General features: G+C 38.8%; 6 protein-coding genes and 1 long non-coding RNA gene across 12 annotated transcripts in view; 2 read left to right on the top strand and 5 right to left on the bottom strand.

The window, feature by feature from the left end:
• LOC121783722 (guanine nucleotide-binding protein subunit gamma 3-like) overlaps nt 1-930 on the bottom strand; it is a 2,615-nt gene extending 1,685 nt beyond the window's left edge. The window contains exon 1 of the mRNA XM_042181874.1: nt 394-930. Coding sequence (XP_042037808.1) covers nt 394-531 — 138 coding nt within the window. The 5' untranslated portion in view covers nt 532-930. The remainder of the gene's footprint in view (nt 1-393) is intronic.
• Nucleotides 931-8,795: 7,865 nt separating this feature from the next.
• Nucleotides 8,796-12,383, bottom strand: LOC121783554 (RING-box protein 1a-like). Its single transcript, XM_042181663.1, has 5 exons — nt 12,135-12,383; nt 11,982-12,032; nt 11,835-11,894; nt 9,111-9,182; nt 8,796-9,030 (listed from the first exon to the last, which is right to left on the bottom strand). Exons 1-5 carry the CDS (start codon nt 12,283-12,285, stop codon nt 8,993-8,995), a joined length of 372 nt encoding a protein of 123 aa, XP_042037597.1. The 5' UTR covers nt 12,286-12,383; the 3' UTR covers nt 8,796-8,992.
• Nucleotides 12,384-33,396: 21,013 nt separating this feature from the next.
• On the top strand, nt 33,397-40,694 carry LOC121784573. Its single transcript, XR_006046732.1, has 3 exons — nt 33,397-33,627; nt 33,775-33,831; nt 40,495-40,694. It is a non-coding gene; the product is annotated as an uncharacterized LOC121784573 (long non-coding RNA).
• A 249-nt stretch (nt 40,695-40,943) lies between these two features.
• On the top strand, nt 40,944-45,777 carry LOC121784818 (RNA-binding protein EWS-like). 2 transcript variants are annotated; one of them, XM_042183057.1, is made up of 3 exons: nt 40,944-41,276; nt 43,920-44,229; nt 45,055-45,777. In XM_042183057.1, exons 1-3 carry the CDS (start codon nt 41,075-41,077, stop codon nt 45,629-45,631), a joined length of 1,089 nt encoding a protein of 362 aa, XP_042038991.1. In that variant the 5' UTR covers nt 40,944-41,074; the 3' UTR covers nt 45,632-45,777. The 2 variants fall into 2 exon arrangements, 1 of the variants encoding a protein (XP_042038991.1); XR_006046787.1 differs by lacking the exon at nt 45,055-45,777 and having other exon boundaries at nt 41,138-41,276; nt 42,597-44,013.
• A 144-nt stretch (nt 45,778-45,921) lies between these two features.
• On the bottom strand, nt 45,922-50,004 carry LOC121784817 (putative E3 ubiquitin-protein ligase LIN). Its single transcript, XM_042183056.1, has 11 exons — nt 48,921-50,004; nt 48,688-48,832; nt 48,318-48,578; nt 47,822-48,128; nt 47,620-47,744; nt 47,320-47,559; nt 47,128-47,250; nt 46,939-47,049; nt 46,517-46,663; nt 46,179-46,424; nt 45,922-46,061 (listed from the first exon to the last, which is right to left on the bottom strand). The coding sequence occupies exons 1-11, from the start codon at nt 50,000-50,002 to the stop codon at nt 46,044-46,046; spliced, it is 2,805 nt and encodes a 934-aa protein (XP_042038990.1). The 5' UTR covers nt 50,003-50,004; the 3' UTR covers nt 45,922-46,043.
• A 3,623-nt stretch (nt 50,005-53,627) lies between these two features.
• Nucleotides 53,628-57,263, bottom strand: LOC121785151 (ninja-family protein mc410-like). Of its 2 annotated transcripts, none has more exons than XM_042183524.1 (4): nt 57,144-57,263; nt 56,919-57,060; nt 55,335-56,344; nt 53,628-54,441 (listed from the first exon to the last, which is right to left on the bottom strand). In XM_042183524.1, the coding sequence occupies exons 3-4, from the start codon at nt 56,323-56,325 to the stop codon at nt 53,954-53,956; spliced, it is 1,479 nt and encodes a 492-aa protein (XP_042039458.1). In that variant the 5' UTR covers nt 56,326-56,344; nt 56,919-57,060; nt 57,144-57,263; the 3' UTR covers nt 53,628-53,953. The 2 variants fall into 2 exon arrangements, with proteins under 2 accessions (XP_042039458.1, XP_042039460.1); XM_042183526.1 differs by having other exon boundaries at nt 56,919-57,077; nt 57,144-57,252.
• Nucleotides 57,264-59,251: 1,988 nt separating this feature from the next.
• On the bottom strand, nt 59,252-70,319 carry LOC121784877 (CCR4-NOT transcription complex subunit 3-like). Of its 4 annotated transcripts, none has more exons than XM_042183137.1 (17): nt 70,090-70,319; nt 69,879-70,010; nt 68,226-68,363; nt 67,866-67,916; nt 67,188-67,277; nt 66,968-67,114; nt 66,619-66,726; nt 66,360-66,428; nt 65,167-65,335; nt 64,611-65,083; nt 63,746-63,904; nt 62,183-62,351; nt 61,441-61,586; nt 60,919-61,200; nt 60,713-60,847; nt 60,456-60,634; nt 59,252-59,541 (listed from the first exon to the last, which is right to left on the bottom strand). In XM_042183137.1, the coding sequence occupies exons 1-17, from the start codon at nt 70,180-70,182 to the stop codon at nt 59,475-59,477; spliced, it is 2,607 nt and encodes an 868-aa protein (XP_042039071.1). In that variant the 5' UTR covers nt 70,183-70,319; the 3' UTR covers nt 59,252-59,474. The 4 variants fall into 4 exon arrangements, with proteins under 4 accessions (XP_042039071.1, XP_042039070.1, XP_042039072.1 ...); XM_042183136.1 differs by having other exon boundaries at nt 63,746-63,910; nt 70,090-70,318; XM_042183138.1 differs by having other exon boundaries at nt 63,746-63,910; nt 68,226-68,342; nt 70,090-70,318.
• Between the last annotated feature and the right edge of the window lie 338 nt (nt 70,320-70,657).

The raw sequence follows: 70,657 nt of genomic DNA, 5'->3' as shown, positions 1-70,657 counted from the left end.
ATTTATTCAACACACTCAACATCCCTTTCTTAAACTCGTGTCGAAAAGTTTCGCCTCAACTATGGTGAAACGGAGGGAGTACTGCTATTGAAGTCTCTATCCCACTCACCTACCCTACAAATTAGTCTTAAATAATAAGCTAAAAAGATGCCAATCATAAGCACATTCACAGCAACACAAGTAGATAATGAGTGAACTAACTCTCTTCTTTCCTAACTTTTCACCTCACCTCTGAAACTAAAAGCAATGCCTTCATTTTCAATCTCTAATTCCCCTATTCAACAATGCATAATTGCAAATTAACAAAAAAATTCAACAACTTAGCACCTTTGAATCCTTAATTACATGACCAATTTCAACTTAATTTAAAAAAAAAAACAAAAAAAAACTCACGTCTAGAAAGCCAATCTCACGTTGAAGCATCTGAACCCTGGCGAGCTCCCGCCGCTTCCCGTACAAATCGGGGAACTGCGGCGGCGACCTCGGCTGCGGCGGAGGCAGGGACGAATCGTTACTCTTCGAAGCAACCATATGGAGTAATGCTGAAGAGAGAGAGAGAGAGAGAGAGAGAGAGAGAGAGGGAAACGAAAAGTTACGAGAAAGAAAAGAAGACAGAGGAAATAATTACTGATCGGTATGAGAAATGGGTATAATTAGAGGGGGCCCAAACAACAACAATCGTCAGAGGCATTGACACAATCAAGCTAGCTTCATAAATACATGCACAAATTCTCCAATTGAATAAGCGCGGGGTGGGGTTACAAATTGGGCAATAATGGAATGGGAAAAGACTGGGTGCAGCAATGATGGCGATGCTAGTATTGAATAAGGCTGACATACATAAAATACGGCACGCACTAGTGTGTGAGAGAGAAAATGGTGGTGGTGGTGGTGGCAGGGGCGGAAAGCACGACGCCGTACCGCAGAGCACACGTGACTGCCTCTGTTGTTGTGGAAGATGAATTTTATTTTTTATTTTTTTTTAAAAAGAAATTGACAGTGGTGTTACTGCTAACGGTTAAGTTAACTCTACTCTACTCTACTTTTTGATCCTCGTTTTTACAGTATTTGGTAACAAAATGGAAGCAATTCTCAGATTTGGTTTCGTCATTTTTCAGTATTAATATGAAAAATGGAAAGAAGCTCGTTTTGGGAAGAAGGGGAGAAGAGAATCTAGATTCCGGTTGCAAGCATAAATCTGATCTGTCGTATTTAATTATTTTTGCAGATTTTTTTATTGATGGGTGAGGTGTTAAATGTCAGTGTAATTTTTCTTCAAAAATATTTAGGGGAGACTCTATAAATTACATTAATGTGTTCAGCAATTGTTGAAAAGGCTTCCTAAAAAAAAGATTTGGAGAAAATGATGAATAATTTTCCTGAAACGATGTATCCTCCTTTGTTTTAAGCTATAAATAAATTCCGTTATAGCCAAGAATATTGACCTTTTGTGAAGAGGAAGAAAAGAACTATAACTGCATCCTGAGAAGCTGCAGTGGGCAGTGACTCAGGCTCAGGCATGTGCAACTCAGGCACCAACATTGAAATTAGGATGTGCGGTGGATGATGGGACCATTGTTTTTCCTTTTTTCTTTTATCTTCGTTCCTAAGGGCATCCACTGCGCGGCGCGCCATCGTCCCGTGTTCCGTCGCGGAGGGACGGAACGCTCGCGCGACGCGTTGCGACACGCCGTCCCGTCCCGCGGCCCGTGCCTGCGAGATACGGGACGGGCTGTCACGCCACGCCCCGTGGCGACGTGGCGCGCCCCTGACCCATGCGTGACGCCCACTCGCCGGCCCGCGAGTGGGCGTCGTCACGCTGACGCAATAAATCAATTTTTTTTGAAAAAAATCGAATTTTTAAAAAAATACTTTTTATTTATAAAAATTATTTTTATATTTAAAAACAATTTTTACAAATAAATAAATACAAGAAATTCGTAATAGCCCACATATATTTGATGGGCTTGCGAATTTATGAAACTCATTCTTGGTTGCTTCTCTTTTATAGAGACAACCTTGAATGTTTTATGTTCCATTTTCGATGTGGGACAAAGTCATTCTTGGTTGCTTCTCTTTTATAGAGACAACATTGAATATTTTATGTTTCACTTTCGATGTGGGATAAAATCATTCTTGGTTGTTTTTCTTTTTTTATAGAGACATCCTTCAATGTTTTATGTTTCACTTTCGATGTGGGACAAAATCATTCTTGGTTGTTTCTCTTTTATAGAGACATCCAAAAATGATTTTGTCCCACATCGAAAGTGAAACATAAAACATTCAAGGATGTCCATATAAAATTGTATTTTAAATTATATCATTTTTATTTTTTTAAGATTTTAATTATGTTTTTTTTAAAAAAATTTAAGTTGTATTTTTATTTTATGCTGTAATGTTATTTTAATTTTAATGAATTGTGTTTGTTTTAATTGAATTGTGTTGGAAATATAAATAAAAAATGAAATTGAATGAATAGTAATTTAAGGGGCGGTTTAAGGGACGGTTAAGGGATGGAGCGTTGCAGGTTCCGTCCCTTAGTTAAGGGATGGAGTAAAAAAGTATAGTGGGGCCCTCAAATAGTAGTTTAAGGGGCGGTTAAGAGACGGTATGGAGACAGCGTAGTGGATGCTCTAATAATTTGACACCGTTTAACTCGGCACTCGGCATGGGTTTTAAAAAATTTAATATGCTCCCTCCGTCGGCGAATAGGAGTCTCATTTCTTTCCAACAAGAGTTTTAAGAAATGTTAAGAAAAATGGGTGGAAGAAAGTTAGTGGAATAGGAGTCTCACTTGTATATATTAGTTTTAAATGATATGCGAGTGGAATGAGTTAGTGGAATGTGAAGCTTTTTTACCATTTATGGTAATTATGAACCGGGACTCCTATTCGTGGACGGATCAAAATAGAAAAACGGGACTCCTATTCGCGGACAGAGGGAGTAATAGAAAATGGATTGAAAAAGCTAGTGGCATGTGAGTCCTACTTTTATATATTAATTTTATAATAAAATGTGCGTGATAATGAGTTAGTGGAATGTGTGGTTCGCTACCAAAAATGGTAAAAGTTAAAGGTGACAAATATTTAGGGACTAACGAAAAAGAAAATAGGTGACAAATTTTCAGGAATGGCGGAGTAATTTTTTTGGTATTTTGGAAAATTCAGGCTGTCCTAGAGTCATTATTGTTAGTCCATGAGAATCGGAAAATTCTATTAAAATTAATCTTTTGAGTTGTTGATTTCACGATGCTACAGATACGCCCCAACTCTTAGGGGTTAGGGTTCACTTCCTTTATTTGTTCTTCATCCATTAACATCGAAGGACACAACACTGCATTTTGTTAATTATGGAGCCTAAAATATCTCCTACCATGTTTAGGATTTGTTTCCTTGAAGTATATTTCCTTGTGATAGATTTATTCCTTAAAAGATATTTCCTTATGGAATATGTTTCCTAGTTTGACTAGAATTAGGGCTCTCTAGTTACTTATAAATAGAGGTGCTCCCTCATTGTTAAATCATCCTGAAATTATATAGTGAAATCTCTGGCTTGGCATCGCCCCCAGACGTAGATACACATTGTATCGAACTGGGTAAACAACTTCTTGTGTTCATTCTCTTTCATATTCATGATTGCCTGTGTTTATTTCCCAACAACTGGTATCAAGAGCCTAGGGTTTAAGAGGCAGAAATCACGATGGGGATCGACGAGAAAATTGCTGTAGAGAAGTTCGATGGATCTGATTTCGGATTTTGGAAGATGCAGATTGAGGATTACCTGTACGGTAAAGATCTCTGGAAGCCTTTAAAAACCAAACCCGAAAAGATGGAACATGAGGAGTGGGAGCTGCTGGACAGAAAAGCGATGAGCGCGATTAGGCTATCGTTGTCCAAGGATGTGGCTTATCACACGACTGCAGCAAAGTCGACAAAGGAGATGATAAAGATCTTGGAGGACATGTATCAGAAACCATCAACGGCAAACAAGGTACATCTGATTAGACGATTGTTTAATTTTAGAATGCAAGAGGGAAAACTGGTGCAACAACATCTCAACGAGTTCAACATGATTACTTCGCAACTGAACTCGGTTGATATAAAATTCGATGATGAAATTCGTGCCCTGATTTTGCTATCGTCTCTGCCTGAGAGTTGGGCTGGCACAGTGACAGCAGTTACTGCTGCAGAGACAAAACTAACAGTTGACAGAGTAAGAGATCTGATGATTGGTGAGGAAGTTCGCCGGAGAGAATCAGGATCTTCTACTTCGGGATCAGCACTGAATACAGAACAGAGAGGCAGATCGAAGGGAAAGCAAAATCGTGGAAGATCAAATTCCAGAGGAAGGAGTCAATCCAAGAAGGATTTGGATAAAGTTAAATGCTGGAATTGTGATGAGTTTGGGCATTTTAGAAATCAATGTGAGGCACCGAAGAAGTATAAGAATAAGGATCAGAAGGACAAGAAGACAGCAAACGCTACCATGTCTGATGACGATGGCGAGGCGTTGGTCTTGAGCGTCAGTAGTCCGATGGAATCATGGGTATTGGATTCTGGGGCGTCGTTTCACTCCTGCAGCAATGTGGAGATAATGGAAGACTACGTTTCTGGCGATTTTGGGAAGGTACATCTGGCTGATGACGAGCCCTTAGATATCGTGGGAAAGGGAAACGTGAAGGTAGTGACGTCCAATGGATCCGTAATAAAACTGAATGGAGTCAGACACATTCCTGGATTGCAGAGAAGTTTGATTTCGATTGGGCAGCTTGATGCAGAAGGATACACCGTGACGTTTGGCTGCAACAATTGGAAGATTACCAAGGGAGCTATGATAGTAGCTCGAGGTAAGAAGGAGGGTACGTTGTATACCACAACTAACTCCAAAGATTGCATTGATATTGCAAGTGAGGCAAATAATGCAGATTTGTGGCACTGTCGTCTTGGCCACATGAGCGAGAAAGGGATGAAGATAATGTGCTCAAGAGGTTTACTGCCTGGCTTGAAAACTGTTGAAGTTGGCCTGTGCGAGGATTGCGTGTTTGGGAAACAGAAAAGGGTGAGTTTCTCAAGAGGAGGCAGAAAATTGAAGACACAGAAGTTGGAGATGGTCCACACTGATCTATGGGGACCAGCACCTGTGAAGTCCCTAGGAGGCTCTGAATATTATATGACTTTCATCGACGACTCTACTCGAAAGCTATGGGTTTATTTTCTGAAGAGTAAATCCGATGCTTTTGACGCTTTCAGGAAATGGAAAGCCCTTGTTGAAACTGAAACCGGGATGAAGGTGAAGTGTCTAAGATCCGATAATGGAGGAGAATATGAACTTGCAAAGTTCAAGGAATTCTGCGACGAGAATGGAATCCGCATGGAGAAAACTGTGAAAGGAACTCCACAGCAGAATGGAATCGCAGAGCGCATGAACAGAACGTTGAATGAGCGAGCAAGATGCATGAGGTTGAAAAGTGGATTGCCAAAGAGTTTTTGGGCAGATGCAGTCAACACAGCTGCATTCCTAATTAATAGAGGTCCATCAGTTCCCTTGGAGTTTCGGATACCCGAGGAGGTTTGGACAGGAAAAGAGGTAAATCTATCTTTCCTACGTATCTTTGGTTGTGTTGCTTATGCTCATGTTAGTTCCGTTGAGAGAAGTAAGTTGGATGCTAAATCTATTAAGTGTACGTTCATTGGTTATGGAGGCGATGAGTTCGGTTATAGACTCTGGGATGAGCAGAACCGTAAGGTTATTCGCAGTAGAGATGTCATCTTCAATGAACAGGTATTGTACAAGGATAGATTGGAGGCGTCAAGTCCCAGCAGTTCTGAGCCACAAGTGGTCGAGCTAGACATCTCAAACTCGAGTAGGAGCAAGGAGAGTCAGAATGCTGAAGAGGTGCTTGAAGAAGAACCAAGCACTCCACCACCGACTATTCCGCTGCCTAAATCGACTAGAGAGCGACGTGCACCTGATAGGTACTCGCCCTCTAATTTCTATTTGTTACTTACTGATGGTGGTGAGCCCGAGTGTTATGCAAAGGCAGGAGAAGGCCCTGATAAACGAAGGTGGAAAATTGCCATGGATGACGAGTTTGCCTCTCTTCTCCTAAATGGCACATGGGAGCTTGTGGAACTTCCTAAAGGGAAAAAGGCATTGCATTGCAAGTGGGTCTATCGAATCAAAGGTGAAGCTGATGGTAGCAAGCGCTACAAGGCTAGGCTGGTTGTCAAGGGATTTGAGCAACGATACGGTATTGATTATACTGATGTGTTCACTCCTGTTGTGAAACTAACTACTATTCGTTTAGTGTTGAGTATGGTAGTTGCAGAAAATCTATTGTTACATCAGATGGATGTAAAGACGGCATTCCTTCATGGTGATTTGGAGGATGAGTTGTACATGACACAGCCTGAAGGATTCATAGTAAAAGGAATGGAAAACCTTGTATGCAAGTTGAAGAAGAGCTTGTATGGTTTAAAGCAAGCTCCAAAGCAGTGGTACAAGAAGTTTGATGGATTCATGATGGAGATTGGCTATAAAAGATGTTACGCTGACCATTGTTGTTACTACAAGAGGTTTGACAAGAGCTATCTTATTCTGTTATTATATGTTGATGATATGTTGATCGCATGAGGTGATCAAAAGGAAATGGATAAGTTGAAAAGGCAATTGTCTGAACGATTCTCCATGAAAGATCTTGGAGAGGCTAATCAAATTTTGGGCATGAGAATCGAGCGTGACAAGGCGGCAGGAAAATTGTATCTTTCGCAAGCTGCTTACATTGGTAAGGTTTTGGAAAGATTCAACATGGATAATTCGAAGCCAGTAAGTGTGCCTTTGGGCAATCACTTTAAGCTATCGAAGAAGGAGTCGCCGAGTACAAAAGAAGAACGTGCTGAAATGAAGAAAATTCCTTATGCTTCAGCAATTGGCAGTATTATGTATGCAATGGTGTGTACGAGGCCTGATATTGCACAAGCAGTGGGAGTAGTGAGCCGGTTCATGGGTGATCCGGGCAAGCAACATTGGGAAGCAGTTAAATGGATCCTTCGATACTTGAGAGGTACTACAGAAAGCGTCTTATGTTTCAATGGCAAGAATGTCGAGCTGGCACGTTATGTGGATGCAGACTTGGCGTCCAATGATCTTGATGGGAGAAGAAGCACAACCGGGTATGTATTTACTTATGGTGGTACTGCTATTTCATGGACTTCTAAGTTGCAGAAGACTGTTGCTTTGTCTACTACGGAGGCTGAATATGTAGCTGCGACAGAGGCAAGCAAGGAGATGGTGTGGTTGCAGAGTTTCTTAGATGAACTTGGGAAGGAGAACAAGAGTAGCATACTCTACAGTGATAGTCAGAGTGCTATTTTCTTGGCGAAGAATCCAGCGTTTCATTCTAGGACAAAGCATGTGGAGTTGAAATATCATTACATCCGACACCTAGTGGAGATGAAAATCCTGCAACTTGTGAAGATACTTGGAAGTGAGAATCCTGCAGACATGTTTACTAAGGTGGTGACCTTAGAGAAATTGAAGCTATGCATAGCTTCAATTGGCCTTGGAACTTGAAGAGAAGGTTAGGCGATGCTAAGCGGATGAAGGGATTCATGATCACGAGGAAATGGTTGTTTAGGAGTTGTTAGTCTCCAAGTGGGAGATTGTTAATTATGGAGCCTAAAATATCTCCTACCATGTTTAGGATTTGTTTCCTTGAAGTATATTTCCTTGTGATAGATTTATTCCTTAAAAGATATTTCCTTATGGAATATGTTTCCTAGTTTGACTAGAATTAGGGCTCTCTAGTTACTTATAAATAGAGGTGCTCCCTCATTGTTAAATCATCCTGAAATTATATAGTGAAATCACTGGCTTGGCATCGCCCCCAGACGTAGATACACATTGTATCGAACTGGGTAAACAACTTCTTGTGTTCATTCTCTTTCATATTCGTGATTGCCTGTGTTTATTTCCCAACACATTTACCTTCCAACGTTAACGATGACCAATCAAATAATTTTTGTTTTATGGGTTCGTCATAGGGCATTAATGTGATATCACGTGTGGAGAAGCAACATTTTAAATGACAAGAGTAATTTAGAACTTCAGTAATGAGTCATATAACAAAATTATAAGTTGAATTATCAAGTACTCCTAATTATATGGAGCACAATTTACTCCTTATTCCGAGAAGTAAATATCAAAAGTTCATTGTAATTGGGTTATTGGGGTTTACCTACTATCAAAAATTAATTTATTGGAATACAGCGCGAAGCAGACACAGCCTCTCTCTTGTCCGCTTTCGGCTTTCGTCTCCACAAGAGGTTCTATGCCACCGGGGTGTGTAAGTGCCTGTTTTCTCCCATCACATCATTCATATCTATGAACTTTGTGCCCCCACTTCTACCATATTGGCATGAGGCTAAGACTTTGCTTCTCTTCGACCTGCTTGCAGTGGTCATCCATCTTCAAGTTCCAACTAACCGAAACCTAACCCTTTTGCCAAGCCTAATTGCTTATATGGGTAAGGTTGAAATCGAAATTGTTGTACTCCATATTTGAGATGATAAAATATGAAGAATAAAGTTTAGTATAATTTCAAATGAAATTGAATATGCATTGTAGATATATTTATAGATGAAATTTGGAATAAAAAACAAAAACGCAACGGGACCGCACCACCAAGTCCACTCCATTCAAATAAAAATGATTCAATTCCAGCCACGACAGTATAAGCCGATCATAGATTGACATTATCTTGCATAGAAGCTAATAAATGAAAGAACAAAAAAACAAATTGCAACATGATTTCAAATACCATGCACGACAATTGAAGTCCTCAAGCATATTACAACTTCTTTAATATATGAAGTACTTCACATTTGCTACATAAAAGGACCTGAAGAAATTTGAATTTTTTACAGCAGTGCCCATACTTCCCAAAACTCACAGGTTTACATATCCAGTCTAGAAGAGAGTACGAATTATAATTCTAGTGACCATACTTCTGAAACTCCCACTCACTATTATCTGCACGATTTAGTCAAGAATTAGATATAAACTCCATGATTAAGATGATAGGTTCGTTGTAACACTAATGAGCTATTTACCCAGAGGACAAACTTGACGGGTCTTGAGCCATCTGCTAATGCAATGGAAGTGGAAGGCATGATTGCATACACCTATAGGAAATTCAATTTCAAAACAGAACGTGCAGAATAATAGTTTTGCTTAATGAGACAAAGAGCATATGCAACCAGCACATTTGGAGTCAATAAGGTCAACAGAAATATCCATAAAAGAAGTACTGATAGTAACACAATCAAGTCGCTGATTCCAAGAGTAGAACTTTCAAAAGCTTTCACCTATGGGGAGTCAGGGGCTTAAGAAACTCCCATAAATGAGTAGAACCACCCAAAGAACCAGAACCATCGCATACTCTTCTCAGTTCATCCTCCTTTTGATATTTCAAAACCATTGTAACTACTCCAAGTTTCACAAGCAAGTTTTACGAGTTGTTAACAAGGGCAAAATTTATTGGTGACAGATTATGGGCAAATGGTAGTAACCATTATTTCCACAAATCAGAGCCGTAAGTAGAAATAAAGTCCAAGTTTCCCTTGATGCTGATATGTAAGGAAAAATCTATAAAGAAAATATCAATAACAAACATTTGTTGTCAGATTATATTTACCAGATATTTAGAGTTCCATTTTAATTACTAGATGCATGTCTGGTGTCACTAACTCTGTACAGATACAGTGAAAAAATAAGTTCTGTTCTTGTTTCTATCTGCTATCAACCTTGGGCAAGGAATCGTTGTGGCAACACAAAAGTTAAAAAAGGACATTGCCAAGGAACAACTTTTAAGGTGTTACTTTCCATTTGCATGAGAAGGTGGCCACAACTCAACAAATGTACAGTAGCAATTAGGTTGAGATCTACAGCTTGGGGAATGTAAAACAGTAGAATTACCCACAGATATTATTAAAACCAAATAGCTTAACACAAAAGGCTCAATGAAGCTGATCAACCTTTTGCATCAAAATAGTAAGTTATATTAAAGTTCTGCAACTGCAAGACATAATAATACTAATAATTACTATGTAACCTCTTTAGTAACTCCAAAATAGAACTAAATACAAATTGCAAGGCTTCCTAGTTAAAGCAAATAAAAAACTAGGTGACTACAAGAGAAATACAGATGTAAAGGTACTGCAGCATGTGTGAGAAATTTCAGTGCAAGCAAGAGGATCTCATGCATAGATGTACATAAGATTATGGCATGCTATCTTTTGAGTTCCCATCAAGAGATCAATGTTATCAATCTCGTACGGCGGCTTATTGCGGTTCGCCTAAAAACCGCCACAGGGATGTGGAGTATTAGTATGGCGGATATGGCGGTCAATAATTAAATAAATAAAATAATACTTATATATTTATATATAATTCAAAAATTAGAAAATAATAAAAATATAACATCTAAAACTATTAAAACAATTAAAAAGCATAAAATACAACTTTAATCTCCATGTTTCTTGCATAATGCCCCATTCCTAAATGCAGTACACACGCAATGTTGTCAAATGACAGATATGGCGGTGCTATGGCAGCGCCATGGTACTATGGCGTTTCCATCACCGAACGCCAAGCCATAGCGCCATGGCACCGCCATATCTGCTATTTGATAACATTGCAAGAGATGCTTGTCTCCACTCTCCAAAGGAAAGGAAATCTCAACCAAAGATCTTGACATGGAAAATTGAGTGTTGAAATAAGTTTGGATTCCTTTTATATATGTTTCAAATGTTATGGTAATGACGACTGCAGTCACAATAAGTAACTGGTAGAGTCAAAGATAATTTCAGGAAGTTCGAGAGGTCGATTTTCTAATATCTATTACAAGCTTAGCTTGCTGAGATCAATAATTAAGAAATACATTGCTTTATTATCTACGTACACTTTATGACATCATGACCAAGACAATGCAATAAAGATACATGCGATGCAAAGAGTTTAATTGGGATATAATCTATCCACGGGGAAAACCTATACTTACTTACAAGGTCTAGGATGCCAATCTACATTCAATTTTACATGGAATACAAAAAAGAGAGGAAAACATATAAACTTGGGTTCGCTCATCTTATCAGTTATTACAATAATCTTTGCAAACTGGAACAAGAGTTATGTGCAAAAAAAAAAATTCTTTCCCTTGCCAGCATTGGGATTACCTAATCTTAAAATCTGTGAACAAAAAGTAAACACAAGAAATTATTAACCTAAAGCCAAGTGACCTAGATGCCCTTTTCAATAACCCTTCTAACCACTAGCTATGCTATCCAACATCTTGTACTTTGATTCATAGATATGTTTAGAGAAGGATTATATTCTGCTCTCGGCACATCCACTACAGTTTTTTCTAGTAGAAGAAATTAAACCCAATTATAACCTAAACTGGTAAACCCTGGTAATTAGTTGTCATTCATCTTATGCCTACACGACAATTCAAGGTTAAGGGACACGTTGCTACAGATACCTAAAAATATGAATACTGCATACACAAGAAAGCCAATAACAGATTAAAAATAGTAGCACCTGAGAACTGAATAATGCTAGCAAAATTGGTGCACATAATTGATTTTAAAAACAGAGAAACACATTGGTTCTGTCCATGGAGAAGCAATACCCTGTTCATGGAGTTGTGATCCAGGCTGATTTAACCATCAAATTCAATCACAAAGAAAACTGAATACAGCATACCAACCCAGCCATGAAAAATAACATAATAGAGCTAGCTAGAGATGAAGAGCGGTGATCAACATTCAACATACCCCATGCCACTGTGCATTCCTCGCTTGTTGCGCTGGCCTGATTAGCCTGGCACTCAATGCCTAATTAGAACATCACAAACATTTAATCAAACAAATAAAAACGAACAATCACATATTAGAAATCGAATACCGCAATTAGAGACTCACAAAGATCCATGATATGATTCCTGCAAATGGCACAATTATCGACCACGATATCTGCACGAATAAATAATTAGGGTTTATGTCCGGAGCAATCAACACAAAATACTCCAGCAAAGAAAAACACCAATTAGAGTTGAATCTAGAACTGAATTATACCCCAAGCCCATAGAGAGACGGCGTTCCACTTCTTGATCTCGAATCGCTTTGGTTTCTTGGTGGACGATGAGGGATTGATGTTGGAGGGCCCGGCGCCGGAGGATCCATCGCCGGCGGGAACCATATCGACGTCGGTATCAAGCGTGGCCATCTTCAGTAGGCTAGGGCACCGATTTAGCTTTCAATTTTCGGAGTGAACAGTTGTGTTGAGCTTTGATAAAGGAGGCTAGAACTGAGAGCAGCGGTAGAAAAGAAAAATTACCATTATTTATTTTTTTTAAAAGATGTAAATGATAAATAGTTATATTTTTTCAATTTACCTATTCTCAATTTAGTGTTTGTTATGGAAATTGTGCTTGTGCGTACACAATTTCCATAATTCAATCTTATACTATCAATTATTTCATTTTTTAGAGAAAGAATTCGAAATAGAATTCTTCAATTTCATAAAATTAATTCTTTAAATATAATTACATATCAATTATTTTATTTTATCAACTAAAAAATTTAGAATTGATTTAGAATTCATTCTCTTTCAATTCAATTACATAAAATTTCTAAAAACAAAGGCTAAAAAACACAATCATAGTAGTATAATGAAGATTGCATATTTACACTAAAAAGGTCACGGAATGAACCAAAAAATAAATTTGAATCGTGTTTATTATAGTGCTACAAAATGGGCGTACGAATATCTAGTTATATTTTCATTAACAATTCCGTATTTCTAAGATCTACACTGATTAAACTAATTTGAAATCTTTGGCAATGTATATTCTATGAAAACCAACGAAGACGTTACTACATTTTCATGGCCATGTCCGATATTATTGCTATTTCTCCTTCTTTGCCTCCTTTTATTGTAGTTTCTGTAGGAAAAATTCTCACTGAATTGCAATCCCCCGATACTGTAAATATGAAGGCTCCCATTTGAGTATCATCAAAATCTTTCAAGGGCTCCAAAACTCTTACAACTTCAGCCATGGTTGGTCTCAGCTTAGGGCGATAGGTTAAGCACTGATAAGCCAACGCGGCCGCCTTTTGGGCTGCGATATCTGGGTATTGGCCCTCGAGTCTTGGATCGATGACCTTCATCAGTTTCCGTGGATTCTTCAACATAGGCCTGGCTCGCTCCACCAGATTTTGTTCTCTGTTGGGACGCCTCTTGTCTAGTGATCTTCGTCCTGTTATAAGCTCAAGCAATACTACTCCGAAGTTATTCTCTGTGGCCTTGTGTGCCGTCCAAATTCAAGAGCTTGACCGCGACGGGCTGGGGCATCAAGCCGGGCCTTAAGCTATCATCGATGAATCCCTTGTGAACCGGCCCGAACCCGCCTTCACCGAGAAAATTGGTGGACGCGAAATTATGAGTTATGAGCTTCAATTCCTGCAGCGTAAAAACGTGGAGATTCGACGCCGCGAGAGACAGAGAGAGCTCCTCCGAAATCGTCCAACTGCTCAAATCCAATAACGAAATACGTTGAATTGGCGATTTCTTCGTCTCCGAGATCTTCTCTGCCTTGAAACACGACGGGAACAAATCCTGCCACCTCGCCTTCTTCTTCACCGCCATCAATCAAGTACTGATTCCCTTGAAAATTCGATGTTAAATTGGAGAATGTGTTTTTCAATCTCTCTCTCTCTATGGAGATGATGGTTTGTTGCATATGCTTTTATAGGATGGCGAGGGATTATTATATTAATAATTGTGGTTGTTTACTGATGGAGTACGGACTAAACAAGCCCAATAGCAGTGACGGCCCATCAGCCCAAAGCCCAAGGAAGAGTATCAGTTCGGCATTACCAAAGAGTTCGGCCCCAGCCTACAGCTCGGTAAAAGCCGACCAATCAGTTCTACTCTCAGATCGGCAAAAGCTGCTCGGCAATAGTTCAGCAGTTCGGTCTCAGTATTCGACCGAACTGGGAGATAGTGGACCCATGCAGGATCTCATGACCACTACACGATCTATTTAGTGGTGTCAAATCATGCCGGATCTCATGCGGGATAAGCGGACCAAACAAAGAGGTAGTGGACCCATGCAGGATCTCCATGACCTCCACGACATCCACAACCATCATTAGTGGTGATGCAAGCCACGATCTTAGTTCAATGTATAAATAGAACTTAGATCAGATAGAAAAGGGTTAAGCTCTCTAGAGATAAAATATCATATAGCAAGTCTGTGTTGTAAGCTGTAATCCCAGATCAAGCAATACAATCTTGCCCTCCCTTCTTCCCGTGGACGTAGATTTACTTCAGTAAATCGAACCACGTAAATCTCTGTGTCGTGATCTGTATTTTCCAGCATTCATCACCATCAAAAATTCGCCAAACCATCACTGGCGCCGTCTGTGGGAAACAGAGAACCAAATTTGTGATAAAGCGAATTTTTGACCCTTTTTCCACCCCAAAAAAATGCATACCAGATCACACACTACCCGTAATACCGTTCGTGAAAACCATGAGGAAGCTAGTCCAGCCCGCAGGTCCGGAAAACAGCCTCGGGAGACATCTACTTCCAGTTTTCACGATGAAGGCACAAGCCGCTCAAAAGGTCCACACACCGAGTCTTCCCAGCAGCCTGATTTGAATGAGGCTGTCAAGCTGTTCTTGGCTGAGAAGCAGGATGAGTTCTTAGCCTTCCTGCAAAAGAGCCAACAGCCGAAGACGAAAACGGTGGGTTCTCCTTCCTCATCCAGACATGAAAGTCACTACCGCAGTAGTGCCGTGTCTTCCAGGAAGAAGAATCCTCAACCCCGACATGTTCCTGTTCCTCCTCGGTACCGGAATCACAGGAGATCTCCATCTCCTCCATACCGAAGAGATGTCGGGTTCGCCATGTACGGAGCATTGAAGACTCCGTTCTCGGACGATATCACCCGAACTCCCCTTCCACAGAACTACCGAACTCCGTCGATGACTTATGACGGGTTGGTGGATCCTCATGACTTCCTGGGACGCTATCAGTATAATATGGCGAACCAAGGTCTCAATGAGGTCCATATGTGCAAGCTGTTCCCCGAGCTGCTTATCGGGAACGCAAGAAGGTGGTTCGATAGCCTCCCCCAAGGCAGCATTAGATCTTACCGAGATCTAATGGAGGCTTTCCACAGGAGGTTCTTTCAGAAAGCGGAAGCCCGGATCACTTCGGCTCAGCTGCTTTCTATACGTCAAGGTCGCGACGAAAAGATCAACGACTTCATGACGAGATTCCACAAGGAATGCCTACAAGTAGATGATCTCAACGATCTACTTGTCATTTCGGCATTCCAAAATGGAATCCTGCCCGGAGCTCTCTACAGAAAGCTCGTGGAATGCAGTCCGCAAACAGCTCAAGAGATGTGGGACATTGCGGACAAGTTTTCTCGTGCCGATGAGGCAGACCGTCGAAAACGGTCTTTAGACAGCTCATCTAGAGAAGACAAAAAGAAGCCCGATCATAGCGATCAGAGGCTTCCTCGCCGAACACCTTCCCCACCAAAGGAGGGATAGCGGTCATCCGAGGTGATCGAAAAAGAGCAAGTGTGTTCGCAGATTGCGCTTAAAAGTGCCGAGCAATCAGATCGGCACCATCAAGCATAGCAATCACAGCAGCCGGAGTCAGAGGCAGGCGAAATGACCGAAGTCACACCGGAGCCGAACTCGATGGTGTACGGCACTGAAGCCGTGATTCCGGTTGAGATCGGCATACCCAGTCCCCGAACTCAATTTCTCCTCAGAAATGAATGGTGACGGACTGAGAGCCGAACTAGATCTTGCCGAAGAAAGAAGAGAATTGGCCTGCATAAAAGCAGCCAAGTACAAGGAGCAAGTAGCCCGGTATTATAACCAAAGGGTGAAAAAGCTGCAATTTCAAGTGGGAGATCTCGTCTTGAGAAACAACGAAGTAAGCCGAGCAGAAAAGCTGGGCGAACTCGAACCCACATGGGAAGGTCCATATCGGGTGTCAGAAGTCCTCGGCAAAGGGTCTTACAAATTGACTCACGTGTCAGGAGCACAAGTACCCCGAACATGGTACGTTTCCAACCTCAAAAAGTTCCATTTGTAAGAGACAGTCCAGTCAGTCTTGAGTCCTGTTCAGTCAATGTGCTTTCTTTGGTTTGCTTGGTCTTTGTTTGTCTCTGTGCGTTTTGTCTGTGCGTGTCGTCTCTTACAAATGTTACTGAGGTATCTTGTTCTTCGAAGGCTGATCCCCTTCTTAGAACATATACAAGCCAACGATTGTGAGTCAAAGCTTCTAAAGAGGATACAAGACCACAATTCAGCTTAAACAAGCAGTTCGTCTGAAACGAACTGCAATAAGCCAACGATTGTGAAGTCCAAGCTTCTAAAGAGGATACAAGACCACAATTCAGCTTAAGAATCAAGCACTTCGTCTGAAACGAACTGCAACAAAAGTCCGATTCACGCGATAAAACTTGCCTGAATTAGGACAAGGGAAAGTCCGATCCACGCGATAAAACTCGCCGAATTAGGACAAGGGAAAGTCCGATCCCCAAATTAGGACAACGGAAAGTCCGATCCGAGCGATAAAACTCGCCAAATTAGGACACAAGCTTAGTCCGGTCAAAGATGTTTATTTCATCAGACCAAAGACGAGTCCGGTCAAAGATGTTTATTTCATCAGACCAAAGACGAGTCCGGTCAAAGATGTTTATTTCATCAGACCAAAGACGAGTCCGGTCAAAGATGTTTATTTCATCAGACCAAAGACGAGTCCGGTCAAAGATGTTTATTTCATCAGACCAAAGACGAGTCCGGTCAAAGATGTTTATTTCATCAGACCAAAGACGAGTCCGGTCAAAGATGTTTATTTCATCAGACCAAAGACGAGTCCGGTCAAAGATGTTTATTTCATCAGACCAAAGACGAGTCCGGTCAAAGAAGTTTACTTCATAAGACCGAGGACAAGTACGATGAAATTTTTTCGCTAAGCTGTAAATACACAGTGTTAGAAGCGAAAACAAAATTTCATTTTTCAAATCTTGTTCGGCACACAACTCCGCTACCCTACGAGATGGCGTTACGCTATTACAAAGGACTATCCTACTGTCCAGGGTTGCTAAAGTTGAGCCATCTATTCACAAAATCCTCGTGAAGCCGAGTTCGGGCGTTCTCGGCAGCTGAAGAATAAGCAGGTCGACGAGATGCTCTAATCGACCTACCGCCTCTTCCCTGAGCCCGAGAAGCCCTAGCACCTCGGCGGCGAAGAGTCTCTTCACGAAGCATTTGCCGATCTTGCTCACTCATAACCACAGCTCCTCTGCGAACTTCAGTCCGTCCTCGACTTGACGTCTCTGGTTGTCCCTGAGTTCGTTGCTGACTTGGAGTACGGTTTTGAGCAAGTGAATCAGAGGTTTGAGCTGGAGTACTAGCATCTGTTGGCGGGAAATGCCTGAGGAATCTCTCAATTGAGGGACGCCGGGAAAGAACTATGTCGTACCGAGAAGCCCAGCGCCGCAATGATTTCACGACTTGTTGGCAAGCCGAGCTCTCCAGCGCATTGTTCCTCCGGAGTACATGATATTCCTCCCACAGTTCGTCAACTCGTTCTTGAACTTCAGAGATGGTCATTCCCCCACGCCTGCAGATGAAATCCTCATACGCAGTCCTCTCAGCGACGGCAGTGTTCAGCTCGGCCTCCAGATCCTTCTTTTCGGACTCTAAGTCCTTATTATCGGCCTCCAGCTTCATTGAACGAGCCAAGAGTTCGTCATTCTTCATCTGGTCAGCTATAGCTCTTTTCTCAGCTTCGTCTAAAGCCGAAGAGTACAGCCGCTTCCAGTGAAGTACCTCCAGCTCCTTGAGAGTTAAGAATACAAAGCAGCTACGTCAGTTCGGCATTTCAGCTTACCGAGCAGGTAGTAAACCACAACAGGAGTAAGAGAGTACGAAAGGCTATACGAAGACACAAGAGCAGAAAGAAGAATTTTTTCATTCATAAGAAAAAAATTTTTCTACACAAGGGCTTCAAGGCCGTTTTACAAGAAGGAAGAAACTAAACTAAGAGAAGGAAGACGAAATCATACTCCGCTAGCTTCGTCTCCGCCTTCTCGGTGAGGTTCAGCTTCCTTCTCCTCGTCTGCTTCAGCTTCAGCCTCGGCCTCCCTGCTCTCCCCAGCCTGCTCGGCGCCACCGTAGCCGATCTGCTGCGCCTCCTGCTCGGCCTGCTCATCGCCGGTCTGCCGCTCATGCTGCTCGGTCTCACCCTCTCCATGGAAAATTGGAGCGGGTGAAACTGACCCTATGGAGGCAAAGATAGCCTCCATGTTCTCATCGCGGTCAGCTCGGCAACTACGAACTTGGTCTGCAGAAAGCAGGACCGAGGACGAAGCAAGCTCCTCAAGCACCGGCAGACTCTGAAGCCGAGCTGCTATCTCTCGGCCGTACAGCGGCAGGATGACTTCGGGACCCTGCTCGGCTTTATCGGTCATCAGTTTCAGCAGATCACCGACAAAGGCTGAAAATTGGTTGCTCAGAAAGAGTTTCTCCGCGAAAGCACGGAGAACCTCCCCTTGGGCAACCACGGCAGCAGCATCCCTCCGTTTCGTCTGCTCTCGCTGGATGACGAGCTGGTTTTTGGCAAACTGAGCTTCATCCTGGGCCGAAATCCTAGCAGCTCTGGCCTTCTCAAAGTTAGCCTCAGCCTGTTCGGCCCGATGACAAGCAGCCGCCAACTTCCTCTGCATCTCAGCATAGTCATTGGACGCTTTGGAAAGTTCGACGGCGACGAGCTTGGAGAGCATATCGTTCCTCTGAAAATGGATAAAGAAAAAAGTCAACAAAGGGGCCACAAAAAATACAGGAAAAAAGCAAGGCCAGAAAATCAAGAAGAGAATTCACCTCGGCGAAGTCCGTGGGCCATAAAAACGGCTCACAGATATGTTCCGAAGGAGGCGCCAAGACCACGTCTTTCTCTGGCGCTCTCGGGGGCTTCTGGGCCTTCCCCTTCCCCTTTGCCGAAGTCGACTCCGGCTTCTTCGGATCCGAAGAGGTTTTTTGCCTCTTCGGAGTCCTCTCGGCATCAGACGCCGAGCTGGTGATTTTCGGCCTCTCCGGCTCCTTGGACTCCGAAGATTTGCGGCTCATCTTATTCAGCATGTACACTGCCAAAAAGCAAGAAAGCAAGGTTAGTTTTCGCCGCTAAAGCAGTAAAGCATAAAAAAGAAATCCTCACCCTCAGTTTCTTCGTCCGAAGACGAGATATTGAACACGAGGTCGCCCTTGACGAGCTCAGTTTCCGAGTACTGTTTCCTAATCATAGGAATCTTATTGAGCTCGCCCTCGAGCTCGGCCAACGGTTCTAACCGAGGATGGGGAATCACGGACTTCGGCCCTCTCCAAGGAAAGCTCGGAGCCGAAGTCCTATTATAAAAAAAGAAACGGTTTTGCCATTTCGGCCACTTGGTTTTGCAGAAGGCCCTAAAAGGCTGTAAGGGGATCAAGTAAAACCAAGATCCCTTCCTTTTAAACTGGAAAAAATTAAGGATTGCCCGCAGAGACAGATCCTTATCTAGCCTATGGAGTTCGGCAGCAAAAGCCGACAAGTGCCTCCACGAATTCGGAGTCACCTGACCTAAAGGGAGTTGAAAAAAATCAAGAAGCTCTACAAAAGGTGGGGGAAGAGGGAAACGAAGCCCGCATTCTAAGCAGGCTTCGTAAACGGTGGCATAACCCTCCGGCGGGTCGTTAGCCCTATGATCATCGTCGGGAACCACCGCCTTCCCCCCGGGAAGAAGATATTTTTCGTGTAGAGATATCACGGTGTCCTTACTCAAGACGCTGTGAAAGTATTCTACAGTCTTCTCCCCGGACTCTTTCCGGCTAGAAGACCCCTTGCCCCCCTTTCCTACCGCTACCTAACTCAGAAGAAGAAGAAGAAGACATGGTTCTTACTCTTTGCAAAATCTGAAGAAATTCTGAAGAAATTCTTGAAAGCGGAAGGAAATTTTTTACGCAAAAGAGACAGAGTGCAGAAGAAGCAACAGCAAAAAGTATTCAAAGGATGAAGAAAGGGTGTATTTATCAGATTCGGAGAAGATTTCAAAATCATCGTACCGTTTCGAATCCCACCTTTTCAGGATTCAACGGCCGGATTTTACTGTCGCATTTAATGCAGTCACGCGCAAGGCACGTCCCCTGACGTCAGCCTCCCCCGTACCTTTATCCAGAATGCCGAAGTGACTCGCTTCGCCGAAATGATTCACTTCGCTTTCCGGGGGGGTAGTGATGGAGTACGGACTAAACAAGCCCAATAGCAGTGACGGCCCATCAGCCCAAAGCCCAAGGAAGAGTATCAGTTCGGCATTACCAAAGAGTTCGGCCCCAGCCTACAGCTCGGTAAAAGCCGACCAATCAGTTCTACTCTCAGATCGGCAAAAGCTGCTCGGCAATAGTTCAGCAGTTCGGTCTCAGTATTCGACCGAACTGGGAGATAGTGGACCCATGCAGGATCTCATGACCACTACACGATCTATTTAGTGGTGTCAAATCATGCCGGATCTCATGCGGGATAAGCGGACCAAACAAAGAGGTAGTGGACCCATGCAGGATCTCCATGACCTCCACGACATCCACAACCATCATTAGTGGTGATGCAAGCCACGATCTTAGTTCAATGTATAAATAGAACTTAGATCAGATAGAAAAGGGTTAAGCTCTCTAGAGATAAAATATCATATAGCAAGTCTGTGTTGTAAGCTGTAATCCCAGATCAAGCAATACAATCTTGCCCTCCCTTCTTCCCGTGGACGTAGATTTACTTCAGTAAATCGAACCACGTAAATCTCTGTGTCGTGATCTGTATTTTCCAGCATTCATCACCATCAAAAATTCGCCAAACCATCACTTACGCAATTTATTTTATTCAAATAGTCAATCATCGATACACTGCGTGCTTGTCCACTACAATATTTTATATAGTACTACTCCATTACGTCCTATTAATTATCTCTGGTGTAAGTTTTAAAAGTGATTTAGTTTAAATGTTTTAAAAAATATAATGCAAACTAATTTAAAAACACAATGAGTAACAAAAAACCGGCGAATATTGCATTAATAAATACACAAAAGTTACACGATTCAAGTTGGCTAATCTACGCAATTCCCAACTTCCGGCGCAACTCACCGATCAACCCCCGGAGAATTTCGGCTTCGGCGGGGTCCGTACACTTCTTGAGGGCCTTGTGCGTCTGCAACAACGTCTTCGCCATCGAGGCTGCTGCCAACGACTCATACGCGGCGGCCGTCGCGCTCGGGGCCGGGATCGGGACCGGGATCGGCGATGGCGCGGCGGTCGAGGATGATGTCGCCGCCGCCTTCCCCTTGGCCTTCGCAGCCTTGACGCCTATGGGACGCAGGGAGGACATCGGTGTGCCGGTACTATCGTCCTCCATGTACGTCCGGTTGAGGTCCACCGGACGAGTTCCGCTTTCGCTGCTCGTGTAACCACCAGCTTCGGTGGTCTTCGTCCTCTTTGTCGCCCCGGTGTGCAGAATCCCACCTTGGAACTTCTGCTTGTCCCTCAAGAGCGCCCACATGGCCTCGTGCTTGAAGTCGCCGTACAGGGACTGGTACGAAAACAGCGCTTTAGCGCGCACGTCGCTCAAGCTCTCGCCGCTCCCCTGCTCCCTCGCGCACTTCTCTTACTCCGACGAGAACAGGTTGATTTGTTCTTCACCTGGTCCCAGTGCTTGCGGAGTTGCTCCCGTTGGCGCTTGTACGCGCTCGTACGGCCGATATTTATCGGGTTCTATACCCGGCCAACGCGCCTCCCCAAACATCGGACTTTTAGGACTTGCATCCATTTCGTCGAAATAAAAAAAATGTGAGTTTCGAGAGTGAAATCGTGAAAATGAAACGTTACAAATGAAGGTGGGGTAGGGGTATTTATACAAAAATTAGAAAATGCGTGGCATCATCCGCGACCATCGTCCGCGAATCCCGCAAATGGGGCTGTAACGACCCGCTAAGCCGATATTATTATAAACTATAATATTGGCTTGATTACCTATATAAGTGGCTTTTATGCAATTAAATCCGAGCTGTGATGGATTCCGTTTTTGTTTGTTTTGACGTTAGGCAAGTAAATAGAACACATAAATATATATTACACTTATATGAATATAATAAATTTAAGTAAATAAATAAAGTCCCATAATCAAAATTTTAATGTTTGATACATCCAACAAAAGTCCAACAAAATTTAATTTATACAACGTATGTTTTAAGAAAACGGATACTTCAACGCGGAAGGCCACGAACTTGGACAAATTATACCTACACCAAATTAAATGATTAAGTAAGCAAATAATCAAATAATTATTATAAAAATAATAATAATAATAATAATAATAATAATAATAATAATAATAATAATAATAATTAATTTTTTTTCTATTCTAGCATATTCGAAAAGGACATTGGCATGACAACATTTAATGGTGCCTTAATGAGTAGTATGCATTAATGAAGGGTGGAAAAAAAATCCGCATCCTCTAACATATGGTAATCATTCTTTGCAAGAATACTTGCAAGTTACATCACTTGCCATCTTTTATAAATCGGTATGCACTTTCTTTCACCATAAAACATCACCATCATATATCCTAATAATCCCTTCACACACCCCACATACTATTTCCTCTGCCCACTCCATTTCCACATCGGACAGAGGAGTCCAAGGAGGAAGATTTGCACACACTTGTAGAATCAAGTCCCCAATCCAACAACACCTCGTCCCCACATCAAAAAGGTAACCCCAAGCCTCCTTTCATTTTTTTCTTTATGCATATACATCAAATTACAGTAGGAAAACTTGCCAGGTAACCATTGTACCACATATTACATTAGGGACTCCAAAATTCACCCAAGTAGCATGCTAAAACCAAATTTTTTTCCCCAAACTATTGAATGTTAGAAATAACATAGGGCCGTTAGGAATACTTATCTTAGGAGATGAATCTGCCGGACTTCAGGCAGCAAGCTCGGCACTCCATCGCCGACAATTGTCAACCCAGAAAGCCATAACTTTCATTCCTTAAAGATTTGAAATTTTCTAAATTAAGTAAGTATATAAAAAAAAATCTTTATGCATAAGTAACAAGAGAGAGACAAAGTGGATGAACAAGATATGTTTACCCCTACCTGACGGGAATCGGCGTCGGCAGCTGGGAGGGGGAGGTTCTCGGCGTCGGCGGTTGAGGCGGACCCGCTACGACGGCGGATCCGCAGCGGCGGTGGCGGCGCGACGGCGTGAGGATGAGAGAAAGATAGAGAGATGAGGAGGGAGGGAGCACCGATCTACCGTTGTCCGGAGACGGACGGAGGAGGGCGGCAAAGCCGCTGCCTCTGCATGCCGGCGGTGAGAGGGAGGAAGAGAGAAGAGAAGAGAGAAGGAGAGAGAAGGGGAGAAGAGAGAGGAGGCGGCGGCGGGCGGTGGTGCTGAGGGTAGCGACGGCGGGGGACCGACGGTGAGGCTGGGGGCAGCAGAAATTTGGAGAAAGGAAGGCTACTGAGCATTTGTCAAATGAGGAAGAAGACTAAGTGTTAGGGTATTTGAGTGGGTAGTATTTCAATTAGGCTTATGATTTAACAATTTGGGTCATGCAATTACAAAAATCGAGCCCAACTACTCCAAATTAAATTGAGACCTCAAGGCATAGTGTATTGTGAGGCCCATTCCGAAATTAAATAATTTTGGGCCTAAGAATAAAATGGTTAAGTAAGCTAAAATAATTAGTTGTGACCCAAATTATTTTTTTTAAAAATAATTAGTAAAGTATAAAACACCAATTTTTTTTGGAACCAATCTAGCAAACGAAGTAGTAATAAATAGTGTAAGTTTTGGAGATTTCATAATAATAATAATACTAATAAAAGTACTAATGTTAATTATAATAATCATAAAAAAAATTATATATAGTAATAATAATAATAATAATAACAATAGATTAGTTAAACCTTGAGTTTTTTTTATTTATTTAATTAGATTAGTTTAAAACTAAATTAGTATTTTCCTATTGTGTTGTTTCAAAAGGTTATCTCCGCAAGTAAGGTTGGAGTAAGAGATTCAAGTAAGGAAAGTAAGCGATCAAGGTGAGCTTTCTTATACTAAAAATACAAATCGTATTTTATGCAAACACGAACACATGTTCGTGATTTTTAAAGATGTGGTCTTGCCATAAATGTTTTTGTATGATGCCTATCTGATTGGCTAAGGCCAAGTGAATTATGAATGATGATATAAGTCGAATTCGGGTCCCAGTGAGGGTGGTGTCCCGCTCGGACTAGTGTACACGGGGTACCTCTGACATGTTGGGCAGAGAAGGTGACCGTGGATGGTGGCCACCTTCCCGACACAAGGATACCTCTGACATGATGGGCAGAGAAGGTGACCGTGCGAGAACACCATCTCGATGGCACAATGTGATCAGATATGGCTAAGTACTGGAAAAAGGGGCTGCAGTCCAATGTGAATATTTTTAGTAAGCTCGGGTCCTTTTCAATAACACCCCCGAGTGTTACTGTGATGATGGCTTGACAATATTTTCAAATGTATATGTGTAATTTTCGGCAATGTGTTCACTGAGTACTTTTTGTACTCAGCCCTGCATATATTTCTAAATGTGCAGGTTGAGCAGCGAAGTGGTGGAGGAAGTGCTATTGAGACAAGACATTTAATTTAGTCAGATTTTGACTCTCGGAGGTTCATGTCTTCATACATGGAACCGCGTTTATTTGCTTCCGTTGTGCATCTGAAAAGACTCAAGTCTATTTTGTTCAAAACTCTGATATTTTGAAATTTTTACAAACAATTACTCGAGTCTTCATGATCGAGTAAATTTCTTCTATGTATCAGCACTTAATTAGTCATGTCTCGCAACCAATGTTTGATTTTATTTTCCCTTATTTCTTTCCCGCTTCTTATACCCCCGCCCCTAGTCGCGATCAACCGTGTTTTCTATCCTTAGAAAATGCGGTCGTGACAGAGTGGTATCAGAGCATTCTTTCTCGCTCTGAACCCGAGAGTCTCCTTTGAAAATCTTTGGTCTAGCCTTGTTCCACTAGACTGCCTAATCGATGAAAATACTCTTAGCACTCTCTCCCATCGCGCTCAACGAAGAAAAAGGTAACTTGTTCTTTTTCAAAAGAAAGTCAAGATGTTTAAAAGTTTGAAATGGAGAAATAACTCATGCAGTTAATTTGAGTGAACAGATGAAAATACAAGTTTAAAGAAAGAGTTTATGTTTCTTAATTTTGTAGCGTGCTTAAAGAAAGAGTTAGTATGTCTTTTCTTGGCTAAAGATTGTGAATGCATGAATAAAAGAAGTAACTTTCCTAAATGGAAAAAGGGTACTGAAATATGAAAGTATAAAGTATACGAGTCTTGTACCAAGTGGTGAAATGATATCTCTTTTTGAGATAGTCATTGAATCATGTTGCTAGTATGTGGAAATCAAAATTTCCAAAGAACATAGAATACTTAGATATGCATTCTTTCTAGAACACAATATGAACTCGAACTTAGAAGTACAGTATGAGCATTTCTCGCTTTCCCGAGCGACGAAAAGAAAAAGACGCGATAAGAAAGAAACTTCGTCACGAGAAAAGCAATCCAACATAGAACAAAATGATGTTTCTAGAAAGATGGTAGGGGTTAGATGCCATTTTCTACGTCCCAATGACATGAATAATCCGGGTTAGCCATTGTCTTTCTGGACAATCCAATCACTCCAAAGTATCATACCTTTGATCCAACTAAGCGATGTACACATACATAGCAAGAGAATATGATTACAATGTAAACAAAGAACCTAGCTTTACAATAATAAGTAAACAGAAACGACATGTTACGAGGATGAGCGTTCTGACGAGCCGAGAGTACCAAGGAGTCATAACCCCCACATATGGTCATCTGACGTGATCGTAAGGTGAAAGTAGTTTGTGACCAAAGTTTCTCATAACTTACTTACCATTCTCTATGAAGAATTAAACAAGGGAGTATCACCATTGTAGTTAACCAAGAAGATTCATCAGCAGCGATTACTTGGGTTCCCATGAATTCCATTTTCTCACATCCCCCTTGATCAAAATACTTTTGTTGAATTAAGATATCAAATGACTTCTTTTGCAAGGTAATGTGCCATTATTTTCTTTCTTCTATGTCAGGGTTGTGAATCACTTTCAGTTTTGAGCTTGCTCCCTCATGTTTTCTGATAACCTCCAAATACTACGGTCATTCTTTACTCGTTCTGTATAAAAGCAATACATTGACTCTCTGAATTCTTGCCATCAAACTTCTATAATAGGAGCTGCTTTATTTATAGCCTTCAGAATGAACATGTTTCCCTAAACTATTGTCTCTTCAATGATAATATATTCTTCAAAGATCATTAGTAGACCTTTAGTGTTTTCAAATGTGCTTGCTGACACTCATTAATTTATAAAGAATAGTCACCTCTTCTTAATCCCACTATAATTATTCCATCATGCTTTGAGCTCTTTAGCAACTCCAAGTCTAAAGTAATTTGCTCTCTTCCCGAACTAGTTTGCTCTGGTTGTCTTCTCTACAAGTTAATTTCCGTGATTTGGTTATAAACTTTGTGAATTCATTAACGTGATATAGTATCACGATGTTGTTGATCAAAAAGGGTAGTTCCTTGTTATTCTTCTTTCTCAAATCCACTTGAGCCCAATCATTTTCAGTCTTACTATATTGGAGCAGCAATCTGGTGAGACCTTAAACCTTTTAATTTGACCCTTTGTGTTTTCAGACTTACTTATTGACAAGCTCTTTGTTTTACATGAGTACTCTCATCTTCTGAATTCAAATATGTCTCTTTCTCTTGATTTGAGCTTTTCTGCAAGCTCCATGTTAAAGCTGGCACATTGCTTCTCCCTTGGCTAGTTTCCTCTCGTTGCCCTCTTTATTAGTTAGTTTCTCTGAATTGCTTATAAACTCTAAAAATTTTGTTGATATGATCTTCTATCACAGTGTTGTTGAGCAAATTGCAATTGTTTGTTTTCCTATTCTTTTCAAATCCATTTGTAACCAACCATCTCAGGTCTTCCTGTTATCATCTGGAAATACTTGAAACTTTTCTACTTCACTGTTCATTTTGATTATATTATTGGCAACCCATTATTGACTTCTACATTCTATTCATCATACTCTCACTTTCGCAATTTATTCCATCTGGCAAGCTCTTCCCATAACAAAATTCCCAACCTCTATGGGTATAGCTCAAGCCCTTTGAAGTTGTATATTTTCTTTTCTGGGAGTGAGCATAATGAACCCAATTGAGCCTAGTCTTTGCACTTATGAAAACTTTTGGTTGCAAGCTACGGTGAGAGTTTGTGATGAACCAAATTTCTCATGTAATCGAACTAATTAAGTCGTTTGTTTTCATGGTGACCTTGGAACCTCCCAAAGTAAGAACGATTCGAATGATTCTTTTTGAATCCCAAATTCAGTTCCTATCAAAGTTAAAACGGTTAGATCAACTCTATATTTCCTCGCGTGAGACCCTCATGGAGGCAAGACATTGACCACTGCAGAAAACGCCAAAAAAAATATTCCTACGCCGACGAACGTCGAATCGAATTTAAATTTAACATCAGAGAGAAGGTCTTTTCGAAAGTATCCCCTTCCAAAGGAATAAACAGATTTGGACTCAAAGGTAAGCTAAAACCACGATTTATTGGACCATATGAAATTCTGGAAGAAGTAGTCCCAGTAGCATATCGCTTGGCATTACCACCCAACATTGGGAACGTACACAACGTATTCCACGTCTCCCAACTTCGAAGGTACGTGTTCGACCCAAAACATGTGATTCGCCATGAAGAAATCGCTCTAGAACCTGACCTGAGTTATGAAGAAAAGCCGGTAGAAATACTGGACCGAAAGGTACAGCAGCTTCGGAACAAGTCGATTACTACAGTGAAGGTTTTGTGAAAAAAAAAACCACGGACAGAAAGAGGCAACATGGGAGCTAGAAGAGAAAATGAAGGAGGAATATCCCGAAGCTTTTTGTCTAAACACTTCCTAAAATTCGGGACGAAATTTCTTTTAAGAGGGATAGAATGTAACGACCCGCTAAGCCGATATTATTATAAACTATATTATAGGCTTGATTACCTATATAAGTGACTTTTATGCAATTAAATCCGAGCTATGATGAATTTCAGTTTTTGTTTGTTTTGACGTTAGGCAAGTAAATAGAACACGTAAATATATATTACACCTATATGAATATAATAAATTTAAGTAAATAAATAAAGTCCCATAATCAAAATTTTAATGTTTGATACATCCAACAAAAGTCCAACAAAATTTAATTTATACAACGTATGTTTTAAGAAAACGGATACTTCAACGCGGAGGGCCACGAACTTGGACAAATTATACCTACACCAAATTAAATTATTAAGTAAGCAAATACTCAAATAATTATTATAAAATAATAATAATAATAATAATAATAATAATAATTAATTTTTTTTCTTTTCTAGCATATTTGAAAAGGACATTGGCATGGCAGCATTTAATGGTGCCTTAATGAGTAGTAGAAAAAAATGAATGATGCATTAATGAAGGGTGGAAAAAAAATCCGCATCCTCTAACATATGGTAATCATTCTTTGCAAGAATACTTGCAAGTTACATCACTTGCCATCTTTTATAAATCGGTATGCACTTTCTTTCACCATAAAACATCACCATCATATATCCTAATAATCCCTTCACACACCCCACATACTATTTCCTCTGCCCACTCCATTTCCACATCGGATAGAGGAGTCCAAGGAGGAAGATTTGCACACACTTGTAGAATCAAGTCCCCAATCCAACAACACCTCGTCCCCATATCAAAAAGGTAACCCCAAGCCTCCTTTCATTTTTTTCCTTTATGCATATACATCAAATTACAGTAGGAAAACTTGCTAGGTAACCATTGTACCACATATTACATTAGGGACTCCAAAATTCACCCAAGTAGCATGCTAAAACCAAAATTTTTTCCCCACACTATTGAATGATAGAAATAACATAGGGCCGTTAGGAATACTTATCTTAGGAGATGAATCTGCCGGACTTCCAGCAGCAAGCTCGGCACTCCATCGCCGACAATTGTCAACCCATGCTCCGAAAGCCACTGCTTTCATTCCTTAAAGATCTGAAAATTTCTAAATTAAGAAAGTATAAAAAAAATCTTTATGCATAAATAATGTACACGTTTGTTTGACTGATGCCCACAATGGTAGTTTACTACTTTAATATCCCAATTACCAAAAGTACTTAAGAAACAATACAAAAACACACGCATGGTAATTAATATTAAACCAATGCACCCATATACACCATACCTCCTATAATGCAGAATATATTGTAAATAATGACAATTTAATTACACATAATGCAGAGCTAAAAAACGTAATGCACAATGTATATTGCTGAATAATGATAATTTCTCGAAGAATAATGAAAGGTTTAATTCAAATAATGCACATTTCCATATCCCTTAGCTACATCCAATTTTGACAAACAATGTATCACAGAACATAAATATTGCAAAGTCACGGCTAATCTCTGAAGTGCAAAAGTACCAAAACTATCCATAAACTATTCCGACGGGGTCCATCGACAGTACCGTCGATCACCCTTTCGTCCTTTAGTCTTTGTCTACTCACCATCATCTCCAGACGTACTAGGGCCTCCCACGGCCAACCTATCCCTAAACTTTTTCGCCAGCGCAACGGGAATAACGTCATCCACGGCATCGTCTATGTATAATCTAAGCTGCTTCTCTGATATGGAACAAACAAAATAATACATCAGGAGACGGTCCAATATAAAAAAACTACTAAAAAGTGGGGAAAGCTGTTAGTTCTAAAGCAAAAAATCAACCAAGCAGTCAACGAGGTCAATAACATCCATCACCCTAAAGTCGAACCATCAATCCCTACAGTCCATCAATCCCCACAGTCCATAATCCCTACAAGCCCTTTTTTGTCGGGGATTCAGCTGCTTCAGGCAGACTATGAATTGGGACGGAGTTCGGCGGGAGTATAGTCGATCATGTTTTCGCCCTGTAATTGGTTTAGGCTCAACCTGACAACCAGAAGTACCAGGAGCTATCTCGGCTAATCTCTGCCTGAGTTTCGTTGCAAGCGCAACTGGAATAATGTCATCCACCGCATCTTCTATGTCTACTCTAAGCTGTTTATCTGAAATGACACAAACAACACATCGTGAGCAGATGTTAATGACTTAAGTATTTTTCTTAACAACCACAGCAAATACCATTACTAATGCTTAATATGCCTACTATAATGCATACATGATGGTACATAATGCACAAGTTAATTTCAATAATGCACGCAACACTTTTTCTTGAAGCCAGTTTGTATAACACACAAGATACACTACATACACCTATAAAATGCACCATATACTTCAGCATATGCAATTTTAATTTTACATAATGAGATAAATCGGGATAATTACGTGCAACAAGTCACACATGATGCATTAGGAACTATTAATGAATAAAACCGTACCCATAGCAAACAGGGTTCATTAACACAAAATAAATGACTTAAGTGTTTTTCTTAACCACCATGGCTAATACCAATAACAATGCTTAATATAAATACTATAATGCATAGATCTTGGTACATAATGCACAGACTAAGTTCAATAATGCATATAACTATATGTTTTAAAAATAAATTGTATAACACACAATACACTAAGCTCCTTATTACGAACCACAAATAAGATTATTACGAACCAATTGACCGCAAAAACAATTACCTAAAATGGTCCAGTAAAACCATTTTTACACTGTATAACGAGCACCAAAGAGACATGCAAGTAGCAATCCTCACCAAAAATAATACTGAAAAGCACAACCAACGAGTGCAATTTACCTGCATCCTGTGATGCTTGCGAGTGCGACCGACCTCTTTTTGGCATATTTGATCTGGAATAAATCGAAAAATATAAGATACCTCAATCGAGACGTGGTAACCCCAACACAATGTCCAGCACTCATAATCAGAGACAACCCTAGACGATTAACTAGGTAATTTCGATATTCTACAGCCTAGTCATACGCTCAGTTGAATGTTTTCCATTTACATACCTGCGAGATTTGTTGAATAATAGTCGAAACACGTCAACGCCGGTCGATTTTGTTGCAGATGTAACCACGGTGGAGTGTAATCGACGAAATCTGTGGCGGAGGCTGTGGATATCGAATTGTGGCGGATGTAATTAGGGTTTTAGAGAGTGGAAGGAGCGGGGGGAGTCGAGACGTCTCCTGGAGTAAAGAAGGAGAAAACTGAAGAGTTGGAAGATTGCAAATCGCGTGAAATTCGCGACTGCCAAAAAAAGGCGGTTCCATTTTCTCAATTTTACTATATTACCCCCATAATGCACAACGAAAGGAACTATAATGCAACACGGAAATAATTAATAAGGATTAATGTGGTCCGTTGATTGGAAGGATCTAACGGTAATTGGTAAGAAGAGAAAAGGATCTTAGAGTGGAAAAGGAGAATAGTGCTCCCCATATATATATATATATATATCCAAAACCCTAAATTTGATCATTCTTCTAATTTATTTAAATTTAAACAATAATAAAAAGAAATTACACATGACAATTTATAGACCACTAGATCTCTGGAAATTCTATCAACTTAAATTAGTTGTAGTTACCAATTAAAAAATGAGTTAGCAATTGATCACATCCCATTCGAAGTGATTTGGAATATATGATTAATCGCTCTTTTAGTCTCAACAAAATGTGGATAATATAGCTCCAAAATTATTAATTAGTAGTTGTATTTTTTTTGTTAAGTGTTCATAATTTCACTAATTTATACTATGTCTATTATTTCATTATAAGACTTGTACTATATTATTCTTTAAATGGATTTTGTTTAATTTAATTCAATAATATTAATCTATTACTAGTATTTTTTACTCATAAATCATAATATTGATATATGTATAGTCCGTGCATCACACGAGTGGTTAAACAATGCACTCATATATTCATGGAACATTCTCAGTGAACCATATTAAGTGAACTATTTTCGTCCCAATCTAAATGATACATTTTTAAAAATAGAAATATCACGCTCTCTACTTTTTCCTTCTCTCGTACTTTATTCTCTCTACTTAACTCGCAAAACAACACTATATAAAATCTCATACCGAAATAGAAATGTTCACTTAGAGTGGGACGGAGGGAGTAGTACATATTTATACTCATGGATACACGGATAAAGTTGCAACCAAATACTCCCTATGTCCCTCATTAAGACCTTATTAAGATTTCACTTTGATCATTAATGGTAAGTAGGCTTCATATTTCACCAACTTATTCCACTCACGTTTTATTATAAAACTAATAATCCATCCATCACACAAGAGTATGCACTCTTTTCTTTTTAGTCCGTCTCACAAAAGTGTGGACTTTCTAATTTTAGAAACTATTTTCTCTCTATTGAGGTGAGACTCATTATACATTAACAATACTTTAAGAGCATCCACAGTGGGACGGATGTCCCGACGGACTTCCCAAAAACACCTCCTGCCACGTCATAAGGACCTCCCACTGTACTGTCACGTTATAAGGACATCTCACTGCACAATGGCGGACATCCCGACGGGCATCCACAATAATAAAAATTCACAAATTCATCAAATTAAACAATTTACGGAATTAAAATTTCGACACGAATACGGAGAAAATGCAATGATAATTTCATTTTTTTTAAATGAAATAAAAAAAATTAAAAATCGGGACGTCCGTCGGGAACCCGCAATGGCGGACGTCACGACGGACGTCGTCGGAAATCCGCGGAACTCCGGTGTCCGCAAGCGACGTCCGCGTCCGCCGGTCGCTCGCCGGGACGTTAGGCACGCCGGTCCGACGTCCGCCGCTGCGGATGCTCTAATTACTTTATATTTCTACCTCTCTTTTACTTTATCAATTGTGCATTAAAATCTATGTCCAACCAAAATGCATATTATTGTGGATGGAGAAAATATATATAAGTGAGACTCATATTCCACTAATTTATTCAACTCACTTTTCTCTATACGGAGTATTTCTTAAAATTCGTGCTCAAATGGCATAATCTGCCGTCTGAAAAACTTCAAGAGGAGCCCCAGCTGGGGTTACAAAGGAAAGAAATATTCGTAGAAACTTGTGCGACACCAAAAGCCCGGGTTTATGTTGACGATTGCTCTACACGCACCAAATTTCTCAAGAAGATATTGGACCATATGAGTTTTCTTGTCTTAATTCCATTATACTCCGTTACAGAGGAATTAGTTTCTCTAAATACTGTTGCAGAGTGAGTTGTGCAACCAAGGGACAACAATGCTTACAACAAATCAACAAATCTAGTCCTTCAAATATCATATTCGAAACACCGCGTGAAGCTCGACATGATGAGGAATACTGGGAAGGTATTACATTACACTTGCCGTGTATTTTTCGACATGTTTATTTTGGACAGTAAAGTGAGTATGCAATAGGAAGAAGATCTCAAAAAGAAATATAGAATGGAATTGATGGAGAATATATGTATGATTTGCATTCTTCTATTTTCCTAGTTAGATGGCCGCTTGGTTGAGAGCAGACAGCCAATGGGAGGGCCAAGAAAATGAACGGTATGGAATTCATGATATATCCCTCCATTAGTTTTCTTTTTTAATAAATATTAAAGCCTTTCTCCAACTTGAAACTTGAATTATTGTTGGCATTGTCCATGAGAGATTAATTCAGCAATTTTTTATATAAATAGTGATACTAGCACAATAATTTTTCTTTCACCTTCGTAGTATGGTGACTCAATTAAACTCTCAACTTATTATTCCTTCCGTCCTATAAAAAATAAATAAATTTAAATGGTATGAATTTTAATATGCAATTGATAAAGTAAAGAGAGATATATGAAAAAATAAGAAAGAGACTGGAAAAAAATAGTGAAAGTAGCGCTAGTTGATTATGAGATCCACATTCTAATGGTATAAATCATAAATAAAATATTGTGTAGGATTAATACGTTATTAAAAAAATTTCATATTTAGACTTGGTCTAATTTTAGGGGACAACCTAAAATGGTAAAACTAGTTTATTTTTAGAGGACTAATGAAGTATTAGAATGAAATATCTTACCTATTGATTATATACCAAAATTTAAAATTGGTCATCTATATTTGTCCGATTTTTTTTTTAAATTCTACATATTAAATGTTATAGTTTTTGATCTTATATTTAACCGTTCTGTCAAAAATTGACGGTCAACAACATTTTCACCGGATTAGTGAGTTGAACATCATGAAATAAAGTGGCATTTTGTACCATAAACATAAGAAGTAAAATAATTGGTGGTTGCTCATCTTATATTATCAGATATGCCTAAGGGTGGGTCGGTACGGTATACCGCATACCGTATCGGAAAGTACGGTATGACAAAATTCAATACCGATACCGTACCGAATTTTCGGTATACCGAAATTCCGGTATACCAGAAATTCGGTATGATATTTTTTGATACCGTTACCATACCGTTATTACGGTATACCGTTAAAAAACGGTATACCGAAACACGGTACGGTATACCGTAATAACGGTATGGTAACGGTAACGGTATACCGAAAAATAATTGGTTTCTTGATTTGTTCATTTACTAATTGGTTTCTCGATTGTTCATTATTTTTTGCTATCGGTAATTCATCCATCACTATATTCAATTTTATATTTTGGTTAGCATGTTATCAAGTATCATATTATATTTGTTGTTGCCGATGATGTTGATCTTTAAGTATCTTTTAATATATATTTATGGATTATTTTGATTACATATATTCAGAATTTTATCCCATAATCGTGGTTAATGATAAAATGAAGGTACTTATTGATTATTTTTGGCTATTTAGACCAATAGTAGTAATAATTGGTCTTATAAATAAAATCTCCAAATAGATTTACAAGTGTAATGAAATAAAGATTCAATTTTTTCCCCCTAGACTTTAATTTCAATCTATCATTATAAACAAGCATACAAATTCTCAAAAATATTAACAAGGCACGGTCTTCCTTTGATTTGAATAAATTTTTAAAATACTAGCAAATAATATTTTTTTTAATGTGAAAATACTAAAATTCAACATATATCAAAATTTGGCTCATTTGTTGGTTATGATGAGTATATTTTAAAGTTAAGGGTTTAGGATTTAGGTTTCAAGGTTTGGGTTTTTAGTGTATAGGGTCGCTATATTGCAATGAAATGAATCTCGACTAGAAAGTGTCTCACCAGTGCAATATTAAATTATTGCAACGTAAACTTGCTCCTACAGTTATAAGGCCATCCACAACGCTGTCTCTATACCGTCTCTTAAACCGTCTCTTAACTACTATTTGAGCACTATTTGAGGGCCCCACTGTCCTTTTTTCCTCCATCTCTTAACTAAGAGACGGAGGCTGCAACGCTCCGTCTCTTAACCGTCTCTATACCGTCTCTTAATTACTATTCATTCAATTTAATTTATAATTTTTTTTAAAACCCAATTCAATTTAAACAAACACACTTTATTAAAATTAAAACAATATTACAACTTAACATTAAAAAAGCGAAGACATAATTAAAATTCTAAAAAAATAAAAATGACATAATTTAATATTCTCCGCCAAAGTTTTCCCAAATGTGCTCAATTAGATCCTATTGGAGTTGGGTGTGGGCGCTAGAGTCGCGTGTCCTTGCCCGAATAGCCAACCGTTCTTGTATAGATGGATGCGCTCCACTTCGCGGCGGACTACTTGCAGTTGAGCTTCCGGGGGATTCGGGGTCGAACCAATTTCCGGCATCGGGTCCTTCGTCTCGGACAATCATGTTGTGCAAGATTATGCACGTATACATGATGTCGACCATGCTCTCCATGAACCACGAACGAGCCGGGGCTTTGATGATGTTGAAGCGCGCTTGGAGAACCCCGAACGCCCTCTCCACATCCTTGCGCGCAGCCTCCTGCTTCTGCGCAAAAAGAGCCTGCTTTGGGTTCGCTGGCCTGCCGCACGTCTTCACGAAGGTCGGCCACTTCGGGTAGATGCCGTCGGCGAGATAGTACCCCATTTTATACCGTCGGTTGTTGGCGACGAAGTTGATGGCCGGCGCTTTACCATCCAAAACTTCGGTAAAGAGGTCGGACTGTTGGAGCACGTTTACGTCGTTGTTCGAGCCAGGGACCCCGAAGTACGCGTGCCAGATCCAAAGTCGGTAGTCGGCAACGGCCTCGAGTACAACGGTTGGGTGGGTGCCTTTGTGGCCGCTCGTGTAGGAACCCCTCCAAGCCACCGGGCAATTCTTCCATTGCCAGTGCATGCAATCGACACTGCCAAGCATCCCGGGGAATCCGTGCACTTGTTCGTGCAGGTTGAGGAGGAACTGACAATCCTCCGTGGTTGGCCTCCGGAGAAATTCGTCACTGAAGGCTGCCCGGACGCCTCTGCAGAAGTTGAGCAAGCACAAGCGCCCAGTGCTGTCTCCGATGTGCAGGTATTCGTCGAATATGTCGGCCGTTTGTCCAGTCGCAAGCTGCCGGATGGCTGCAGTACATTTCTGCAGCGTCGTGTGGCTGGGACGACCGACCGCGTCGAACCCTTCTCGGAAGAACTCCTCCCTGGCCGCCAAAGTATTCGCTATGTGGAGAAATAGCGGTTTCCGCATGCGGAAACGGCGACGGAAATAGGTATCTCCCCAAATCGGGTTATCGCAGAAGTAGTCGCGTACTAACCGTGCGGCGGCTTCCTCCCGGTTCCGATTGATGTACTTCCGGGAGCGTCGTGGGGGTGGTGCGGCTTCCTCCGCCTCTCGTCGTCGATCTTCTTCGAGTGATTGTTCCATTAATTGGCGCATTTGCTCAAAAGGATCCATTTGTTTGAGTTGATTGAAGATGGAAATTGGAGTGATAGAGAGGATTTGAGAGGAATAGATGTGTGTTTGTGTTTGAAATGAGTATGGAATAGAATTATTTATAGAGTAAAAAAATTAAAAATTTAAAAAATGAAAATAAATATTTAACGGTAATATTACCGTTTGAAAAAAAAAAAAATTTTTTATTAAAAATCGATTTTTTTTTTAAAAAAAAGAATTATTGCGTCATCAGTGACGACGCCCACTCGCGGGCCAGCGAGTGGGCGTCACGCACGCATGGGGACGTGCCACGTGTCTCGGGCGCGTGGCGAGACAGCTCGTCTCGTGTCTCTCCGAGACGAGCTACGCGACGAGACGGTCGCGAGCTGGAGACGAGATGGCCGCTGCAATGCGTCTCGCGGGGGTCTCGTCTCTCCGAGACGAGACGCGAGCCCGGCGCGAGACGCGTTGTGGATGGTCTAACTCAACGGTTAATTCATATTTTCACAGATTTAAAATGCTTTTTAATTTTAAGTCTGATATTTAAATGTCAAGACAGTTTATTAAAATGTCAACACAAATATGTGTTGAAATTTTAATGTGATCGTATTGACATTTTTAAGAAAATGTAGCATTTAAACACACTCTTGTGTCTATGTGGGGTTAATGTGATTGAAAAAGTATAATCCAAAGTAAGAGGATGTCGAATATTCTTTTGTTTATCATTTCACAACTTTTATTTCGCAAAATGAAATAAATATGAAGAAATTAAAATGACCCGTGCATCGCACGGGCGTGACACTAGTTAGTAATTTAAATTGGACATTTATTTCTCTTTAAGAATTAAGAATGACTGATCAGTATCCTATTTATTCATCCTTCAATTTAAGTAGTATATAAAATAAGATAACATACAATGAATTAAACATTAATTAAACGATTTGATTCATTTTCAGCTGCACATATTTTTAATTGACATTTTATGAAGTGGGACGAAGAATAAAACAAAATTTTTAATTACCTTGTATATTTGGAATATGACATTACACAAAGAATCATATACTAAATGGTGTGAGTTAATACAAATTCTTTCAAATGTGCTCTGTTGAAACATATTCCCGATATCGTATTTCCAATCTTCTTTCGGTGTTATGTGCTATTGTGTTTATTATATTTAATAGGATGAGTTGATAAAAAAATAATTCAGGTTAATTTTGAATTTGTTTGAATAAATTATCATTTGAATGTTTAATTTTATTGTATTAATTGATGTATTAAATTTTTTTAATATAATATATATAAATGTAATATATATATTACAACATATTTAATATTAATATATATATATATAATAATCTATCGGTATACCGGTATACCACGGTATATCGAATCTTCGGTATATATCGAATATTCGGTATACCACGGTATACCGGTATACCGTGGATTCGGTATATACCGAAGTTTCGGTATACCGTGGTATACCGGTATACCGTGGATTCGGTATACCGCGGTATACTGCGGTATAGAAAAATTGATACCGTTACCGTACCGAAACACTGCGGTACGGTATCATACCGTACCGGAAACTGCGGTATACCGAAAAATCGGTATTTTCGGTATTTTTCCGGTACGGTAAGTCCGGTATTACGGTATTTCGGTATAATTTCCCACCCCTAGATATGCCGAGAGTAACAGAAGAAAATTCGCCCAAAAGGTAGAACATTGGCTGCAAATAATCTCTTCCTCATAATCTGATATACATACAACTCCTCCATTTTATCCAGGAGTTCAATGTAATGACAAGGAGATATAATGCAAATCTGGGGAAAAAGTGCCTATGTATTATTGTAATGGTACAATAATTAATGTCCAACACTTGTTCTTGAATGTATATTAATAATATACTAGGCTGATGTTGATCTCTAAAATCAGGTGAAGAATGAAAATGGAGAGGTGAAACCTAGCATTCTAAAAAGTGTAGCTGGAACCTGGGACTTGAGCATTCAACATTTGTCTCATGGAGAAACCTTTCCAGGGGTACTAACTAGTTTGCCATTTTAACTCGGGCATTCGGTAGGAATGATAGATAAGATGAAACATGATAAGAGCACACGTTTTAGGTCACATTTAGTCAAGATAACTCAAGATAGATGACTTATCTACCGTAGCAAACGTTAACCTTTTCTTATGCTTGTGATCAAACGATTGATTTAATTTAGGAATGGTTGAAGCATCCTCTTCTCTGCCTATTGGATACAAAGCCCTCGATCCGCTAAAGCTATATTGCAAATTTATGCGTTGCCAAATATGCACGCAGGCAGGGTGTTGCTAGCAACATCATAGATTATGTCATTACCGTTGCCAAGTCCAATGTCAAGAGGGCTCGAACTCGGCACCTCGTGCAATAATGTCTAAGCTCCCTGCCGCTAGGCCAAAGGCTCTGGACTGCTAACTACAACTAATTTAAAACCATAAGATTTGTAGAGATCTAGTGGTCTATACATTTCCATGTGTAATTTCGTTTTATTATTTATTTAAATTTAAAAAGATATATAACTATCAAAATTAGGGTTTTAGATCAAAATGTCAATATAGGGTATTAAACATATCAATACGATTCATTGAATATGTCAACACAATTTAGCATTGACATTGTACATGTATTATATGGGGAGCATTAGGGCGTATCTTTAATTGGAGTGCTAACGTACATCCAATCACGTGCTGTCATGTGACATGAAAAATGCAATATTGTATACACAAAAATGCAATATACATTTGTCAAGCTGTATATGCATTTCCGTAGATTGCATTTTAGTTATAGGCAAATTGCATTTTATATTGTTGAGTTTTGCATGTTATCATAAATTGTCTACGGTGCAAAATAAATTATATATAAATGCAATCCGTGTATATATAAAATGCAAATAAACAACCTATATCTAAAATGCAAAACTCTCCGCTGAAATTCATCTATAGCTTCTACAAATGTATATAGCATTTTTCTATATATAATATTGCATTTTTCGTGCCACGTGGCAGCCCATGATTGGATGTACATTAGCACTTTAAAATTTTGACATCGGAATATATGCAAGTGAGATCTCGTCAGAATCCTTATAAAATTATCTTTAATTTGATACATATAGTGTAAAAATATAATTTAAATTGAGATAGTTATAATGTTTTTAGATATTTTTTGAAAGTTAGTTATAAGTAACTTTTGATCCATTGATGCATTATATTTATATTGATACTCATGAATGAATGATTTTATGCCTTGATTTCATTATCCAATGTCTAAATTTAGTTGTAATCATGTATGTTACTTGCAACTTACAACTATGTACGTATTTCATTAAACCTTGCCTCAAAAAGTGCATATTTGTTGTATTGATTGTGGTGAAGTTTATTGTAGGTTGTTGAAAACTCTCCGCGGAACAGACATTCTTGTTATGCCTTCACCTCTGATGTTTCAAATGGACGATGATGAATTAGAGTATTCGAAAACTCTATTTCATTCTTTTAAGTTTTAACTATAACACCGCCAAACCAAATACTCAAATGAATTTTCTAAAATATTTCTAACAATGATTACTATTCTAAGCTGTAATATAGTAGGAAATTATTCCGTTTCAACATTGTTAAATTAATAATATTAAGTAAACGTCCGTCCCTTAATCTTGTAAGTTTCGAAATATGATTTTTTTATCTATAATGAATGATTAAACCAATTATCAGTTTTCTCTTGTTTCTAAACATAATCTGGTCAAACAAACAACATATAAAATCTCATACTAATTTAATTTCAGACATAATAAAATTAATTAACAGTGACTAATCTAACTAACATTAAAAAAACCGAAGCCCTCCAATCAAAATCCCGCTATTGGAATCCCCAGTAATTAGGGTTTGGTTCTGACCATAAAATTTTTGAATTTTTATTTGTTAAATTTTTTTCGTGTGCCTCACATCGAAATTTCCGGCTTGGGAGAGAAATGGGCTCACGAGAGAAAGGTTCGGCCGCGCCGCACCACCCACTCTTGAGCAGCCTTATCGTGCGTCCCGCCGCCGATACTGCTGGAGGCGCAGCCACGGCCGAAGATGGAGCCACCGGCGCCGGCGCCAGCGATTACGAGCCTGGAGAAGTTCGCCGGGATCCGCCTCCTCACTCTCGCTCTGCTCGGCACGACGGCCCTGGTACTACTCCTGCTCTTCTTTTCTTCATTTCATAGTTAACTAGTTCCCGAACCAAACCCTAGAAGTTCTGGCCTTACAAGGACTACTTTCGTCGTTTTCAATTAATTGAAGTTAGTTGATTATGTGCCGATTTGCAAGGTTTGGAAATGTTAAATTTGTAAGTTGGGGGATTTTCGTATGGATTTCATTTCGAGATGAGATTCTCTTAGTTGGCTCATGTTTGTGCTGTATTTTGTGTTGATTTGGAGCATTTAAGTTCAAATATCACTGATATACATTTGGATTGTTTATGAGACAATGCCTTCAATTTCTGATTATTTAGTTCGTCTGGAGTTTAGCGAACTGCACTTTTTCACGCTTATGCTAGTATGGTGATTTACAATTTAAGAATCACAAGTAACAAGGAACACAGATGTTCATATTCTTCTGTCATTTGATTATGCATGTTTGTATTTGGATAAGAACGGTATTTTTTGTTGGGACATTCAGAAGTTGCTTGTTTGGTGAAGACAGCTGTGTTATACATGGATTTCTTTGAGGTCAGTGTTATAGTTGCTTTGTAAGTCGTGTCTTGCACTTGGTTGGAAGCTTGACATAACAGTAAATGATGTTTTTTGGAATTTCTTCAAATTATGTGCTTGCATTAAAAGTTACTTATTCCTATATATTGTAGATAAACCATATTTACCAAAATCAAATTTAGTGTTGTTATTTTTTTCCTTCCAACATTAATTTGGATGAAGAGGATAAAGAAGTGTTTTCGTTGGAATATAGCAGGCTCCATGTGCTGCTGGGGCCTTCATCTAACTTTATTTTTTCCCTTAAATTTTTCTGTGCACTGCAAAGACCTTAAAATGCAAATAATGAACTAAATCATTATATTATTTCCAAGAGCACTTCATCTTTTTACAGGATATGATACAATTTGGGCTAACATGTGCCTAACAGGAAAATAATTTCTTGTAGAATAAGATTTGTCAACGTAGCAAGGGATACATGCAATACTTTCTAATGTGGGTTAGAGTTTCATCTTTATGTCCTTGCCTTTAAATTTCTTAACAAGATAGAATATCCACTTAAATGCTGTTTATGAATTATGATAGCCTTATATACTTTTAGATTTTTTGTACTCCATTTGGTACAATCTAATGTACTACCTTATTCTAGTGCTTTAGTTGTTTTAGGTTGTAATCATATTGGAGCTTCAGTTTTATATTACTGTATCATCCACCCTCTCTGCCATTGCCTTGTGTCGTATGTTAAGCAATCATGCATATGGACTATTGAATTGTGAATGGGTTTCTCTGTTGTTTTCTACAGCTGTATATATTGCCTGGTGCAAGAATTTGGGTCTTGAGGATGGCTTGTTGGAACTGTTTTGATTATTTAAGAGGTTTAAATATGTGTGGAGAACTACTTGATGGATAAACAAGATTACTGATATAATGATATGTTCCACTGAACAGCCTTGGGATGTGTGCTTTTGTAAGCTACTATGGGCACGTGATGTCATCAAGTAGACTTTTGCTTATAGAAATTTAACATTGTTACATGGTATCTGGAAAACAATGTCTTGCCCATGAGATGCGAAGATGTCCTGATGGTGGCAGAATTTTCGGTTAAATTAGTTTTCAAAGTCAAATTCGTTAAGATTTATTAGTAGGCCAAAAAAGCTGTTACGGTGGTGAGGGAGAGGAATGAAGGGTAGCAGCAAAGCTGGCAATGAACACTAACTTTTACAATCTGTTGATTTCAATATTATGGTAATGAATAATAGAGGATACATTTTTATTTTGGGATCTGATGTGGTTTCAGAAACTACAAAGGTTATTGAAGAGCTGACTGAAACTGGGGTTGTTATAATGTGTTCTGTTCTTAAATGCTGGATCTTGTAGATCATTTTATAGCAAGTATACTACTGGCAAGAAAGGAATATATCAGCGGTGAGCAGACTGAAAGTGGAAACAAAGTTTAGTAGTGTTATATCGACTATTGATCATATGGGATGTAACTGCTTTTACCTGGTGGGATGTTCCTTTACTGACCCTTTTAAGGTCTGCATGGTCAAATCTTCTGGCTGTATTTTTGGCTTGGTGATGGAGGGACTATGGTGCGTAACTTAAGTAGTTTCATGTGCTTTGCATGAGCTTATGAACTCTGAAGATTTCTGGATAAAGTTTGAGTTGAATGAAGTTTGTTTCTGAAATATTTGGTGCTGTCTTCTGTACTGCAGTATTTGTCCACTACTTTCGAGCGAAACACATGGTGCATTGCCATTTCTTGTTGAATTGTCATCTGGCTTTTAGTCATTGTTCGTTTAATATTTGCTTGATACGTAGGGTCTACTTATTTTAAATGTATGATTGTTGCAACATGTAGCACTGAATCAATTTCAAGCTAGCTGGCTTGTCCCGGTGGTCTTGAGTATGATCTTAGGGGTGAGTAAGTGCTGTATTTCTTGTTCGTATTCTTGGCAAGGAGATGCTTCAGCAATCGGCAGTGGTTACTGTTGACATGATTTTAATTGTGCTTGGAATTTCTGGGCTTGCAAAAATTGGCTTCTGTAGGAACTGTTCTTGGTGACATGACATCTACTCTTTGTGATTTGGTGTTACAATCCTGAGCTTCACTGGTTTCTTTCAGGATATAGAAAGCGGGCAGGTTCTGTTTCTCCTATTCGTAGAAGGGATGCTCATCGTCGTTCTAGTCCAGGTTTTGAAACCTTTGGTTCATCAAGGGGTCGTGGTTTCCGGAATGAGAGAGAACCTGGTCAATATCGTGACTACTCACCCCCTTATACCCGTGGTAAGGATGGTGGTCGATTTCCTGGTAGAGGTTATTATCAGTTGGCACGTGGGTCTGGAGGTCCTGAACCAGTAAGAGTTGAAGGTGTTCCTAGAAATAATCCTAATGTACGACCAAGAGAAGGAGATTGGTTTTGCCAAGATCCCTTGTGAGTGTCTGCTATACTCCTTTTCATCTTTCACCTGTGTTTTGATTTGATGTTGTATGCATCTTTTTCATGCTTTGTTTCAGTTGAAAAAACATTATTTTCATACTCCCTCCGTCCGCCATTAGGAGTCCCGATTTACCATTTTAGTCCGTCCGCCATTAGGAGTCCCGGTTCACTTTTACTATAGATGGTAGGTACACCTCACTTTCCACTAACTCATTCCACTCACATTCTATTATAAAACTAATATATAAAAATGGGCCCTACATTCCACTTTTCTTTATATTTCTTAAAACCCGTGCCGAACTCAAATGGGACTCCTAATGGCGGACGGAAGAGTACTATTTATTAAGTGTATGTGTGTGTGTATATATTTATATATCTTCCATTTCTTACTCCCTCCGTCCCATAATAGTAGGGACTTTGGGAATGACATGGGTTTTAACTCAAAATTGGTAAAGTAGGAGAGAGATGGAAAGAAAAAGTTATTGGAGTGTTGATAGTGAGGAACGGGGCCACCTCATAAGAGAGAAAAAATTGCCAAAAATGGAAGTGGACTAATTTTGTGGGACTGGCCAAAATGAAAAAAGAAGCCTATTGTTTAAGGACGGTGGGAGTATTTTATTTTTTCTTGTAGTGGAAGGAAGTTTGCATGAGGCAATTGAAATGAATTTCCTAGTAATTGTGTGATAAATGAAGCCAAAGAAACTACCATAGAACTGATTGGTGGCATTTGTACTTGTCTGTGTTTTTTCACTTTTTGTGATGCACGCTTCGCTTGTTTTGTAATTGGTTATCTGATACATACTTTCTACCATGTTTCAGATGTAAAAATTTGAATTTTGCAAGGCGAGAGCATTGCAACAACTGCAACAGGCCCCGTTATGTTTCATCTGGAAGCCCTAGGAGAGGAGGGTATTTGGGTCCCCCATTTCCCCCTCGCGAACGTGTTCCACCTGCTCTATTGGATCATTCTCCTGTAAGGAATATTAATGGTGGCTACAGGTCTCCCTCTCGTGGTAGGCCAAGAGACGGCAGAGACTTTAGAGCTTCCGGACCACCGGGAAGAAATGAAGTAAGATTGCCTGATCCTCTAATGCGCGGTGAAAGGCCAAACTTTCTTGAAGATAATCCTAGGGACAGGTTTGGATATTATGATGGACCCCCACTGCCAGAGTGGGGCCATAGAGACCGTGGAAGAGATAACTTTTTTCACGAGAGGAGAGGAGGGTATGGAGGTAGGTTTTTGTCTCCACCTCCTGCATCAACAGTTCCTCCCCGTGGCTGGGCATCTCATGTCAGGGATAGGAGCAGGTCACCAGCTAAGGATTATCACCGTGATATGCATATGAACCGGAGACGAGATGTCCGGCGGCGTCCTCTTGGAAGGGGTGCATTTTAGTGTGTAATTGACTATAATGGCAAAAGCTGCTCTGACAATTGTTCTTTCTGGTGAATATCTCATCTAATTTTGGCTATTGGATTCTAAAACTGTGTGTATCGATAGCATTCGTTTTGAAATCTAAAATGAATTTTCTCTGGTTATTACGTTTACGTGCAGAACAATCTTCATCTTCATCTTCGACTCCTTTGTTTTATTCGATTCTTCATCTGCATCTCCTCTTGTAATTACGTCTTCATTTGATGCTATGCTGTGATATAAAAGGTTGCTGACACGATGAATTCTTCATATATATGTAGATGTATGTATGTCTTCTTGTGGTCGAAAAATTATAACAGATGTTTTATTGGATGACGAAAAAATATAACAAATTTCTTTATCTCTAAATGTTCTGACATTTTATATCCTTCCTCTAGCTCAGCCCCCACGTCTGCAAAATGACCCAAGAAATTTTAAAATCAAAGCAAAACTTGTGTTCATAATTTAAAGAAAAAATTATTCATTTCTGGATTAACTATAAATAAGAGAAATAGGTGGATTGCGTTACCTGAATTCTGCCATCAGAGGTTCCAACGACTAAGATATCCTGATTTGTGTCAAGGGCCATGCAAAGAATTCTGCTGGTGAGGTTTGTTTGAAGCGTTTCAACTCTGCTAAGCTTCTTTCTGCACCAAACTTCAACAGTTCCCACTTTGGATCCGAGATATACGAGCTCCGAGCTCACGGCCATGGTCCGTACATCCAACGTCGAAGCCAATGATCCAACCAAACTATAGTTTGATGTGCTCCATATCTAATGGATCAGAGAAAAGCGCAATGGCATTTGTTTTGAATAGGTTATTTGCAATATGGCCGCGTCACAATGGACTCAAATTAACTAAATACCTTAACATTTGCTCCGTCGAGGGAAGGGCCTGCTGCATATAGCAACCCGTCATGAACTTGGAGCGCGTAAACAGGGTTGGCTTTCCCTATGAGTTTCTTGGAGCCGCTCTGTATATTTCCTAGCGTTCCCGTTACTAGGTCGATTTCCTGACATACGGGAGGCAAATCAAATGTCTGTAACGATTGTCTGAACATTCGATATTCTCATGAACATGAACATGAACCTTGATACCAACATATTTTTAAATAACAAAAGCAATAAAACCAATTCTTCACGCTCGACAGCACCTTCGCATTGTGGACGAGGCACAACTCATTATTAGCATCAAACGTACACGATTTCTCTTTGAGTTCATGTTCGTACGAAGATCAAAGAATCATGCAATCGCGTGAATTTATATTTTGGGACAGGGCTTAAAAACCTGAATGCTAGTATCCTGACATCCACAGTAGAGTTTCCCTTGCACCAGAGCCAAACATTTGACATTCTTGCTTTGATTGAGCAGTTTAGAGGATCCATTCCACGAGTGCAGCTGCGGATGTATACGCATATCAAACCAACTAGAATTCATAGACGACAGACAAAGTACGTACATTTATATCTTGTTTACCTTGACGCCGCCTCCTTGTGGAATGAAACATGCTATGTTGCTAGCAACTACCAGGTTGTTTATCTGATCCTTAACCTCCTCAACTTGTTCACAGTAAATTCCTTCCTCCGATATCGACCAAATCTGCAAACAATTTTCTTAACTCTTAGATCCTTTTCTACTGCAATCTCGAAAACTCATAAAACGTCCTACCCTCACTGTCCTATCGACCGACCCACTGTACAGTTTCTCCGTTGATTGTAGTACTGTCAGGCTAGTCACCGCCTTTGTGTGCTCCCGTATTTCTTGGATGAGGCATAGCTCCGGCCCCCAAACCTTTATGGTTCCATCTGAGTGGCCGGAGAAAATTTTTCCTTTGAAGCATGTTACTGCAACAACTTCTCCGTTGCTCGAGCAGTCTTCTTGGCTTTGTTCTTGATGACTCCATATATCCTGCAAATGGCATCCCCATTCAAAGTGTACATTTCTAAGCAATCAAGCAAGAAGACTTACCGCGCTATTGTCGTGCTCTTGTGACAGCACTTTGAGCATCTCAAATGCCATGCTAGAGGATTTCTTAAGCTCCCTAAGTCCTTTCAGGATGTCTTTGGTGTGACCTGCTAGATCCTGCAACCCTTCTGAGATCGAAATTATACGTTATCAGATGATGAAATATCAAATTACGTAAACAAGAGTATCCATGAATGAAACGAACCGCTGTGGCGGATGAAGCTGTTGAGGCCAAGCATGGAGAGTGCTCTTTCTTCAACATTCTTGTCCGATTTGAAAACGGACACAAAATGGTCGAGCAAACACACGCGCGCTGCTCCCCTTATCCCCGTATCAGGAAGGAGCGAGAGCATGTATATCAGCCATGTCGCGGCCATGAAGCACACCGAGCTCAACTCCTCGTTGCTGCTGCTCAGGCCTTGTGCAAGACCCTCAAACACTAGCCCAAACTCATGGCTCACAAGATGGAAAGACACTTTTCTCTCCCACTCCTCACCAGCTCTCTCATCCTCCTATATGTATATAATCACCAACTTATTCAAATGTCAAGTCTTAGGAGAAAATAATACCCTCTGTCCCATTTTAAATGGTTACTCAGAAGAGAAGATTTATCAGATTTCTAGTTGTTGTCATCCACAAAATTTCTTGACATTTAAAATGGGACAGATGGAGGGAAATTTAGCATAGCAAAATGATCAGACCATGATGTCTTGAGCATTAGCAGATATGTGGTGACGACGTTGATCCCTTCGCAAAAACGCCACATAGCTCTTCTCCAGCCCTGCGCGTTTGAGGAGAACGGCCCGAGAAAGAGATTTTCCTGAATAGGAGAATCTTCCATGGAGGGAGAGTATTGTCTCTGCAGCTGAAATTTGTGCTGCTGGGCATTCTGAGTTTCTTAGACAACTAATAAGAGCATCTATTGCCTCTTCTCTGTATATACTCATCTTTCTTGGCTCCTCCTGAAATCAGATATAAATCAAACATATGGAGTATTTGAGACATTATTCTAGGAAATGCTAATAGTTTAGGATAGATTAAAACAGATGAAGAAACAGAAAGGTAAGGTACCAGAAGATCAAGTTGGAGAAGAAGTCCAGCAACAATGGGAGAGTGTTCCGCGCGAGCATTTTGTAGGTAGATAAGTAGTGTGTGCATTGTGCTAAAAGTACCCTCATCTTTCAAGGTCCTCAAGATTTTCTCATTCAAATTTCTCCTACAGAGTTCAAAACAGAAAAATGATGATAGATTGATAAAGATGATCAAGCCATTCATGTAGGTAGATTAGCTTGAATTGTATTCACCTGTTCAACTTGACTAACTCACAGAAGAAATGAATGATCTCGAGGCGCTCCACGTCTCCTACTTGAAACAAAATCTCCAGAAGAGAAACCAATTCAGCCTTGTGAGCTACTATGTTCCTACACTTTCCATCCTCAAGAATGCATCTCAGCAGAATACTGACAGCAGCTACTCTCTCCTCATTCCGTGGCGCTTGCAGAGCCGCCACGATTCTCTCAACCGATGATGGCGTGGAAGCAATGCTGGTGGATATCCTTGAACTACTTTCCCGGCTGCAGCTCCGTAGAATCTGCGCCAGCATAAGCACCGCAGCAGTGTGAGGCTCCATAAACATCTTGAAGGCGAGGTCGTTGTTGTTGTTACGAGTGTTGCTGAGGGTATCCACGAGATACCCCGGGAGCTCCATCTCCACGAGGCTCTCCACTGGCGGCCTAAGGAGGTACACCAGCACGAGGGCCTCGTGCAAGCCCTTCTTAAACAGCTGGACTATACACTCCACATCCGAGTCCACTCTAGTAAGCGTCGCCACCACATTGTCATCCCTCGACCCGAGCTCGCTGAGCAGGTACACCGTGGTCCTTAGGACAATCTCATCAACGGAGTTGAGAAGCATCTCAACGAATCCGTTGATGACAGGAGGCTTTGTCAGCATCTCCAACATGATCTGGTGATCTGCTGATTCAGCCTCCTTCCAGCACCTCTGGATCCTCAGGACTGCTGTCTCAGCATCCAGCAGGATCTCAGAGGTGCAGACTTCAGCGATGGCGAGCTGCAGCTCGCCATTGCTGGGAGGGGGGGCTATGACGCTCGTGGGGGAGGTGGTGTCGCGCCAGGTGGCGATAAGGCGCTTGAGGACGTAGTTGGTCTTGGGGAGGTCGGGGGAGAGGAGGTTGTGGCGGGTGATGGGGCAGGTGAGGTTGCCTCGGTCGAGCCACTCTTGGATGGCGGATCTCTCGTAGGTCTGGCCGGTCTCGAGGGTGACGGGATCGTCGAATATTCGGGTGGTGATGGGGCAGACAAAGTCCTTTGGGGCGTTAGCCGTTGTTGGGTCTTCCATGGAAGAATCATCCACGCAGCTGACCATGATGGATCAACTAAGCTTAGTTTAGACACTTAAAATATTAAGGTTGTTTAGCGTTTTTCATTACCGCTTTTTTCTCCGTTGCTTTGTCGAGTCAAACAATGCCTCTTTCTTGATGTTTTCCTACACGACATATGACTAATCACATCTCTTTCAAATAATTTAAGGGTAATAATAATTGAAGTTCTGAAATATTTTACGAAAAAAAAACATGAATTTATTGATAATTACTGCTTCATCCATCCGTCATTAATTAACTCGATTTGACTCGCTTGAGTTGAGTTTTAAAAAATATAATAGAATATAGACGGAAAAAGTTAGTGGTATAATACTTTATATAATTATCGTTCGCACTATAAGTGATTCGTATTTTATTTTGAAGATATTTCACTTAGAATGAGTAATTTTTTTAGCAAAAGAACAACATATTTACATTGTCTTATTCTATTCTCACATACAATATTCTCTCTACTTAACTCTTTAAAGATCATTTTCTTAAATCTTGAGTTCTATCATCAAAAGTAGTAAAAGTAAATGAGCCAATTATATATGAAACGATGAAAAATGCAAATTGACCCAACTAATGGCGGAAGGAAGGATTATAAATTTATAATAAAAGACTCAAACCATTACAAATCTAATAGAAATGCATGGGATGTAAATTTTTGGAATCGAAGGACTTGCGTGAGGTTTTTAACAAGATTATATATAAAAAAAAATCTCGTTCGTACTCCTTTTGTCCCACATTACTTGAGTCACTTATTTTTTACACTCGTTTTGAAAAATTATCCTAATAAATAGTTAAGATAGACAGAGAGTAAAGTAAGAGAGAAAATAAGAACGAGGAGACTCTTTTCTACATTATTTTCTCTCTTACTTTACTCTCTCACCACTTTAACTATTTATTAATTTTATTTTTTCAAAACAAGTGCAAAAAAAGAAATGACTCAAGAAACACTGGACGGTTTGATCCGAAAATCAATCTACATGACATGTTTATTTGTTTTGTTAATGTTTTAGTTGTAGTTATCAATAGCCATAAAATATGATTCCTTTATCAAATAGTACTCCTGTATAATATTTATGTAGGTATCCTTGTTGTTTGAGACAAGATGTGGTTAATTTGGTGTATGTATCATTGTTGTTATCGATTACCTTATCCTGTGTTATAAGGGTAGATGGGATTTGATTGATAAGGAAGTCTGGCGATACTCTGACTGGAGAAAGGGATGGCAATTTTGAGAGTCTCTTTGAATCAGCCATGTTTGATATGTCTCCTTCTCCTTCTCCTTCAGCTTCACCACCCCATATTGGCTGCATTGCAACACATACAATACAGCCTTAATAATCTTCTAATAAATAAATTAGATGAGCTTGACAATGTCAAAGGAAAATATTTCAGCAAGCATGGGACGCCTAACAAGAACTGCTATAATTTATTTTACTTTATTTTTTTATTAATAAAATAGCAAGCTGGGGACATTTTGTCCAGAATGAAAACTGCAATGGGGCATAAACAAATAGGATGACAGCAGAAAAAAATGACTAATTTGGAGTAGTACCTAATTGAATTAGATGGTTGATGACTATACTTGTTGAATAGTAGTGTATTGTTATTTTATTTTTTAATTTGTCTTTGTGTATTGACCTTTTTTCACGAATGAAAATTCTTGGTTTAGACGTGTCCTTTTTTTTATTTCATTAATTATAGCCCGTAGTTTCTTAAGCATTTAAATGCAATGGTATTATAGTATTTAATTGTGGAAATTGAATAAGTATCTCATAACCAAAAAAAATGATACGGACGATCAATCATAAAAATTGTGATATATTTTTCGTGAATGGAAGGATTAATAGGAGAACTAAAATCCGCTTACGAATGGTTAAGAAGAGGCTTTACAACTAAGTCTAAGTTCCTTAATTGATTACTACAAAATATTTTTCTAGTTTGCAATGTTATAATATTTAATAAATATTGTAAATAGTATCATCTCATATAAATTAGCTCGAAAACAAATTCATCTTGATCAACAATGATCTAAAACGCCATTTTATGAGTAGAATTGCTTTTTATAGAGATGAGATCTTTTTTCTCATTTTTACAACTGTTGATAATATTATCATGGGACTTCATATGATATACCTAAAACATTATCATGAGAAAAACTGGTGTGACTAATTTTATTTTTCATCCTAAAGAATGAGGTAGAACATATAAGAATCATTAAAATATAGTAACAAAATTTCTATATATTCTCATGCCTCATTTTTTTTATAATAAATTCAATTACAATAAAAAGCACACCCCCACAATTCAAACTCAAGAAAACAAATCATTACATTATACCATAATTACTACTATGTGTTATCTTTAATAAAAACTGTTGGAAAATATTTGTTCACTATATTCACATATAAAAAAAAGGTGAAGAGTAGTTAAATATGATTAAAAATTTATACTTTCTTTTTCTTATCCATTTTTGTAAGATAAATTTTGCATGAAAGAAGAAAAAAGAAAAAAGAAAAAAGAAACAAAGCATTACATTATACCGTCTGTTTGGAGACTGAAATCCATGGCTTTTGATCCTCTGTTCATCATCTCCATCCCACAAAGTTAAACGATCATCACTTTCACATTCACGAAATACTATTTTAGGTGGCAAAATCATCTCCTCTCCACCACCCCTTCTCAGCACTTGCTTAAAATACCTTGCAAAAACCCTACAATTATCTTCCAACAAACCCTCATATCCCCTCTCCAGCTCCTTCAGCCCCGCCGCCTGCCCCCTGTCCATCTCCGACAAGCTCGACATGGACTCGAGCCCCAAACCCGATAGGATCTCAGACCTTCTACCGTCGTACCTGTTGGCAAATGAAATAAAAAATTAAATATAAAAATATCTCACATTACTAAAAATGATGATTATCACCAATTGGTTTTAAGATGGATTTTTATTGGTACCATTCAAGAATGGTGCCGAAATGGACGAGAAACAGCTCTTGGAACAGGAAGGGCGCGATCTCGAGGCGGGAGAGGGAGGGCTCGGCCTTGAACACGTCGAGCAGGGTGAGGGAGGCGTCGAGGGGGTGGCGGGAGAGGTGGTGGACTAAGGAGAGGAGGAAGGAGGAGTAAGAGTTGGTGGGGTTGGATGAGAGGAGGCTTTCGGCTAGGCGGAGGGATGAGGCGCGGACGGAGGGGCTGCTGCTCGAGATGGCGGTTTCGACGGTTTGGGAGATGAAGGTGAGGGGCTTCAAGAGAGTTGGAGGGAGTTTTTGGAGGAATGTGGTGTGGAGGTGGCGGCGGTGGTGGGGTTGGGATATGGTTTCCGAGAGGAAGAGGGTGGTCTGCTCTTGGATTTGAGATGAGGTTGTGGCGGTGGACATTGCGGCGGCGGTGGTGGTGGTGAGTTGTGAATGATTAGTTAAGGTTTTGGAGTGGTTTTTTTGGTTGTTGTTGGAGGTAATGTGCGTGAGATTAGGACGGCTGCGCCTGCATATTATTTTACTATTGATTTAGTTTATTGAATGATTAATAATGTATTTGCCATTTGTGTATCTTTGTATTCCTTTTTGAATGCCTAATTGAGGAAGTAAACAAGAGATTGAATTGGTTTATCAATCTCAGTCAGATCATCAACAATCAAATGAAAATATACAAACAGAACCTTGAATGTTGTAATACATCACAATGTCATCCCAGTGGCAACTCAATGACATACACGTTTAACAATTATTGATATCTTACAAAAGTTGAGTGCTGAAAAATAAATTACTGTAAGCCAATAGCATGTGTCAAGGCTTAAGACACCATACCACTCTAAATAAAAAAGACGCAGATGTACAGTAGATGAGATGGGCAACGCACACATTCCGGTATAATCAATAGCTTGACAAGAACGGGATTATTCGTTCAGCTGTCAAAACCTAATGATCTGAGGTGCTATACTTCCAACGTCAAGTCTGAGCCGAAGCTGCAGGATTGCTGCCTGATAACGAAGGTAAACCAGTGCCGGCATCCGCACTATTGTTTTCTTCATTAGCATGTTGAATAAATTCATCAGGCGACATGTGAGAACCATGGCAGGCACAAACTATCTTAATCTGAGTAGGGCTATACTTGTATGTTACACCTGATATTGTTCGGCCATTTGGACCTGAGCCGTTAGTAGACACCCATGGCAAATTAGGGTAAGATCCACAGCCCCCAAATTTGAGATCTGCAGTGATACCAGGCCTTATAGCTGGGAATTCCGACAGAAGTGATTCTGCTCTTGGCTGATTAGAAGCATCTTTTAACTGATGAATTATATGATTTCCTTTCAGATCACCATCTGTGTGAGAGGATGAGCCTTCTTCACCAACTTGCTGCTTTCCATAACTTTTCCCAGGTTCTACAGCCCTCACATCACACTGTATAGTTTCAGATGACTTGTGTGAATTAACTGCCAAGTGAGCAGAATAATCATTAGGAACCTCACTTTCCATGCATACACTGACACATTTTAAGTAAACTCACAGCTATGTAGTTTGATCATGTCAAACTTGTTCGAGGCATTACACTCCATACTGAGCTTGGTGCACACACATCTGAGAATAATCTACTACAACTCTACATCATGTGTATACATAGATCATACTTGCATAATGTACCATAGATATACACCCTATCTTGGCCTAGATGTGTGCCAACAAATGATCAGATAATCCAAGGAGCTCGTGTTGGTATTTAAAAAAAAGTATTGTGTTACATACTACTAGAGTAGACACTACAGTTAGTGTATTAATAGTGACTGGTCTTCTTAAACAAGGTTGAGAATGTGTCACAGCTCCTATTTGATACTCCATAACTTACTGCAAGTATCTCAGCAAAATGATTCTGTTTTACATAAAAGTCACAACACTCAAAAAAATTCTTTAGGTAATGGACTCTAAAACAAAAAAAATTAACAGAAGGAAATGATTACATGTTACAAGCTGGAGCCAGTGAATTTCTTGGATTCAGGACCTTCGTAAAAGAAGTCTCTTGGCGGGTTAAGAAGATGCAATTACCTTCTTAATGGATGATAAATATAAAAGTGCAATAAAAGTGGGGACCAAATGGCAAAATCAATTAAAAAGAGTTCCTTGTTGCTAAGCGACACGTTATTCACCACTATGTAAACAATGCTACATAGTTCCACTAGCAAAAAAGTCACTGAAAGACTACTAGAAGGCCTTCATTTTGTTGTATGTTTTACTTGCAAAGTATATATATGTAGAGAATAAATTGAAAGATACCATTGGCTTACAAAGTATCAATAGAAAATAGATAAATAGAAGAAAATGATTGAAATACCTTGAGTGAGCTTCCTGCCATCATTCTGAGTATCTGGGTTCCCCGTATTCCTTCCAGAATAAGTAGGGTTAATTTGTTGATGATGAGAAACAATGCCACGAGAGTTATCTCTGTCTAGCACAGGAAGCTGGACGGGAGGATACCCATACATTAGAGGAAAATTAGCAGGCATAACTGAATGGTCACTTGGCCGCTCAATGTTTGTGGTAGCCATTGAATGCATCATGCTAGGCTTTGGATAGTTGGACAGATTAGGTGTACCACTAGAATTAGAATCCTTAGCAGGTTGTACGTTTGCTGGTGGAAGTGGGTGTGTAGCACCATAAGACATGGACATATTCATCACATTAAATTCTTTTTCTGAAGAGATTGTAAACCTTTTCTGTCCTAGAATTTCAACACCACTTGAATCTCCAGATCCATGAGATTCCTTCTGAACCCTGGATACACCACCAGTGGATGCAAATCGTTTTGGGACATCATCATGCTGAGAAACATGCCTTGAAGTTGAACCATCTACTTCTGAATCTGCAACATCTTCATTATCTGCAGTTGATCCTTCATCTGTGGTTATGGAGATGTGTGATGTCTTGCCTTTATCTGTCAAATCAGGATGGCTGGTTTCTCTCTCATACTTCTTCTGTTGGTTCGACTCAGTAAACAGGTTTTTTCGCTTTTCCCCAGCACCTGAAGCCTTTTCATCAATTTCAATAGGCCTGTTATCACTTCGTAGCCACAATCTATCAGCATTTGAGTTCTTTGATGTTTCTAAATCAGCACCAGGTTTAGAAAAGTTGTAACTGAAGGCCTCTCCAAGTTGCGGTTGATTTCCACCTTCGAGAAAGTTTTTGAACTCATTGATCAATTTGCTACCTCGATCACCCTCATCTAACTTGACATCAGATGAGCTGCCCTGTTTACTTTTATGTGAGGAACTATTTCCACCACAAGGAAGGCCCAAGCTCAGATCGAGACCTTTCTCATCCTCCATTCGATAGCTCAAATGTTGTCTACAAAAGAATACATAGCTTATGTACTACATCCCATGCTACAACATACTAACTCCAGAATACAAAGTCAAGTGAAAAACAATCCAATGAAACTAATCAAATCAATTGTCCAGTTCATTACAAATTCAGTAACTTCTCTTTTCTAACCTTTCAACATTGTTGGACTAACTGAGATAAACCTAGTTAAGAGAGTAGAATTATTTCACTCTGCATATACTATACTAAACGACAATCCAACACCAGTTCTTATTGTAACTAGGGGGATGAAATCGTTATATTTTATTGCATAATTTTTTATCAAAAGTGATTTGTTGGCATCCAACTATCTCAGCCAATCAGCGACAAACAAGAGCAAGAGCACCGGTGTATTTCCATTGAAATCAAAGATTGAGTAGACGAAGCTGAATCCAGAAAATACACCTTAAATACAAGTTAGAAATTAAACTATTTTGAATCCCACATCTTGTCCTACATTATTACCAAAGGTAGATGAAAATTTAAATTACTTACTATATCAAAACATCAAATTATGTATGCTTCGTCAATAAATTAAAACTAATAATACCAAATTTACCTTAGATCTTCTGAATCTACAACAAATACGCAAATTCTGCCAACACGTGTACTACATCCTCGTAGATTGATGTCAGATGTTGGTGATTAGGGAAGATCAGAAAAACTTCTGGAGCAGTCGGATGAATTTGTGGAAATGATGCCTGAGAATTGGAGAATACTGAAAAAGAGATTTAAAATAAGGGGAAGAACTATGCAATAAAGCAAAGGAGAAAAGATCACATACGAAAATTGGGAAATAGTTTTGCTATTCTTTGACTATTGGCAGAAGACGGGAGCTGAAAGAAAGTGCGGTGAAGAAGACGAGAGTTTAGGGTTCCTCTGCTTACTATTCCTTATGTTTTTATTGCCTCATAAATTGGTCAAATTAATAAATATAATTATGTTGGACAATTAATATCCTCATTTATGAAAAATAGTCATTTTTTCCTTTTTTTCCATTCATCAAAGCTAGGCTATACCTAGAACTCCCTCTGTCCCCCAAAGAATATGAACAATGAATTCGGTACGAATTTTAATAAATAAGGAGAAATGTAAAAGAGAGAGAAAAATGATACGTAAAAATAATATTAATGGAGAGTATGGTCCATACTATTATAATGATATACGTAAGTTGTTAATGATAATAGTATAAGTTGGAAATAAAATGATTTGTCGGGGTAATATGTTGTTTAAATTTTTCAAAATTAGAAAGTTCATACTTTTCAGGGACGGACGAAAAAAAAATTGTTCTTGGGGAACGGAGAGAGTATTTATTTAAAAAATATATAAGTTGGATTTCATTTCTGATAATAATATTTCAATTATTTTTTATAGTATATTTTTATTTTTATTGTTTTTATATTAAAACTCGTATCATCTACGAACAACCCTATTTTCTATAAATGGAGCGATATATTTGTCTGTTATGACCCTAAAATGTAAGCATTCTTGCATAAAGATAGTATATTCAAAAAATGGAACATTCTAAGGGCATCGCAGTGGTGCGGATGTCCCGGCGGACTTCCCAAAAACACCTCCTGCCACGTCATAAGGACTTCCCACTGCACTACCACGTCATAAGGATATCCCACTGCACAGTGGCGGACATCTCCAAGGACATCCCGACGGACTTCCAACAATAATAAAAATTCACAAAATTAAACAATTTACGTATTTATAGAATTTTAAAAAAATAATAATAAAATAATCGGGACGTCCGCAAGGACGTCGCCACGGACGTCCCGGGAACGCCGCAGAACTCCAGTGTCCGCAACGGACGTCCGGCATTGAAGATGCTCTAATGCAAACGTTATAGTTTAGACTATGAAAGCAAAAATATTATTATTACTTTCTCTGTTCCTTTTTAACGCATTTTTATTCAGACACAAGATTTTATGCAATTTAGTTAAGAAAAAAAAATATTACTCGATGTTACTATTTTAAAAAATATGTCAACTACAATAAGACATTTAAAAAAGAAAATATATTATTTAAAATGAGACGGAAGTTTTTTATTAAATTCAAATTCTAAGAGCATTGTTGGCCAATATTCCTGTTATCTATTTCAAAAAATAGCTACTACTATATCTCAATTTGCCTCAATATAAAATAATAAAACATGATGAATAATGTCATAGCTAAACTACAATTCATAAGAATATCCAACGTTTTTAAAAATACCTCATCAAGAAAAGTTGTACTCTCTCCGTTTCCTCATAGTCGAGGTAAAACTTTTCGACACGGAGTTTAAGAAATGGATGTTGAGTGTGTTAAATAAATTGATAAAAAAGCAAGAGAGAGAAAAAAGGTAGACATGATAAAGTAAAAAATGAATAAAGTAAGAGAGTAAAATGAAAAAGAGAAAAAAAAAGTTACTACTACATATGAAAATGACTCAATTATGAAGGAATTTCTCAAAATGAAAAAAATGACTCGACTATGAGGGAACGGGGGAGTAAAAACAAAATAATACATTACTTTGGTCTCATCAAAGGCTTTAGAAAATGATGTTTAAATAATTAACAGATTATGATAGGAGAAAATGATATTTAGATAATTTAGAGATTATAATAGGAAAAGAGAATAGTAAAGAGCGAATAGAGAATAAAGTAGAAGAGAAAAAAAATAGATGTAATCGAAAAGAGTAATTAAGTTACACTTTGCCAAAAAAAATACAGTAACGTCCAAAAAAGAATACAAGTTGGTTATGGATAGTAATAAGGATGTCGAACTTGGCTGAAAATCAAAATCTGCCTGTAGCCCCACCAACTCAACCATAAAAAGAGTTGAACATGAACTAGGAAGATGCTTTTCCAGCCTCCCTATTATTCAAGAAATATAAATATCTAGGAATGAGCAGCAAAATCATTTTTATCATTGAATCGGAAACAGTTTCTAATGTCATTTGTACCAAGTTCATGACAACAGAGTCCAACTTTTGTGTGCTCAGCACCAGATACATATTCTAACTGCAGATTGGCATATTCTATTTTTACATTTCATCTGAACGAAACATCAACGGAGAGCTACTCTCAGGTGGTCAAGATAATATGAAATGATATCCGGGAAACCGGTTCTATATTATTAAATCATCCTCTAGATAACTGTACTCGAAAGTGAACTCTGTCTTAATTCTTTGACACCTGAGTATTGAAAAATGAAAAGAACATCAGTTAATATAGGCTACAAGAGGGGATCCACTGATAAACACCATATATGCAGATAAGTACAGATAAATCTAAGCGTCTTAACAGAAATACTAGAATGTTAGTTGTAAGATGATCACACAACGATAACTACAATCACACTTCACAGCTTTGCTGGACACTTAGGGGGTGTTCGGTTGGCAAGATTGTGTCCCGAAATTAAATATGTAGTGTGTTTGGTTCATGAGATTCAATCTCACAACTCAATCCTAGATGGATAATCATGGAATAATTAGTCATAGCTAACCCCCTATGACTAACTCAATCCCAGATTAAATCTTGGTATTATTTTATCTAGGAAACCGAACATCACCTAAAGGAATTTCTCAGAATTCTAACCTTTTAGTTCTCTAACTAAATCAACAATGCAGCCAAAAGTTGATGTGGAAATTTATGGGATGACAAAAAAATAAATGTGTCAATATCACATTACAGACTCACTAAGGAGAAGACATCACATATGAATCCCACAAAGCTTGATTGCTAAACATTACAAAATACCAAAATGAAAACTGACTTCCTAAAGCTCCAAATTTTTCCAAACCTACTGCTAAAGAACTAGAATAAAGTGCAAAAAAGAAAGTGATGATCCTACGACTACAGGAAGAATACGCATGTTTGCAGGTAGTCAGAATTCAATGAAAAGATAGAAAATGATAAAGGGCAAGTAAATGTAACAAATAACAGAGTAAATAAGACTATGAGGGAGCATAATGAGTCATCAGTAACTCTAAATTGAAATAGACATGAAAATATACAAAATTTTACACAGAGCAGAAAGTATAACAAAAGAATAACATAACAGTATCAACAAGAAGAAGAACCACAACAACAATAATAATAGCCCATACCATCCATGTTGTTCATCACTGGCAATATGGAAGTCAAAATACACATATGTCCCCTGTTCAAAATCATCTGTAGCAACTTTTGGCTCCTCATGCCGTTGGAACCATGTGTTGTATTTTCTGTGGTATCTCCAAGATTGTTTTTTTAGTTCCCTAGCAGCCAAGTATTGCTGATAGGTATTCTGCATATATCAATAGCATCAGACCAAGAACAAGAACATAAGGAACATGGCATGTAAGCAAAAAGTAAGACTGGACACCTGCTGGTAGTAAAATGAAAAGAACAGGGTATCAGTGCCATAAGTATCTGCACCAAGACGTTCCCAAAAGGCAGGATTATTAACAATAGGGGCTTGTACTTGAGGATAGCTCGGAGGAGTTGCAGCAGGATGTCTCTGAACATATCAGAAGTAGGAAGTGAGACCAGTTATGAACATAGAAAGAGAGCGAAAATAGAGTTACATACTGGAGTATAGGTCTTAGCACGTTCTGAATCCTTGGGCTGAGGAAGTCTATAATAAGCAGCCTCAAGCATCTGCAAATTATACGACTGATCATGCATTCCCCCAGAATTTGGAGTTGATGCACTAATGTTATCCCCAATAATACCAAGGTCAGACACACTTCTTCGACCAATAACACCGAGACTTCCAGAAGATGAAGCTGATTGTAAAGGCTGTCCTGGAGATAGATCTATCTCCCGTATTACTTGAGAAGGCTCAGCAATAGAACCAGAGGCAACTGCAGCCTGCTTGTAAGAAATTGCAAAATAGTGTTATGATATAAATGAAGTTCTATTACAACCCTATGTAACTAACTACAAAAATTAGATTTTTTCAAGTATTCTATAGTTGAAAATGCAGAAGCTCCATCACTTATACTCAAATCCAATTTTTCAAACAAGCAAAATATAATTTTTATTTAACATTACTTATAAATGAGAAGATTTGCTAACATATTTTCAAAATAACAAAAAAGTTGCACATACTGCAGCATCTAAAGCGTAAGGAGATTTCAGTTCATCCTCTGCAACAAGAGTTTTTCCTAGCCCAGAGTTGACAGCAGAGTCTGCAGAAGAATCTTCCACGAGGGACTGTTGCTGCTGCATTTCCTCAACTTTGTTAAGGACATTTTCTGTAGAAATATGGAAAGACCTCACCATTACAATTATGCTACCAGAATAAGATAATATGCCTTGTGGACTATTATGGGTTAAATTTTGCTTGTGATTCTAAAATATGAAATCAAAATATCCAAAAGTGTGCTTTATAGCTGCAGATCCTGTCAATGTTATTAAAAATTTGTCACGGCATAGCCATGACGCTTTTCTGTGGTGGGATTTTGAAAAAACATCATCTCTATGACGATTTTTGGCAGATTTTAATGGCGGCCACCATTGGCCGCCACATTCATGGAGGTATTTTTTGACTGGCTTAGTCCTAAACATGGCCCATTAATCCTAAACTTTGCCCGATTTCCCAAATGAGACCCAGCCCATTTTCCCAAAATCCTATCAATTTAAAATTTGACCCTACTACATCCCTATCTGTTCACTCGTTTGTTCAGCCTCCTGTGCCGCGTACTTATTTAGTTTCTTCTAAAAACATGGCAATGAAACCCAGCTTAAAATATTTTCATTATCCAGTATATAAGTGTCTTATGCATAGTATAGTGTCAGACTTAGAGACAGAGACTAAAGAACATGATTTTTTAGTAAGACTGCTGACTACCTGCATCCTTAGGTGTTGAAGATATGATTGTCTGCTGATTAGCAGGTTGGTGGACTGCACTTGGCTGTGTCTGCAGTGAAGCAGATGTTGTTACACTGTTAATACCTGAAGCCTGGACCCCAACCCCCAACCCTAGTTGAGGTGTGATGGATGAGCTTTGAGCATTGAACTGAGAGAAAAAGGAAAGGGAAAACAAGTTGCAATTAATTGCGTAAGTGCATTGCAACAGAAATAAAAGTGTAAATAAAAGCTGTTTCATCCATAATAGGATGTTTGAATTAATATTACACTTCCATTCAGCAATATTATGCTTCAGTTGCTCTAGCATATAGGTCACTGTGGCTGAGTCCCACGGATATGTACATTGCACATGAGGTCTTACTTATGAATGAAAAACAACCATTAAGATCAAATAAAATATAAAAGACATGAAGAAACATGGTTTTATACAAACTTGCGGAGTTTTGGCGATAGGGAATCATATGCAACATGTACTCCCTCCGTCCCGGACTACTTGCACTTATTTCCTTTCTGGGCGTCCCAAGTTATTTGCACTCTTTCCATTTTTAGTAAAAATTATCACCTACAGCCGCAATTGTTGACTTTGCTATACACTCATTCCTTAATCACCGTGCCGAAAAGGAAATGTGCGAGTAGTCCGGGACGGAGGGAGTAATAGACAAATTAAGTAGTACAGCTGAAAAAACCATCTCCTATAAAGATAGAAAACATGATATGCAAGCTATTAGTTTATCAATTCTTCAACAATCTACCTGTAACTAACTAAGCTACATTAACAAGTACACATCATTTATTGGTGGTAAATTCACGAGGTGTAAACTCCTAAAAATTCTCTCTCTCTTTTATTTATTGACTAAGTCCAAATTTGGTCCCTTACATTTGTTCTAAAATACTTTTTGGACCTATACATTAAGTGTGTTACATTTTGGTCCCAAACAATGTGATCTAGTCCAAAATGTAAGGTAACACACTTAATGTATAGGACCAAAAAGTTTTTTAGGACAAATGTAAGGGACAAAATTTGAACTTTAGTAATCCCTCCGTTCCACAAAAGATGTTACACTTGTGGGACGGCACGTGATTTTAGGAGGTTTTGTTTTGTGTGTTAGGTGGAAAGAGAAAATATAATATTTATATTATTGTGAGAGAGAACTTTTTCTAAAAATGGAAATGTGACATCTTTAGTGGGACAAACTAAAAAGGAAAGTAAGACATCTTTTATGGGACGGAGGGAGTATTATTTTTTTTAACATAAGATAAAGATGAGGGATGGTGATGAAAGATATGTAAATATCCATGGAGGATTGCATACCATGAATTTTGCTTTAATTGGTAACTGTCTCTAGAGAGAGAGAGAGAGAGTTGTCGGTGCAAGAAATCATGACATGACATTGTTCTAATCTATAAGAGACCATTGTTACACTCAAAATGATTAAACTTCCGAGAAAGATCCATATGCAGACATGCATATGCACAAGCCACACTGCTTTAGCGAAAAAGTAGTAGAAGACAATATATTTGGCGAAAGACAGTAGAATGCACCTGTTGTAAGAGAATGTTTTGCTGTTGTGCAGAGTACTGCTTTCCTCCAGAAATAGAAGGCATGCCCAGAAGATTATTCTGGCCATGCAGCTGTACCTGCTGAAATCGTTGTATATACTTCTCCCTTTGATCAGGTGCAATCTCAGTTCTTCCACGAAACTGGCCCTAAAGAGAGTAGAACTACTTATTATACCGACGTAATGGTAAGGGAAAAATATTTGAAACTTGCTCCAGTGTGGGTTTGAAGTCATTAACATGGCTCAAGAATTACTGGACAATATGAACCATGCATAAGAATCCTAGTCAATACTTTATTGTATACCATTAAAAAACAGAAAGAATGAGACACAAAGCATTGATGTCAGTTGGTTCAACCTTTGAATAACTAAATATATTCAACATCATCTGGAATTAATGTATTTACATGCTAACCTCGCTTCTCCTAAATTATATCATTCTTTATCGAGTTCAACTGTCAGTCCTGACTCAACCTATGGTTTGCTATTTTGTATTCACGGATTCACTTGTCACCACCAGTCATATGACTCATATCACCAACATTTATGAGTCCAAATTCCTGACAATGTTCTGATCTTAGATCACATATGTGATGCTGGAAAAATTTAGTGCTAACAAAATATAGGAGCTCAACACTAAAACATATATGACCAAAAATATTCTCTTCTTGCTTTTGTGGACACACATCAACCATCCCTCAATAACTTAGGAATCTATAAACAAAGAAAGCAAATTCAACAGGGAAAGGAAAGATTGTCATTTTTATTTAATAGTTTAATGTGTATGCAGGAGCTGAAAAGAGCATCACTCAACACCAGGAACATGGAAACAGAACAATGCAACGTACTGGTTCGTTCTGGTTTTGGAACGAATTTCCGGGCCGCCATTGCATACCAGGAACAACAGGAGAACTGAAAACTCTGCTGCCCCCAACTGCAGAATCATTAACACTTCCGGGATCAGATGATCCAAGCCCATCACTTGATTTTGCAGTTTGGGGCATAACTGCGGGATTACTTAAAGGAGATGCAAGAGCCTGCACCATGTCACTACTCCCAGGTCGATCATCAGACCCCAAGATATTTCTTTTCCCCATTTCAGATAACAAGGGAACGGCACCAAGGGCTCCATTGCTGGAAATTGTGTTGCCAGAACTAGGAAGGATGTTAGAAGCTGGTTGACCAGGCAACCCACCTCTGCCAAGAGCCCTTAATCCAGTTTCAGCAAGTGCTGGAGATGATCTACGACCAGGGAAATTCGTAATATCCTCTTCTTTTGCAGCACTTGGCACGGCCACAGGAGATGATACACCGACAACATCTGATTATCCCAAAGCAAGAATAGGGACCCAGGTAAGGGAATAGATATCATCTCATTGACTATTCAAAGTTCAGTTAACTTACTTGTGATGCCAGGAGTTGCAAGACCTTCTGGTGGTGTTTGTGGTGCAGGAGAGCTCAGGCCACTACCTTTAGAAGGTGGGGTTCTAGCAACTGCATCATCCTGAAAAACTGTGTCATCAAGCTGGTCGAGGGTGGAAGTAACCTGTTGGATGGTAGCTGGGGTTGTTGCCTGGAAAGGGAATCATCAAATTATTCCACAACAGTAATGTCAACTACATGAATAAATACATAGAAACAACTGAAATGACTTCACAGAGTCATAAGTAAAAAAGAGAAAGATCAAAGTATAGAAAAAGTTAAAAGGGTCTCAAAATATTATCAAAATCCTGCTGGCCAATCATTAAGCTTAAAGCATAATATGCTCTTTGCAATAGCAAATAACCCCTGCACCACACTGTGGCTAACAAGTAAAAGAGAATAGATGAAGAAAGATCAAACTAAATAGAAAATGGATTTTCCTTCATATAGTGAAATGAGATATATTCAGATAATCAATCTATATTCTAGGTAAGCATCAAGGGCATTTTATATTTCTTTTTCTTTCTTTTGTTGGTGGGGGATGTAACTTTACTTGTCTGTTAGAAGGAAGGACAATTACACATTACAAAGCTTTTACCAGCTGTTCCAACATTACCAAATTTCTCGTCAAACCACAGACAGAAGAAACAATCATCAACTCCATCCACAAATAGTTAAAGGGTCTTAGCACAAATACAACACAAGAGACTACTCAACTAAGATGTTAATTTTGACATTCATTGGTGATATTACATATCTACATCCTCCAGTCTAAACAAGAAGAATAGTAATAACTTTTCAATTATTTACTACATAAATAGCTAGGAGATAATATAGCAGAAAAGATGCAAATATTTAAATAGCTCAGATAAAGGTACAACTTCAAGTTAGATGAAAAAACAAATAATTATGGAGTCTGAAACATTTGCGCTGGCACCTCATTAGAAAACTTTGAAACACGTGAATAAGTTTCCTTGAATATATTCTCTACAAGTTCCACAATTTATCAGTAAATGGGTAAAACTTCTGCTGCATAGTGCTCCTAAGCAGGTAGCTTAGCGGGTATAGCAGCTATGGAAATACAACACAATATAGAAATGATAACTTCTTTTCCAGTGTACAGAAGTGGAAAGGACACGAGTGGTGTAAGATGCAGGATTTGGATATGAACATACTGAAGTTTGAACAGGTGTTGCAGCCAGAGAAGTTTTCATAGTTATGACTGCACTGGAAGCAGTAACTCCCTGCCAATAACAAATGAAAGATGATACGGATTTCTGCTCCAATCTATCAATTTCACTCAGGAGAAAAGGATAAATATCCCTTATAGTTACAGTTCAAGAAACTCAATTGAGATTAAGGGCACAAATTCAAAATCTAATTTATCTTTCTCAATGTTAAGTCATCAACTTCATGGGAACAGAAAGCATTTACCTTAACAAGACTAGGAGGACCTGTAACTAGATCTTCAAGAGACTCCACCTTGTCTAGAGGTAAGGAACTGTAAAGCTCATCAACATCACTAAACTCGTCAAAGTCTTCCTGCCAGTTAAACATCAAAAGGAAACATAAGGCAAGCTCCCTTGATATATACTATATAAATATAAATATAAATATATATATATATATAATTAAACAGCCATGTAGAAAACATGAGACCAAATATAAGCAACAAGGAGATTGAGAAACAAAAATCATGTGATCAACTAAATAAATAGCTTTCTAGCATAACATGAAATTGCTTAAATCGTAAAACTTAATATACTCATTTGATGAGGAGGACCTGATTTCTTTCAACATAGTCATCCAAGAAATCCTTCACGTCATTGACTTCCTCCGGACTCAATTCATCATTATCCAAGAGCCTTAGAATTAATTCCAGCTTCATAATATGAGCCTTATGCCGAGTGATGGATTCCTCCAGATGCGTCTACAAAAAAAAAAGAATTATTCAAGCACAGTTCATTGCACAGAATTAAGATATATTCCCTTTCCTTTCTTACCAGTCTCGCTGGCCGTGTCTTCCCTTTCTTAACTGTAAGTCCTTCTATTTCAGCTTCAAAACTATCAATTTGATTTTCCAGCTCACTGACCTATTTAACAGGATATCATCTTCAAAATCATTTATAGCTCATTAAGAACATACGTAAATGAAGCCAATACTCATGAGACTCATGACAACTCCTGCATTCTACCATTGCATAAGGCTTCATAACTAAATGGCTATGTACTGTAACAAAACACTCCCAAATTAGCAATATGACTATAGCTAACTCCAGAGAACTACTTAAGAGGTGAATATAATTAATAATTCCATAATATAACTTCTACTCATTTAGGTTTTGCGACACTTCATATGCGCCCATGCGAACCTTGAAAATGGGAGCGAAAACATTAAAAATGCATTCATAAACGAGATATGAGCTCAAACAGCAGGTTGTTATACTATTAGGGAACATCAAGTGTGAGTCATGGTTAAAGTGTGAGCAAGTAAAGAGAATGCAGTCTTGAATGGCTTTGATGTGTATGAAACTATATTGGAAACCAAAACTGTATGCCGTGTTGTATCTGTAAAGAATAGATGAACACATCACATGTCATGCAAAAAACTAATTCGTCTAATGAAAGTGATAGTTTTACATGCTCAAACAAAAGAAATGCACAGTGTTCCAAGCGCATACCACGTTATTCAACCAATCTCTCGTCTCTGATTTAGCTTTTTCCTTTGGATCCTACAACAACACCAACATGGAGGCATCCCCAAAGATGTCAGAGTACTGTAAATGAAAGGGAAAATGGCAAATAGCTCCACGTTTCAGATTCTTATAGCAATAGTCATGTATCCACAATCTCCATTTATAATACAATGAAATATTTTTTCCTTTCTAGCATTCTTCATTTCAGAATAAAATTACTTACAATTCTTATGGCAGTTTATCTAACTACATTTTCTAACAAAACACATTTCCTCAATTATCATGTGCACCTCCAGTTATGTTATTTCAGATAAAGACAAGAGATTAACAGTAGTCAATGCCTACCGTCTTAGGTTGTTGGCCAAGACCTTCTTTTGAGAATGCTTTTGTTTTTGTTTCTTTTTCACATATCTTAAATCGTTCCATTTCACGCTCAATTTGCTTTCGAGCATCCATCAGAGCCTGCTCATAAGAGGCACTAACCTATGTCAACAAGTATCAGAAGAAAATCCCTTGTCAACATCAGACAAAAAGCAGAGATAATAATATTTCAACTAATAGAAAACCAGAAATAAAATATGACTGCGACAGGAGTACAATGACCATACACATTCACAGAGGCATGCACAGAGGATAGAAACAAAATGAATAAGATTGTAAAGCCCAAACAGTTGAGTACACTGAGTAGAACAATTGTATGAGAAACATGTAATGTCAACAAAACATAACATCAATAGATTCAATACTAACAAAAGCAGAATTAGTGATCACTAATACTATTCACTAGATAACTAATTAGTTAGTAAAGTTGTTCAAATGGGCTTCAAAAAGCCACCAGTAAGCAATAGATGTATCTGATCCACACTCTCAATGTTGGTTGAGATGTGAAGCATCAGAAATCAAGTGAGATTACTATAATGCATCTAATATGTCAAATAATTGTCTTCTTTGTAAAACCATAAATACTGTAAATTAATATATTGGAATAAACTAATCCAGAAAGCATCATTTGTTATCTTCTGAAAGTTTTTGTGGTTTATGGTGCGCTAACCTAATACTCCCTCCGTCCCACCGAAGATGACTCACTTTCCTTTTTCGTCCGTCCCAACCAAGATGACCCCTTAGAAAATAATTAATATATGCAATTACCTTTCCTCTCTCTTACTTTATTCCTCTCTCCTACTTTTACCACCCAACAACATTTTCTCTCTCTTACTTTATTTTTATTTCCTATTTTAAAACACTCAACAATCTTTTCTCTCTCTTACTTTATTCATTTTTCCTACTTTAAAACACCCAACAATGTTTTCCCTCTTCTCTTAAACTCTTTACAATAAGTGCATAAAATCCCGTGCAGGAACGGGTCATGGTCATCTTCCCTAGGACGGTGGGAGTACTATAGTTGCTTTAGTAACTAATTGTAGAAGAATTTCCAACAAGCTTTATGTGATATCTTTGTGTCCAGAAAGTAGGCCAACGTGTCAAGTATCATGCACGTCAGCAACGAACAGTGACTCCAATTTTGATTTTGCATGCCCCAAACTACTCAAGTTTCTCAGAGCTATTTGGTTTATCGCATTATTCTCTTTTCAAGAAACAAATCAGGCAAGTCCATCACCTATCGCATTAGCAACCAACAGTAGTTCCAATTGTTATTTAGATAGAACTGCAGAAATCTATTGGAAATGCAAGCCCCAAACTATCAAGATTCTGAGAGCCATTTGGCTTATCGCAGTATATCTTTTCTAGACTTCTATTCAATAATACATGTCCATCATCTTTATTTGAACTAAGCATTTTAAAGAAAAATTGTATTGACCAGACTATGGCAACTATAAATTACTGAAATCAGTTCAAAAGGAGGAAAATTTTCTGGGAATTCTATGAAACGTGTTCTTGTCAATAGTCAAAAGCGGGTATAAAAGTTGTAACTCTCCCAAAATAATGAGTGAATAAAAGACAAAAAGAGAAATGCAATCAATTCTCCACCAATAATACCTTCTTATCCTTGATCTCGCTGGACTGTATCCATGTCTTGATCTGGTCTCTATACCTCTGCAACTTTTTAATCTCCTTTTTCAAGTCGGCCTCGAATTTTTCCTTCTGATTCGCATTGTCTGTATCATAAACCTGAGCACAAATTGAATCAAAGTTGACATCCAGAAGAAAATTATGTTCGGAAACAAATCGTAAAGAGCGGCAAAAGCACCTTGTTCCAAATGCTGTCGAACACGTCGACACCTTCTTGAACCTTCTTCAGAACCCGATCGATCTCGCCCTGTAACTTCCTGCTTGCTCCCATTGCCGATTTTCGAATAACCAAGGATCGATTTAGGAAAAAATCATCCAAAAACCCTAGCGTGTCGACAGAAATGGAGAATGGAATTAGTTCAGTTCGAAGTACTGCTTGGAAAGGGGCAAATTTCTTTTTGTCATATGTTTTAAAAATTACTGCACTTTTGAATTTTACATACCATTACAATTTACATGTTTGATAGCATAAGTAGGAAAGTCCAAGAGAAGAAACAAAATGACAAAATAAACCAAATTATTGAGAAAAGTGTGTTTCTCGGTTTTTGTTTGATACAAAATAAGAGGCGTTTTTTTAGTTTCTGAAATGGCCAGAAACGGGATAATTACATATTTTATACAAAATGTTTCACATTTATTTCAATTTAGTACAAAAAGTATTAAGTTTACGTATTTCATATAAAAAATTTACCTAGTGTTTTAAAATAATGCATTCCGTCAAGTCCGACTAACACCGTTAATTTTAC

This window comes from Salvia splendens, chromosome 21 (genome assembly GCF_004379255.2).
Source record: "Salvia splendens isolate huo1 chromosome 21, SspV2, whole genome shotgun sequence".
Taxonomy (NCBI): Eukaryota; Viridiplantae; Streptophyta; class Magnoliopsida; order Lamiales; family Lamiaceae; genus Salvia; species Salvia splendens.
This window is presented reverse-complemented; position numbering and strand designations above follow the sequence as displayed.

Excerpts from the sequence above, each read along its gene's own strand:
- LOC121784877 (XM_042183136.1), bottom strand. The coding sequence starts at position 70,182 with ATGGGAGCAAGCAGGAAGTTACAGGGCGAGATCGATCGGGTTCTGAAG. Across the intron at positions 66,429-66,618 it reads GTCCTCCTAGTCTTGTTAAG|GGAGTTACTGCTTCCAGTGC; the intron begins GTAAATGCTTTC and ends TGTTATTGGCAG. Across the intron at positions 62,352-63,745 it reads AAAACATTCTCTTACAACAG|TTCAATGCTCAAAGCTCATC; the intron begins GTGCATTCTACT and ends TTTTTCTCTCAG.
- LOC121784817 (XM_042183056.1), bottom strand. The coding sequence starts at position 50,002 with ATGGTCAGCTGCGTGGATGATTCTTCCATGGAAGACCCAACAACGGCT. Across the intron at positions 47,251-47,319 it reads CGGTCGATAGGACAGTGAGG|ATTTGGTCGATATCGGAGGA; the intron begins GTAGGACGTTTT and ends AATTGTTTGCAG. Across the intron at positions 46,425-46,516 it reads TCGACGGAGCAAATGTTAAG|ATATGGAGCACATCAAACTA; the intron begins GTATTTAGTTAA and ends CTGATCCATTAG.
- LOC121784818 (XM_042183057.1), top strand. The coding sequence starts at position 41,075 with ATGGGCTCACGAGAGAAAGGTTCGGCCGCGCCGCACCACCCACTCTTG. Across the intron at positions 41,277-43,919 it reads TGCTCGGCACGACGGCCCTG|GATATAGAAAGCGGGCAGGT; the intron begins GTACTACTCCTG and ends GGTTTCTTTCAG. Across the intron at positions 44,230-45,054 it reads TGGTTTTGCCAAGATCCCTT|ATGTAAAAATTTGAATTTTG; the intron begins GTGAGTGTCTGC and ends ACCATGTTTCAG.
- LOC121785151 (XM_042183524.1), bottom strand. The coding sequence starts at position 56,325 with ATGGAGGATGAGAAAGGTCTCGATCTGAGCTTGGGCCTTCCTTGTGGT. Across the intron at positions 54,442-55,334 it reads TGGCAGGAAGCTCACTCAAG|TTAATTCACACAAGTCATCT; the intron begins GTATTTCAATCA and ends CTCACTTGGCAG.
- LOC121783554 (XM_042181663.1), bottom strand. The coding sequence starts at position 12,285 with ATGGCCACGCTTGATACCGACGTCGATATGGTTCCCGCCGGCGATGGA. Across the intron at positions 9,183-11,834 it reads GGAATGCACAGTGGCATGGG|GTGTATGCAATCATGCCTTC; the intron begins GTATGTTGAATG and ends AATTTCCTATAG. Across the intron at positions 9,031-9,110 it reads CCGTCAAGTTTGTCCTCTGG|ATAATAGTGAGTGGGAGTTT; the intron begins GTAAATAGCTCA and ends TAAATCGTGCAG.